This window comes from Myiozetetes cayanensis, unplaced genomic scaffold (genome assembly GCF_022539395.1).
Source record: "Myiozetetes cayanensis isolate MyiCay16 unplaced genomic scaffold, myiCay2020 scf1, whole genome shotgun sequence".
Classification (NCBI taxonomy): Eukaryota; Metazoa; Chordata; class Aves; order Passeriformes; family Tyrannidae; genus Myiozetetes; species Myiozetetes cayanensis.
The window spans coordinates 42,581,839-42,653,927 of NW_026086604.1; the positions used below are offsets into that span (position 1 = coordinate 42,581,839).

General features: G+C 38.2%; 1 protein-coding gene across 4 annotated transcripts; it reads left to right on the forward strand.

Moving 5' to 3' along the window:
* Positions 1–5,988: 5,988 nt before the first annotated feature.
* TRAPPC8 (trafficking protein particle complex subunit 8) lies at positions 5,989–57,279 on the forward strand. Of its 4 annotated transcripts, XM_050319677.1 has the most exons (31): positions 5,989–6,219; positions 11,795–11,989; positions 14,541–14,624; positions 17,413–17,502; positions 18,840–19,014; positions 19,397–19,550; positions 20,656–20,737; positions 22,182–22,429; positions 23,970–24,085; positions 24,704–24,854; positions 26,036–26,136; positions 27,169–27,274; positions 28,766–28,897; positions 30,844–31,068; positions 32,080–32,188; positions 32,900–33,094; positions 33,296–33,426; positions 34,499–34,573; positions 35,248–35,374; positions 36,406–36,563; positions 37,358–37,800; positions 40,507–40,654; positions 41,913–42,009; positions 42,833–42,901; positions 43,017–43,057; positions 44,000–44,185; positions 44,716–44,817; positions 51,550–51,597; positions 52,929–53,074; positions 54,728–54,817; positions 56,237–57,279. In XM_050319677.1, the coding sequence occupies exons 1-31, from the start codon at positions 6,063–6,065 to the stop codon at positions 56,469–56,471; spliced, it is 4,416 nt and encodes a 1,471-aa protein (XP_050175634.1). In that variant the 5' UTR covers positions 5,989–6,062; the 3' UTR covers positions 56,472–57,279. The 4 variants fall into 4 exon arrangements, with proteins under 4 accessions (XP_050175634.1, XP_050175640.1, XP_050175647.1 ...); XM_050319683.1 differs by lacking the exon at positions 51,550–51,597; XM_050319690.1 differs by lacking the exon at positions 14,541–14,624.
* The last annotated feature ends 14,810 nt before the right edge of the window (positions 57,280–72,089 follow it).

Consider the following 72,089-nt stretch of genomic DNA (forward strand, 5'->3'; position numbering starts at 1 on the left):
GCTTTGTGATAGACAGAAAATAGTCTATTTTCAGGACATAGCAAGGAAAAGTGTTTTCTTTTTTTTTTTTTTTCTTTTAATTTAGAGACTTTCTGTGTGCATTCACCTCAGCTGAACAGATGTAGTATGTTCATGGTTACCTCATGAAAAGTTCTGAAATCACATATCCATTTGACAATGCATTTTCACATCCCCAGCTGTCTCTACATTTCTCTAATTGTTGCTCTGGTGATATTTTTTTTCTTTATATTGTTTAAATTTAACAACACTGACAGCTAAGCTCAGTGAAATCAGGGTGAAATCTAAGAAACTGGATTTAATTAATCAGTTTTAATTCATACTTTCAGTTATTTGTCTACATTTCTGCATACGTATACTGTAACCAGTGCTTGCCTCCCATCAACCTGAAATGTAGCAACTTGTTTTTGATCACCTACAAATCAAAGCTGTGTACTATATACACATACTAAGTCATAAATACTACAGTATACACCTTGATATAAGGCCACATTATGTGCATGGCTTTTGCACGTGACTAAGTCTGCAAAAATGAAACTCGTTTGGGGAAATTAGTTCAAATTTTGCCTACACATGAAGAACCAGTTTGTTAGACAGTTCCTTGCTAATTTAGTGATGCAGTTTCAGCAAGTGGAGGGGGGAACATCCTCAGGAATTTCCCTGGTCCCACAGAATCAGGAAGATTATCCAACTACAGTTTAAAAGAAATGGGCAGCAAGAATGACTGATTTAAGGTCAAAGTCTCTCAAATACCTAGGAAAAGGGAAGTATAAGAGAGAGTGTGTGTGAGAGAGTGAGTGCAAGAACTTCACTTTTTCTTACAAGGCTACTGGGAGGATTTATATGTGTCCCAAAGTTTTGTGGTGAATGGAGCCAAGGTCTGTGCTTCTGAGCTTGGAATCCTCTTGCTTTCCTTCATTTCTTCTTTTTTTCTACTTCTCTCTCTCTTTTGTTATGCACAGGACCCATATTTATATGAAAAACTTACTCTGATTCTTATGGAGTTTTCTTAGATTTACATCTGTTAATAAAAAGAGGCTGTTGGTTTAAAAGCCTTGGGGCAATACCGACAAAGAATAGAAGATTGCTGTTAATCCTGGATTGAGTCAGGGGAGTGGCAGATGGCTGGTTCTAAGGGGAACAAAAGAGAGATTATAGAGGACCTCAGAAATCCCAGCCAGAGCAGGAGTTAAGAGCTACCAGTTCATCCTAGCTTTCTCGAGGTACCAGGAGTTGTTCACTGGAAGATCTGCATTATCATCCCTGGAAGGAGAACTGTATGACCACCCATTCCCATTCCACATCCATCAAGGGCATTGGGATCCCAAATTGTCAGGGAGAGTGTACCTAATTGATTCATAAGAGCTGGAGATTGACCCTCTGCTACCACCACTCCTCTTTATGACCCACCCTGAGGCATGGCTGGGCAAACCTTTCCGTTTAACCCTTGCAGCTTCAAATCTGACCTTCTGCTTCAACCAGCATGTCTGTGAGTCATAGGTACTGAACCGTGTTCCAGGCACCCTGACCTTGGTACATATGGGCTTGGTACACACTTGAGGCCCCTCAAACAGTTCTTACTGCCTTGCTGTCTAAAATTTTCCTTCAGAATGGTTATTTTTCCTTGTCTTCTGGGAAAACGTGTTGATTCAGCACAGGATGAGTTGCTCTTTCTTCTGTCCTTGTGTGTTGTTTTTTCTTAGTTTTGCAAGCTGCAGACTGGCATTTAAAGTGTTTTTCCTGATCTGTGGAATGCAGTGAAACTCATGCAGGGCAGACAGCAGGGACCAAAGCCTCAGACACCACAGCCTCACTCTGGTAGCAATTCATCTTCTGTACCAGTGACGGTGGTGCAAAACTGCTGACACAGACAACCACATTGTCCAGAAGGCTTGTGAAGGCCATAAGCAAATCGAAAAGTTGAGAAATCAGGGTCCCAGATTAACCTTGAGGAGTTGCCACACAACAGCTAACTGGCTGTAAATCTACACTGATACTTAAATTGGAACTATTTGTCTATTACTGCATTTTATTAAAAAAAACCCCTCAAACAACCAACTACATCACTCAATATGTAGCTTCTTGTGTGATTGTGGCTTAATCTTAAAATCTCATTTCAAGTTATGCTGCAGTGAATTGCTGTGAAAAACATCACTTCTGTAACTCTACAAAAATTTGAACCGAGCACAAACCCAAACGTACACTTGAAGTTTGCAAGGAGCTGGGAGTTCATGATGTAAACTTTCAAGGATGTAGTTTAACCTGTAACTACCACAGGGAAACAAACACATTCCATATCCAAATAACTGCAAAGGAAAACATTAGATTCAACTTCAGCTTGCAGCACTTGCAATTCTATATTATTTTTCCTCTGTTTTAAACCTACACAGTAATACAAATATCATTTTATTAACAGATGAAAAAAAGTAGTTGCAACTAAACTTCCTCAGCAATAGCTGCATTCAGCAGAAAGATCTACATAAAGGATTCAATCACAAAAACTTTAAAGTTCAGGAAGCTTGCAGCCCAAGGGAGTAAAAAAGCACAACTGGCAGCAGCAAGGAATCAGCAAAAGGTAGAGGCTAAGAAGTTACAACTCAAAATTTTACAGTAATGTTCTAGTTTTTTTTACAATTGAAACAGTGGACTTATTTTTCTGTCTCAGTGATGTTTATGTTCTGATTTATTCATGACACTTTCTTACTATTTGTTTCTTTTTCTGTTCTCTTAGACTAGGCCTCCCCTGCCCCATCTCATTTTACATACACTCACTTCTGTTCACCTGCTGTTTCCTTTGATCTGTAGCTTTCTCTGTAATAACCAACATTTTCAGTTAAATAACTTTGATGGTTAAAGCATGGATTCATGATATTGTATTATCCCTCTGTACTTCTGTCCACTATCTCTCCTATCAATTTGTACACTGTCAGAATGTGGAAGCAAAATTTTGTGCCCAAACTGCCAGACTCAGGATGCTACAAGGCATTAGCAATGATATATTGTGTTCCTTCTAATGTGCCACCTGCCTTGTTAATAAGGATAATATTATTTGAATCCTAGTTGACTGCACCATTGTTTACAAACAGATCTCCTGTGTGCATTGAACATGGGGTTGTTTATCCCTCCTTAGTACACCAGGCAAGTCCGAGGCTGCATCAAAAGTTCTCAGCCACAATCCCGGAGTGTGTTCAAGAAATGACTGGACATGGCACTTAGTGCTGTGGTGTAGCTGACATGGTGGTGGTTCTGTCAAGGGTTGAACTTGATGAACTCAGAGGTCTTTTCCAACCCAAATGATTCCATGATTCTATGCTCTTGTCTTAGGAGAGCAGCCCATGAGACGGCAGAGCTGCATGAAATGAGTGGGACAGAGGCAGTCCTTTGGACAGTGTCATACTTGGAGAGATCACCATGAGATAAAGAATTCTGAGCACAAAAATTCCAATACTGGGTAAAAAGAAAATGTGTACATGTTTTCGTATACAGAGAGTAAATTTTAAACAGAAATGTAGGTTTAGAATACAGAGCTGCTCCAACAAAAAAATGCCAACGCAATTACAAAAAAAAAAAAGAATGATTTGTCATTCTGTAATGGCTATTGAAGATTGATAATAGCCACATGAAATTTGAGACTCTGCCAGAAATTTGAATCAAAAATTGAATCTCTGCCAGAAGGACATGATGATGGTCAGAATTTAAAGGACTGGACTTCTGATCCACTTCAGTCTACCAGATGTAACTCTGAAGTAATGAATTAAGAGAAATGGGGAAGAAGCACAATTTTTCCAAAACGCCCGTGTGGAAAAACTACTACTTTTAAGTACCTGTGAAAACATTATTTTGGAATAGCTCTGGGTAATTTCCAAATGTTGATAAGCCATAAATATTTGTGGAATGATGGCCTTCACCTTGTTCTAATAATCTATCAAAGCCAAAATATTTTTTCCTGCAATATTTAGTAGCTTTTAGATAACATTCCCAGGACCCAATCCTGAAAAAGCATCACCTTGCATGGCTTACTATTTTTTTTCTTACTGTCTACATTAACAACTAATTTTTCATTCAGAAAGGAAGTTGCCGACCCAATTGATGTAGATGAATAAGTTAACACTCATTTCCAAATTACCGACTTTGTAAGGGAAGACAATTAGATATTATTTTCCCACAAGTTTTATTTGGCTTTCAATCAGGATCTATTAATTCTGTGATATCAACTAGGAAAAAACCCCCTCATCTTTCTTTTGCTTTTTTTTAAAAAAAGGTACTTATACATGAAGATTTACCATAGAAATTGGTTGTACATAAAGAGTGCCTCTGGCATTTTGAGAAATAAAGAGCCATAGCTTCTTATGCCTTTGTAAATTGTGCATCTGAAAAAATAATGTGTGATGGTAGTGGAGTCACCGTCCCTGCAGGTGTTTAACAAAAGACTGGATGTGGCACTTAGTGACACAGTCTAGCTGACATGGTGTGTTTGGTCGTAGGTTGGACTTGATGATCTCAGAGTGTCTTTTCCAACCTAATTGATTCTGTGATTCTGTGATCTCCCACTGAATTTAAACTATAATAATATCCCTGCCTCTGACATTTGCACTTCGGGAGGAGCGATCTCATGTTGTAAGTTCTCCCTCAGCATTAGCTCTCTCCTGTCACCTGGCTCACTTCAGCAATTCATAAAAACTTCGCGCTTCTCGACAGACCTATCGAAACACTCAGAAACTGGCTAATGATTTCCAAACCTCACTGTTGAAATCATGCTCTATTAAAGTCTTGTTTTCCAAAGATACAAGGACTTTTTTTTGGTGATATTTACAAGCCCTGTCCCAAGGATGTCCCTGGTAGGGTGTTAAAACCAGCCCTACTACAATACTCCGTATTTGTAAACACCACGTTCAAAATTACTTATTTTGTACTGATCATCACTGTTGTCTTCCTTCCATGTCAATTCCTTACTCAGGTGATGAATGCAAAAGGACTTTTTATGATATTATGCCATAATAGGCTTATCTCAAAAAATGAAGCTGTTTTGCCCCATTTGAATGTCATGCATACGACTGAGCAGTGACAGATCTGCCAGGGAGCACCCAAACAACTCTGCTTTATTAACAGAATCAGCGAGTCACAGAATGTTAGAGATGGCAGGCACCTCTGGAGATCATCCAGTTCAACCCCCCTGCCCAGGCAGTGTCACCTCGAGCAGGTGACACAGGAATGTATCCAGGTGGGTTTTGAACAGCGAGGGAGATTTCACGACCTCCCTGGACAGCCTGTTCCAGTGCTCTGCCACCCTCAATGGAAAGAAGCGCTTCCTCGTGTTAAGGTGAAACTCCTTGCGTTTTAGCTTATGGCTAACCATCCCAGGGTTGTATGTGTGTGGTTTTATTTACGTGGGGTTGTTGTCGTTTTTCGTTCGTTTTGGGGTTATTTTAGTGTCTGTTTTTTTAAAAATTTTGATTTTTTTTTGTTTTAAATTTCTTATGTGTTTTGTTTGCTTTGTTTTTGTTTTGGAGTGATTTCTTCGGCGCTTTTGTTAGTTGGTTTTGGAGGTTTTTTGTTTTGGGGTTTTGCGGTTTTTTTTTGTTTTGTTTTGTTTTGTTTTTGGTTTTTTTGTTGTTGTTGTTTTTGCTTTTGTTTTGTTTTTTTAATAAAATCGACAGAACTTTTTTTAACGAGGGGAGGTTCGGGCGGCCCCCCCAACCTCCCCACCTCGGACCGCACCAAGTCCTTGTGTGTGGGGGGGAGACGGAGATCACTTCCCTCTCTCAGCTCCCCCCCAGCTCGGCCACCGTCGCCTCCCCCGGCTCGGCCCGGCCCCGCCCCCCCGGCCAATCACATGCGCGGGCGCGGGGGCCGCCGGGAGCGGGCGCTCCCCGAGGGGCTCGGCCGAGGCGCAAGATGGCGGCGCTCGGCGGGCGCTGAGCGGGGCCGGGGCGGGACAGCGGCACGGGCAGCGCCGCGGGAGGCAGGGGGGGCAGCCGGGGAATCGCGCACGAAGGTGGCGGGGCCGTCTCGGGCGGCCCCGGGCGGCGGCGGCTGCGGCGGCGATGGCCCAGTGCGTGCAGTCGGTGCAGGAGTTCATCCAGGACTCGTTCGTGCCCTTGGTGGCCGCGCTGTGCAGCGAGGAGGCGGAGCGGCTCACCCGCAGGAACAACCTCAGCTTCGCCGAGCTGGTGAGGCCCTTCTGCCGCCTCACCTCGGAAGGTCGGTGCCGGGAGCGGAGCGGGTTGTTTACACGGGGCGGGGGAGGCGGCGCCGCTCCCTCCTTCCCTCCCTCCCTTCCGGCCGCGGCCGCCGGGGGGTCCCGCTGGGGCTGTGCCCGCCGGGGCCACACACCCCTTCCCTTCCCCGGGGAGCGAGACCCCTGCCCCGGCGGGAGGCACCCCGTCCCGGAGCCCCTGGCGGTGGCCGGGCGGGCGGGCGGGTGTCACCCGGAGCTGGGACAGGCTTTGCGTTTGCCGGGGTCGTGGCAGGTGACAGCTCTTTAAGACCGCTTAGTTTCATTCGGTCTGCGGAACCCGTGAAGTTGGGCTTCCCCTGGAGACATCACACAGCGGAAGAGGAAGGTGTCTGTAAATCCAGCTCTTCCCAGATGAATTTTGGTCTTCTCGCTTTGCTGTTATTTCCTAGTACTTTTACCTGACTTTTACTATGGATCTTACTGCGTTTCACACTTGTGCTACCTAGCTGTTGAAAAGTGTGGTCAGTCTTTCAGAAACGTTGTCATTTCAGTCTTTCTCTCACCTGTAGATTTATCCTATATACCTTTTTTTGGTGACGTTTTCTGAGTAAGACCTGTGCAAAGAGAAGGTGGGAGTTGAGCTGGTCATGTGGCAGCCTTGAAATGACCACGTGAAGAATAGCAGAACTGGAAACTGACCACTTGAGGGAAACTGTAGTGTGCTCTAATGCTTTAACTTGCCATCTGGAATTGTTTGTTGGTTTTATTTTTTTTTTAATTTAACTAACCGACTATTTTTCAAGCTGCTACTCGTCAAAATAGTGTGCAGGACAGCAATTTGAATAGAACTCTTTGTTGGGATAGTAATGCAGTGACATTTTTGGTATCTCAGACTTCAGCGTCTGCGTGTCATGTGCTGAAGAAACAATGCAAGAAAATGGAGCTTGCTCCTTTAAAAAAGCTGCTCTGTGTTAAAAATCTTTCTTAATTCTGTAGTAAGTCTTAGTAACCTATTAAGACTTGTTTATAAATGTTTTTCATTTTTTTTAGCAACACTCATGAGCTACGTGAGAATGCAGCAGAGATAAAAATAATAAATGCAGATGCTCACATCCTTGGAGAACTCTCAAGTTAATTATCTCTTTAGATTCTTTGGTGAAAGGCTCTCAAAATGCATCTAGCAAACCAAACCAGGCAGATTTAAAATGGAAAAATCACTTTGAAAAATACCTAATTCTTGTGTTGCTGAGTTGCAGCTGTTTTTGCTCCAGTTGTTTTGACAGTTCAGGAGGTTGAAAACCTCAGTTGCCCTCAGGTTACCCGGGTAAAGCTTGGGACAGAGGGTTTTGTTGGTGTTCTACTCTGTGTATTTTGATTGAACAGGCCACAGGCCTGACTCCTTCTTCTTTGTGACTTCCTCTTCTGGCTTCATGGATAAAATGTTAATGCATGCTGGCTGTAACTTCTTGTGGTGGAAGCCAGCATGCATGAGGGTAAGGAAAGCAATAGTAGGTGTTTTCTTCAGGCAGAAGCGTACTTTGGTGGAATAAAATTTCTAATGAGTTTGTGCAGTGGTAAGCGATTTCTCAAGCTCCAGAATGGGTGGAAGTCTATGACAGGGGAATATGCTTGTTGGAATCTGCACAAACACTGTTGCATAGTGACACTGTTAACTGCACCAAGTGCCCAACACTGAAAACATAGGATAAGTTTTTAAATTTCTCCACCTTAATAGGTTTGACCAGACTTAGCAGTAAAATTTTTCTGTGGTGCTTTTCATGTCAAATTCAGGGGAAGAGAGGCATGACTAATGATCTGCTCATGGTACAGCAGAATGTGTGTACATGCCAGGCCTCCACAACTGTGTGTTTCACTGTGTATGATTGTTATTATCACCATCATATATGATTATGATATTATTATGATAACTATTCTGTGAGGAGTGATAGCCCTAAACTAAAACACAAGAAGCTCCACCTCAGCATGAGGAAGAACTTCTTTCCATTGAGGATGACACTGGAAGCGGCTGCCCAGGAAAGTCGTGGAGTCTCCCTCTGTGGAGACATTCAAAACCTATCTGGACGTGTTTGTGTATCACCTGCTCCAGGTGACCCTGCCTTGGCAGAGGGGTGGGACTGAACGATCTCCAGAGTTCCCTTACAACCCTAACAATTCCGTGATTCAGTTTTGGCACCTTAATTTGTAAGCATTTTTATTTTTTTCCTAAGGGAGTGTGAAATACTGTCCTTTTTAAATTAATACTCTCATCTTAGTAACTTTTTCATTGAATTTGTAACATAAAAGTGGGTTTATTAGCATTTCTTCTCTTTGGGCAATAAGCTGTTCCTTGTATTTGTGTAAAACTTTAAAGTACTTGCATTGCTTCCTGAACTCTTCTATAATTTGATAAGCTCAGCAATGGGTTTGCTACTGCATTTTAGAGTCCTGTTGTAATAGATATTTTTGTCTGAAATTTAGGATTTACATGGTTTATGGAGGATTTACATGCAGCCTGTTGAAGGCTGCATGCTCATCAGTGTTCTTGCTTGGAGAAGCAGTGCAGTTATGAAATCTCCTGATTTATGTGCAGAACAGTTTTGATACACAGGAACTAAGCTGAGCTGTCTACTGTGCCTATATCAGTCATCCTACATGTGTTAACAGAGATGGGAAGGCCAAAAATGCTGTTTTATTCTTCAGGCAGTGTAAAACCACACACTGCTTGAGATTGCTCAATCCAAAGAGACCAGGTTATATCTAATTTCAAGTAGATCCCCACAAAGATACGTTGTGTATCTAGGGGGCTGCCTTCTGCGTGGATCATTATTTAATCTACTCATCAACTTTGGCCTATCAGTGACTTGCTAATGTTGGTGTAGCTGAAAATACCCTTGCAATATAGCAAATTGTGATGGTGGAAAATGCTGAGCACAGATTCAGAGTGGTCTGTCCTGTAATTTAAAGCTTCTTGACTTCTACAGGTAAGTTGCTTTTTGTTATTGAAGGAGAAATGGTTAAAAAAGTGAGAGGAACGGCTTTACAGTCCTGGTGAGTCTTGACTTTAGAGGAAAGTGAAACCAAAACCCTCCCCAAACTTTCAAATACCTTTGATATAGGAAATAAAAGTATATTGAGGATTTTATACCTACATATTTATTCTCAGTGGCAGTCTTTCTTAACTTATTGTATTTGTCATAACAATTGATGCCTAATTTAATAAACATATATATTCTATAGGTAGATTTTCTTTAGAATAGCATCCTGTTTCTAGGAGTCTTTAAAAATACTATATGAACTAATGCTGTCTTGGTGGGAGGGAGACTTACAGTGTACACTTCAACTAGCAAATGATGAAGGAGATATAATGGGAATGCTGTGTTTATTTGAACTTAGTTTGATGTTAGGAATTCCTTGTTAATGAGTATTTTAGTCAGCATCTGGTGATTTTCAACTTCTGACGAGAAAGATACTGTTCTAATATTATATGTGACTTTTTGCACTTTTGGTAAACTACTTTCTGGAATGTTCTCCTAAACACCTGGAAGAAATGTATAACACTGGAAATTTTTTTTATTGGGCGTTAAGACAAGTGCTTTATGGGGTTCCAGCTGTGTCCTTTATTTCAGTCCATAGCATTGCACGTATGCCAGAAATGTCATCTGTGTTCTGTGTAGAAATGTGTTTGCTCTTCATTATTCTGGCTGTTATAGTTTAGGACAGGCACCAAGGATGAGTTGCAGAGTTATAGCTGCACTGGTGAAGGCAAACTAGTTTCATAGTTATTTGTCCCTCCCACTTCCTTTACTTTTGATATTTTCAGTAATCATGCGGCAGTAGGGTTGATAATTTACCTATGTGATAAGACGAAAAAAAAACAAACCCAAAACAACTCTTTCAGCTTTCTGTTAGAAATGCTGAACTGGACAAATTAAATTTATTTAGCCAGCACAATTGCCCTCTTCTGTGTTGATATGTAGCCTGATGATGTACCAGTTCAATCTGAAACTTAGATCTGAAAAAACCCACAAATGTTTAGGTTGTTTTAGGTAGGACCAATTTTCTAAACTGCTTTACTGTGTTTTCCCATGAGCTTCAGTGCTGGGTAAAGGTTGAGAGTGAATGTGTGATTGAGGAGGGTAGAACTATGCCAGTTAAGATTTCAACTGTGTTAGAAATCTGCTTCAGCACTTAAGATGGATTGTAAACACATGTAGTGTGATTTGGCTTGGGCTGCTTAGTTTTTATTTCTGAAAAAGCTTGTGGAAATGATGTGGTGTGCTCTCCAGGCTGGAGGAGATTGAAGTCTCAGTTTCAGACTTCCATAGTTTGAATTGTGTGGTCAGCTGAAAGATGAGAAGAACCAGAATTTTCCCTTTATGTGCACTGCCTTTTATATACTCTGCAGGGATTTGTGAAAATAAAATGCAGAAGAGTTAGTTGAGGGCTGTACTGGATGGGGGGGCACGTGGTATCACCAGTTGGCTTAGGCAGTCATAGTCAGTGTGTCCTGCCTGCACTTACAAACCTGGCTTGATTGGTGGTGGTTGTGGTTTGAAATAGGGGAAATTACATGAAAAATCAGAGCAGGCCCAGAATTGTAATGAGTGTTGAAAATGTCATGAATGCCTTTTTAAAAACAGATGGCTTGAGGGAGCAAGTTTCACAAAGATTCTAAAAAGGAAGTTATAGTATTAAAAATCATAGAGTGGTTTAAAGCAACCTTAAAGAACATCTAGTTCCAAACCCCCTGCAGTGGGCCAACCCCTCTGCCACAGGCAGGGACACTAGACCAGGTTGCTCAAAGCCCTACCCAGCCTGGCCTTGAACACTTCAGGGATGTGGCTTTTACAGCGTCTCTGGGCAACCTGTTCCAGTGCCTCACCACCCTGAGAGTAAAGAATTTCTTCCCAATATCTGATCTAAACCAACCCTCTTGTGATTTTAAGCCATTCCCCCTTGTCTTGTCACTATATGCCCACTTACATCTCCAGCTCTCTTGCCGGTCACCTTTAGGTATTGTAAGGCTGCTATGAGGTCTCCCTGGAACCTCCTCTTCTCCAGGATGAAAAACCCCAACTCTCTCAACCTGTCTTCATAGGATATGTTCATTTTGGATGAAAGAATATATGCTATCCCTGTCAGGCTTCTTAAATGCTATTTTTTTTGTACTGGGGTTTTCTTGAAAACTGATGATTCCTCAAAGCATGAGGTGTTTGTGTGAAATCCATATGTGGTTCCTATAACCTTTCTGTGAAAGTTGAGTATGTTCTACACAGAAGGACATGCAACAGTGTAGGGTATGCACTTTGAGTACTTTGTTAATTGTAGTGGATATTCTTACAAGCTAAAATCCTATGCTATGTCTTAATCACTTTACCTAGATAAGCCTAATGTTGAATGTGAAGTAATTTGCTTTTACTGCCTTCTCCCACTTCATTTTTGATAGTCAAGTATTATGGACTGTGATCTAAAATTGGTGAAGTTTAGTGAAGTAATCTTTAAAGGAAAACTTGGTTGTAAAAAGACTAGTTCATGACAACTACTTGAACTGTCTGTTGTGTTGTGCTTCTCAACAAAGCCTTTTCTTTTTCTTTTTAGTTCACATGAGAGATCCTAATAATCAGCTTCACATAATTAAAAATTTGAAGATAGCTGTCAACAACATCGTTACTCACCCACCTCAACCCGGTGCCATTCGGAAACTTCTGAATGATGTTGTGTCTGTCAGTCAGCCTGCTGAAGGACTAGTAGCTAATGTGATCACAGCTGGAGATTATGATCTCAACATTAGTGGTATGTAATGATATTGTATTTTTCGTAACTTGGACTGGAATTTGGTGTCAGGTTTCTAACCTTGATTTCAGCTTCATGGCGTGCATTAAAATTACTCAGAGATGCTCAGGTTTGAGTCATTATTTTTGCTGTAACTTTAGATTTATCAAATAGTTTTGGGTTTATATGATGCTAAAAGAGTGGTTGAACTTAGTTAATAGCTTTATGTTTCCTAATAGTATAATTCTTCTGAACTTGTGTTAAATCATTATTTTCATGTAGAAATTAGTCATGCTTTGGTTGTGTTATTTTCTTGTTACAAAACTGATATATTGACTTGTTGCACTTGGCTGAATAAATATCAACACTTATTTATAATGTTGGTACTAATGTACATCTTTATGTTTAAGTTAGTCCTCCTGGCTTCTTCTCTTTTTTTTTTTACTTATTGCATGGAGTTCATAAAGTTGTCATAAAAAGATTTTGAGGAAAGGTGTATAATTTCTTGTCTTGATTTTATTTTTTTCCCCACGAAACTCAATGCTTCATATTTCACTGTCAAAATGATTAGAATATGCTAAAAATGTTTTTTTTCCAGATCTCCAAGTGACGAGATATTGTGAATAATATTAAATGAGACCTGATCTTGGGAGCTGAGAAGATTAAACTCCTCCCAATTAAGACCCTAATCCGTTAAAGCCTTTGAGTACAGACTTAGTTCAAAGCATGTATGCGTTGCCCTATTTAAACATCCATAACTTATTGTATTGAAAGTTCAGTCTGCAGTGAAGAATTTGGCTCTGCTATAGCAAGAGACTGATAAAACCTCATGAGGATTTGTAACTGACGTTGTTGTAGTGGATTGTTTTGTGGAGTTTTTTTCCTTCTGTTGAGGATGGAAAAAAATGACACACTTTTTTCAGTTTCTGTGCCCTTGTTTATCTGTCAAATGATGAATTGACTTTTTTTGTGAAGTTTCTTTGATGAAAAGTTTGCTTCAGTTCTAGAGATTTGAAGACCCTAAGAAAGCAGAGTGGTTTCAGTGAATAGACTTTTCCATAAGATTTCTAACGATTTCAGTTTAGAAGTGAGGTACTGGAAGAAGGGGCAAAAAATAGCGGCTATATCAAGCTATACTTTGTAGTTTATTTTTATGTTTGTTGCTGGAGTGTCAGATGGTCATATTTGACCATCTTATGTCTCAGTGATAAGGTTCTCATTTCCATTCAGACTGACTATATGCTTCTTTGACAGGAGGAGAGATGTATAAGCTGTTTAAGATCATAGAGAAGGACAAAATCATGTAACAGCCTTGTAGTATCCCATTTTAGGAGTTTAGCACAAAACACTGGTAGTGTTCTTCGTGAAGAAACTTGTGTCCCATTACATTGCAGGAGGATATGAGGAAGTACCTTGCTTGTCAAGTAGGGTTCCATTTCTGCTTAGAAAACTAAAAGTATTTACTAAGAAACTTCCTTTTTTTCAACTTCCTTAGAGCATTTTGTTGAAACCAATGGAAGCAGTCATTCCTGAAAACAAAACATAGTTATTTGTCATGAAATGTGAAATAGTCTAATCAGTTCTTTAGTTTTTTTTTTTTTTTTTTTTTTTTTTTTTTTTTTTTTTTTGGCAGTGGTGCGGTGGTGTGTGTGCATTAGTTTTCTATGATAGGAATATTAATATTGGATAAATTAATATTAAATATTTCCCTAATATTTAAAATTATGATCGAGTGCAGTCTGATTTGAAGAAAGACACAAATGTTTAGTAAGCTGAGGTATGAGTGTTTCTGGCACTGGGATCATGATTCTGCTCTTTTTTTTCAGAAAAGTTCTGGAACTGCTGTGGTATTGATTTAACTGTTTGTAATCCATCTTTGTTAGAATTGTTGTTTAATAGTCTCATAGTTCCATAATCTTGCACTGAGAGACTTGTTTGAATGCTGAAAGGTTACTTGTGTTCAGCCACCCCTGCTTCTCCCATGTACTTGAGCATGCAGAAAGTGAGGAAAAAGGATTCCACGAAAGACTTAAAATATGTAAGAGAAGAAAAAATTTTTTTCAGCTGGATCACTTCTCTGGCTGTGTTTTTTTAGGGCTGCATGATGTTTATGCTGGCATGAAGCAATGCAGGAATATGATGGAGAGGAGGGAAAACGTTCGGGCAACCACTTTCAGCAGCTAACGTATTCAGTTACTTCTAACTAGTACTACAGGCTGAGAAATCTCAGAAGTGAATGCCTTAGATTTAGAGTATCTTCCAACTAGAAAAACAGAAATAATATCAAGATAGAACTTAAATCTTTGCTACATTACAGAATTTCCGTTTTTGTTCAAGCCTCGAATTGGGGCTGAACTAGAAATTAATATTGATTTCCATGAAAGTACACTGTCAAATGTTGAGGAGCCTGAAATATTCAAGATTAAGGTTAGCTGGAATCAAATGTCTTCAGTGCCCCTGATGGGCCTGCATGGTATCGATTTTTCTACTTCATGCTACCAGAGTGTAAAAGCCAATAGTGTGTTTGCACCTGACCCTTTTTAGTATAATAATATCATGTTTTTTCTATCAGATCGCTCAGTTAAAGCTAGTGTTCCTTGGTACAGTAATTGGAAAGAGACACTGATGGAACTGAACACATCCACGTTTTATTCAGGTATTTTTTGTGGTTGGTGCCGATTTGCCAGATTGCCCTTTACGCCTTTTCCATGTGCCCCATCCACCTCTCCTTACCATCTGCTATAACTGTTTAGCACTTTTCTTGGCGTAGATGTGTGTTCCTCCATTTTTCCCCCTAAATGAAAAATTGCTGGTGATGGTTGTTTTAATTTTCTTTTAGTCACATTTCTACTCTTGTTAATCAAAATCATTTGGTCTTTCCTTGCAGTCAGTTAAGAGTGGTGGTGGGAAATTATAACTGATGCTGTAAAAGTACTAGGTTGTTTGATCTTATGGAACTGTATACTGTTACTGTACTGTATTTCGTATATACTTTCTGCTTCTCTACAGAGCATCCTTCTCAGAGGAAAGTAACACTTTTTGAATTGGAACTCAAGTGCTGACTGTACTTAGAGCACATATGCCTCTGCTACATTGACGTGCTCTCTGGAGTATGACTCTTAAAACAAAAAAAGCTTTCTGATACATTTTCACCTAGTTTATAAGACTTACTGCTACCAAACCATTGGGTTAGTGGCCTCTCAGCTCACAATGAGGCTGTTGTGGTCTGTAAGAGCCAGATTTTTATGTTTTCCAGTATTAGATTTTAACAAAGTTTATGCCTTTGGTTAGTAATAGCTATCCTTTCAGCAGTGTTTGTTCAGATGCTGCGAAGTGCCTAAAGAGTACAAAACTTCATGAAGTGGACTTCTCATTGTTAAGCTCTTATGCACAAACATTACTTACCACTTTTTTTTCTTAACAACTTCTGAACACATTAGCAAGTTTGCAGAAAGTTCAATTCTGCTTGCGTAGCATACTGGAAACATATTACTGGAAAAATGCAAAACACAGGTCTGCGTACCTAATGACACAGCCCTGGTATGCACTGCTGTAGTGTGTTATGAATTTTTTTTTTCAAATACTGCCTTTGTTTTGAATATGGTGCATGTTTATTATTTTATATATCTACTCTAAATTATTATAGTCCTGTAAATGTTTGAGTGAATCCTGTTAATGTATGTTGTGGTTGTGTAGAGGGAGTTCAGTTGCTTTTGAAGCCACTTCCAAAGTTTTTAATAGGCCTAACGAGAAAGGAGGTGGGGAATTACCCCACAAAACAAAGTAGTACTTCCCTGTTTGTAACTGTGTCAGAATTTTTGAAAAGCTGTGATTCAGCAGCAAAACAAAAGTGAAAATTTGAAAACAGCACTTGAAACTACAGTGCAGTTGAAGATTCCTTCTGCCTTAAGTTGTTTAACATTGTTTGCTGTGAACCTGAGTTAGTGCAAGCCTTGTTGTACTTGTGAAAAATATGTATGTGAATCCCTTTCTCATGGTTTGTTTTTAATAACAAGCTGTGTTTTCCTTAATTTAAATAGTTGGCATATTTACATGTAGGACTAAGTAAAGCCAAGAGCTTTTTATGCTCTAGGTGAGTGCTCAGAGAGCAGCTTCTAGAAAGGCTATAATCAGAAGCTAGAAGTTTGTCTCCTATTAGTCTTTTTTATGTGAGATGTGCTGACTGCTAGACTGTGTTCAGTTATGAAGCCTGACTGTCTGACTTCTGTGTGGATGAAGCTGATCTAAGATGGCTTGACAATGTAAGATTAAACAAAATACATTAACTTAGTGCACTAGAAGATAATTCCAACATGAAAATGAACCTGCTTCCTAAAGTCAGTTTAAGAAATCAAGGTGGTAGTTTGTTTATTTTGTTTTTTCCCGTGGGAGGTGCGTGAGAGGTTTACAAAACATTAGAAATTCTTGTGAGAGTCAAATAAAGCAATGTGTTTTTTTGGGGGCCATATACAGAAAATAAATACCTTCAGGATTTCTTATTAATGCTTTTTTTTTCCCCTGTACTTGTTTTCTAGTTTGCTAGTTGCTGTCACTCGAGGTTAGCTGACACTGGATTCCAGTTACTTCAGTGTGAAATGGGGTTATTGGAAGTGAATTAATTTTACTCTGGGGTCCACCTAAGGGAAGGAGGTGGAGAACTGAGATCGCCTAAAACAGACTTTAAAGAAGAAATAATAATTCATTGCTCAACTGATAGTTGGAGTGGGAAGAAATGGACATGGTTTTGGATGTCCCAGACATCCTTGGTTTCCCTTGATTTGCTACTCTTAGGAAAATGAAATCCTTATTGTAAAAGGGCATTTGAACATAGGAGGTTAAAATTATGAGGCATTAATGGCACAACTCAAGTCCGAGGTTTTATCTTCTTGGATCTTTGCTTTGCCATCTGACAGCTGAGCTGTTTATTTTAGCAAAGCATAGCGAGGGGCCTGCTGTCAACCCAAGTTGCAACACTTAAAAAAAGACTTCAGACAAACAGGCAGGATGGAATTTTGGTAATCTTTAGCTCCTCTTTATACTCAAAAATTTGGTCAATTCTTGCATCCCTAGCCCAGCAAATTCAGTGACTGATAGAGCAATTTTCTGTTTTCTTTCTTTCCTAAGTGTGTGTGTGTTTAAAGCAGTGGTAAAGAGTAGGTAGTGTAACTGAATACAGGTGAACTTACAGTGTTGAGGAATTCAGTGCTTATGATGCTATTCAGTTTCACAGGATTTGATTTAAAGTGTTACTGTTTCTCATACTTGTGTGTATTTTAGATGCTTTCTCCTTGGACTGTTCTCCCTTTTTTCCCCTGCCATGCAAACCTTATCAGAGTTTGCAAGCTTCACTTTTAGGTGTAGTCTTTCATATTTCCTTTTCATAAGTGAGTAAACAGAAGTTTCACTGAATAGTCTAATTTGTCCTATTTTGTTGTGTATTGCAGCTACTACTCCTTGGTTTGAGTCTTACAGAGAGTGCTTTCTCCAGTCCATGCCTGCATCAGATCACGAATTCTTAAACCACTATGTTGCATGTATCCTTTGAGTGTTACAGACTGCTCCAGTGGAGGCTGTTATGAAGAGTAATGTAGGAGATGCTGAAGTTTTGCAGTAACTCTTTTGCAATTATGTTTTGAACCCAATATCTGTTTTCAATATGTCTGACTACACAGGCTAGTTTCATAAGGGTGTCAGGGTTTTCTTTGCAGTTATTATTTGGCTGGAGGATTTTTTTGTGCTGTTTGCATTGTTTGGGGTCTTTTTCTCCCCCTTTCTCCACACTCTTTTTTGTGTCAAAGTGAACTCAAAGCCAGTAACCTGTAAACTAAACTTTATCACTCTAAAACATTTTATGCTGTCACCGTTTAGGAATCTGTTGACTTATCTGCAACAGAGGTTTGTGTATTTGGGATGCACCTGCTGCTTTTTATAGCTTTTTTTTTTTTTAAAGCAGATGGAGAGGATGTTTTGGAAAATTGGTGAACTTTTGAGCTATTTTGGAAAAGAAGTATAGAAAGATGCCTGAATTCTTTAATTTTTTTTTAACCAAAACTTAGGCCTGATTTGCTGTTCTACAGGGAAAATTAAAATACTGACTGTTTCATGAAGTAACCCTTGATCAGCTTTACAATAATTGTAATGCTGCAGGCTTCGTAATACCTACTCTGTTCCTAACTGTTTACTGAACATTATCATTTTAGTATAGTGGAAAGACATGGCCATTAGAACTATTTGAATAGAATTAACTTCAAAAATATTGATTCTGGCCTTTGACTTTTGAATTCCAGTGGCATTTAAAATACAACTTTGCTTTCTGGCTTCTCTGAATTAATGTCTTTTGATTTGGTGAATAGATGTAGCAGAGCACAATGTTCCTTATTAATGATTGTATGGATGCATGAGGTAAAAATCTGAACACTTCTACTTTTTACTCAGAATATGTTGCTGTGTTTATGAATAGTGGTTGTCGCTGTTGCTCAGGTGGTAACTTAAAGACTCATCTCTCTATGGAAGTTGAAAGCTAAAGTATACTGGGGATGAATTTCAGTTGCATGTTTCCTATGCGAACATTTAGTCTGTATCTAAAATCTTACAGACAAGCTGTTATGTATTGGCCTTAACTTGGATTCAGTGTCAGAATTGGAGCACATTCCTGTTGCATCTTCTGTTACAGCTGTTAGTTAACTGATTGTTTAAATGGTGTTTTTTACTGAGACTGAGGCCTAATTCTAGTTGCACATGCTTCTGAGATAGTGTGTTTTACAGGTTTAAACATTGTACTCATGTATTTTATTTTACATCATTCCTGTTTTATTATATGATCAGTGGTTGTCCCTGTGTTCCCTTGGTATGTCCTTAATGATGAATTTAGGTATGCTCGTAGTTTCCTCTAGTGAACCAGAGCCTGTGGAGCAGTTTCTGAAGCTGTCTCAAGAGCAACATCGGATTCAGCATAGTAGTGAATACTCGTATCCCAAGTGGTTTATACCAAACACGCTAAAATACTACGTGTTACTGCATGATGTAAGCACAGGAGAAGAACAAAGGTGGGTCTTCTGCCTTCAGTGAACTTACAGATGAGTGCTTTGACTGAAATTTTTGTGTTGATAAATTCTGTTGAGATCAGACATATAGCAGGATCTCTTTACCAGTATGCTGTTATCAAGGCAGATTTCCTTAAGTATTATTTTTAGGTCTACTTCTTTCGTTTTCATTACATGAAAGGAATCAGCTTTTGAGGTAGATGCTTGTTTTGCTAGCCTGCTGAACTAATTCTCAAAATATTGTCAGTTTTACTTTTGCATAAAGGAGTGCTTTAAAAATGGGAGAATTTTCCTTTTAATTGTTATGGATAATAGTCTAGAATAGCTTGTTGTGTAAATCAAGTTATTTCGATATCAACACAGAGTAAACGTTTTACTTTTTCAGAGCTGACTCCATTTATGAAGAGATGAAGCAGAGGTATGGAACTCAGGGTTGCTACTTGCTGAAAATAAATTCTCGGGTGTCCAATAGAGGAACAGATGAACAGATACCAGATCCTTGGAGTCAGTACCTTCAGAAAAACACTATCCAGAACCAGGTATTATAGTATTCTAAAAACAGTTTATTAAGTGCATATGAATGCCCATTTTAGTTGTGGTAAAGTTTTACCTTGGTCTTATGTATGTGTTTCTGCAGAATGGACTTCTGACATAGTTATGACTTTTTGTGAGGGCATAAGATGAGTCCTCTCTAAGAACTGTACTCTATGCTGCTGTCAGTAAGACAGTTGACAGTAAGGAGCACTGAAATGCTAGACTGTTGGGAATAGACTGACAAGAGCCCTGAAATAAGACTTGTGCTTTATGCACTGACAAGAGGAAGTAACCTCAGAAGTGTCCTATTCATAGTAACTCTACTTTCTACTTACTTACATCTTCTTCACTCTTTGGTTTTTATTTTCTGGGTCTTCTGTACTTCACTAAATAGTGTGGGTGTGTTGCTTTATGGGACTATGTGTGGTTTTTTCTCATAACTTCTTTCGGTCCAGTCTGGTCTATCATTTGCTAAGATTTACTGAGATTGCAAGTTTGCCACACATGCCTCTATTTTTGGCTTTAGGACCAAAAATATTCCTTCTCAAGTTTGCTTTTGATTAACCTGCAGTTATAACTGCATCTGATTAAAAGGTTGGCTTGTGGAAGCATAGTTCTTCCTCAAATCTAGGTGGCACTGAAAAGTCAAAGCATTTCATATTCTATAAGCTAAGAGGACCAGTAAGTTATGTTCCACCATAAACTGATTAGATAATTTTTCTGTCCCCTGTTAACTGTGCAACATAGATTTTTAACATGGATTTTTTTATTTTATATTAACATATGAGAACGTGTTCAGGAACTGCTTTAGGGAATATATTTTTGCTGCTGTAGGCATTGCTGTGTAAGAGCTGGAGTTGCTTGCTTTGGTTGACAGGGAAGCTAATGAAGCAAGTGAGGAGGTATTTGCTTAATTTGGTGAATGTAACTTTCATCTTTGGGATAGTTTCTTAAAGCCTCAGAAACTACTTAGAGAAGTTAATATATATGAACACACATGTTTTTTAATAATTCAGTTAACTGTTACTGAAGCTGACAAGTACTGTTTACTGACTTTTGTATGTGGTCTAGTAGTCTTAAAATTCTGACTTTTTTCCCCTTTTTTGGCAGGATTGCTATGAAGATTATACTGCTGTTTCAAGCAAGAATACTGATCACTTGATAGCAGATGGCTTAGACAGTGAGATTAAAGGTATTTTTGTAACTTTATCAAAACACTGATGTTACAGAATTTACACAGCTGTCTCATGTCTTAGATGGTAATCACTCAGGTGATTTGTTAGGGAATTCAAAGGAATAGTTTTCTGAATGCTTTAAGTGTCCACCAAATAAAATGCGGTGATACTGAACTACTGGGTAGATGTATCCTTAATGAGGTGGCTGATGATATATTGTGTTCATATTTTGTAAGATTAAGTATATTGTCTGCAAACTCTGGCAGCTAGTAAAAAGTAAGATATGATTAAATGGTCGGTTTTCATAACAATAAGTTTTGGTCTGTGCGCTCTGATATAACTTGGAAGCTGAGCTTCTGGAGGGTTTTTTGTCTTTGTTTTTCGTATTAAGTCTGTAAATGTCAGAGTAGTGGCTCCTGTCACTATGTCAGAGTAGTGACTAGTTTTTAAGTTGTTTGGAACCACTTGCCTTGCAACTCAGCTTGTGGATGGGAGAGGATAGTAGATGAAATTGAGTGGAAATTTAATGAATGACCTTTTTAAAAGAAATTTTTGAGGTAGCTGTGTAGGATTCAGATGAGAAGCATCATGAGATAGGAAAGAAGTGAGGTACCCTGCATTGTCTGGCCTGCCTCCCAGATCCTTCATACCTGACTTGAGAGGCATGCTGAGACCTGTGTATGTAGGAGAACCTGCAGTTGCCTATAAAATTATCTTTCTGGGGCCTTGCAGCCCAGATGTTGTCTGTGAGCTGCTGACTAAACTTTACATACCCAGCTTTACGTTTCATGAGTAAAATCCATTAAGGATTTGCATTCACAGCTCAGCTTTGCACAGTGCCAGATAGGGCAAGCTGATTTGCTTATAGAGAAGAGAAATAATGAATGTAACAACAGTTTAAGTCTTAGAGTGAAGTGGTGTCTCAGTTTGGTTGGGATAGCTGAACTGAGAGGACTTTGGAGGAGATTGTTTTATGTCATGCTTGGAAAGGCTTGGAAAATGAGATTTTTTTTTTTTTTTTAACTATGAAAGGTGGGCAGAAGAAAGTGAGTGGAACCACTGGCACTGTTGTAGTAATTGCTGCATTCCCAATTTTTCTTGTATCTTTGATTTTAATGTTTTTTGTAGTTTTCCTTTAATGCTGTTGATATTAGTCAGTGTACTTGAGGATTTTTTGCACTGCAGCTGAGAGCCAAAACCACACCTATTTAGTCCTGTTTTAGTTTTTGAGGTTCCCTGAACTTTCTAAAGAATTTGAGGAGTGATGCAACACTCGGGTAACACTCTGCTGCCATCTGCTCAACATTGATCTATAGTGCAGAATAATTGGTGAATAGCTTTCCTTAACAGAGTTCTGAGCAAGGAAAGCTTTGAAGGAGGTTAATAAATATGACCTTTAAAACTCAAAATGTTTTAAGTAACTTCGTACTTATGGGGGCTTTGGTTTCAATCTCTCAATAGATGGCCTGTCAAATAACTTTAAGACTCACCCCCTTCAACTGGATCATCCCAGTGGCAGTTTGGATAGCGTGGATTCCATGAAGGCTGCTGCATCGTTGCAGGACTCAAAGAAGTCAAATTCTGGAACACCTCATGGTGCTTGTTTAACACTCACAGATCATGACCGAATTAGGCAGTTCATACAGGAATTCACATTCCGGGGACTTTTGCCACACATAGAGAAGACAATTCGGCAGCTAAATGATCAGGTCAGTTTAGCCTTAAATCACTTGGTGCTGTAATAAGAAAAAATGGTTGGGGATAACTCCAGGTATCCAAAAATCTGTTTTGACAGCATTACTTCCTTTGGCATCTAATGATTCAGTGGTCTGTCTGAAAACTAATAAAATTTAAGAGAAGTAGCTGAAGTTATTTTTTGCTCAATTTGTCCTTTTTAAAAAAACACAAAACTAGTTTGTATCTACAGCTTCAGTGCAAGGTGGCTTCTTGGTGAAAGTCTGTCTGAACTGTTACCAGGGCAATCTGTCCTTGCCCCTAAAATCTTTATATTCTATACTTTTGAAGGATTCTCGCACAGGGAACAAAACAGACTTTTTGTGTTTTAGCATCAGAATATGCAACTAAATTTAAGAAATGTATTTTATGAATAATCATCTGCAAAGAAAGCTGCATACTTCATTTGCTATTGACAGAGGAGAAATGCATGGACACCCTGAATCATGCAGCTGTGTTGATTCAGCATTTTTTGCAGCTGAATATACTTCCCTCAAACTAGGACTTTTTGGAAGTGCGATAGTTAATGTCTTGCCCCTGTTTAATCAAGCACATGCATTATTTTGATCACAGTGAAGTCCTTTGTTTTCCAAGTGTTTCACCTTCATATACTCTTAAAAAGCTGCAGAGATGGATTGACTTACTTTAGTATAATCAAATTACTGTATTTAGCCTTAAGACTTGGACCGAAATACCAGTCTGTTATCTGAGCTCTGTATTTTGATTGAATTGTCTATTCAAGTTATAGTTTTAAGTATGATGGATTTTGATACTAAGTATCATGTCCAGTAAGGAACATTCACTCCTTGAATTGACTTTTGGGAGTTTCTGTATGCTGACCATGTTTACACTTAAAAAGTTTTATGAAGAAGCATTTAAAAAAAGTGCAAACATAAAGTGTAACAAACAGCCTTATCCTTAGGAATGCAGTGATAGGTTCCTAGTCATGGTAAGAAGAGTGCGTTGTTACAATTTTTAATATTATATTTCAAAAGATATATAGTTTACCTTAGATCTTGGGAATGGTGATTCCCTGTGGAAGTTTCCTTGTTAGTGGAAATTACCTAAAAGAAAAAAAGTTGTGTAACCTTGCTTGCAGGTATGACTTGTGCCCTTGACACTTGAAATTGATGTACACAATGTGGTAATGCTTCATGTGGATGGTGATGGGGAGAAGATTCTGTCTTGTAATATGCACTTAGTCTAGATTTTAGGTTGGATTAACTCTCAAAACTAGATATTCTGTTAGATTTCAAATAGATACCTTGAATGTTTCAGTTCTTAAGATGATGCCTGTGGTTTACAGCAAGTATAGTGAACCTCAACTGTCTGAAAAAAATAAATATATGAATTTCGACTTCTATCTTGGTGTCAGTGATTAATTGTAAAGGAGTGTGCTCTTTGTGATTTTATTGTTTTATTGGAAACAATTTAGGAAGCTTGTTTTTGTATATTAGCTTAACTCACTTAATTGCTTCTTGCAACATAGTTCTCTGATTCAGTGCCTTTTTGCAGTTAATATCCAGGAAAGGCTTGAGTCGATCGCTGTTTTCTGCTACTAAGAAATGGTTTAGCGGCAGCAAGGTTCCAGAGAAAAGTATAAACGAACTGAAGAACACTTCTGGTTTGCTGTGAGTAATCTGAGTCCTTATTTTTAGATCTAAACTGGAAATGTACCTTTTTTTCGGGGAGGGGAGAAGGGAAAACCTGTGTTTATTTGATGTACTGCAAAGTGAACCAAATCAGCAATATGAGGAAAGACTTTATTTGGAGAAATCAAAACTACCATACCTTGTGCATTTATTTGCCATAAAGCATAGTTCTTTAGTGGATTTGTTTCTTTTGAGAGAAATGGGGAGAAATAACAGCTTGCAACCAGGTGAGCAAGTTTTTTCCTTCTTATACAGCTCTGCTTAGTTCAATTAGTTAATCTTTGGGAGCATTTTCAGTGATAGTTGCATACTTTATTCAGTATTTCTTATTTCTTGGATGAGAGGAGTGTTTGCTTCGCATGTTACTGAAACAGTGGATCTTGTTAATTGGAAAGTAGGGTGTGAAGCCAAAGTGCATGTGGCAGAAAGGAAGCAGCTTCACTTTTCTTAGCTGTTTTTGGGGAAAAGACTGAAGCAATGCAGTTTTTATTCCTACTTTGTGAATATATACTAAGATGAGAAAGGATGGCTTTATAGAACGTGTCTTGCTCTCTTGATTGAAATGATGACTTTGAATTTAAATATTTGTATTTATAGGTATCCACCAGAAGCACCAGAGCTTCAGATCCGGAAAATGGCAGACTTGTGCTTTTTAGTGCAACACTATGAACTTGCATATAGCTGTTACCATACAGCAAAGAAAGACTTCTTAAATGATCAGGCAATGCTTTATGCAGCTGGAGCACTGGTTGGTATTTCACATAACATAAACATTCAGTGAACCTTTTCTGATAGTTTCTAATATTTGTCTGAAGGTAACAAAGTGCAATGTCTCCCCTCTCCTTCCAAAATTATAAGAGTCTCCTCAAATTTGCTGCGTATCTTTAGCAAATTCTAAACTGTTTTAAAATCTTATTTTCAGCTGTTACGTGAAGGGAATAAAGTTGTGAATAAAAATTGAAGTTAATTCTTAAAATGTGAATGCAACCTCCAGAAAAACGAATCTTTAAACTGATAACTCAAAGCCAGGTGTAAAATAGTCTTATAGTATCTCTTTTAACTTCGACCAAGTAGTTACTTGCCATAAAGTCAAAGACTGTGTCACTATGAATATGGTATGTTACCTGTTTTTAGGGGGACTTAAAACTTGAGGGGTGTTGTTCGAGTATGTCACTACTGAATTTCACTGTAGACATATATTCATTCATTATTTCCTCCTGAGATTGAAAATAATTTTATCTATTCAATTTATTCAATAAGAATAACTTGGTTAACTTGATAAGATTTGAAACTCTACTTCATAGAGTTATGTCCCATCTTGATGTAATATTTTTACATGAGTGTATGTTTTTACAGTACAGACAGTTGCTCTGCATTTGGATAATCTGAAAAGTTTTTTTAACTTCCTAATGAATTTTTTGCAACCTCCTAGTCTTAGTCTTTGCTTTCTGCAGAAGACCTTTGCTGTCGTATCTTCACCCCATGAGGAAAGAAGTAAAATTTCAGAGTGCATGTTTACTAGAGCTCCATTGGAAGCTGATAATGTAATTTCATTTAAGCAAAAGTTGGAAAACACTACTCATCCTAAAATATATGGCAGTGCTACTGTATCAGAAAGATTGTTCCTGCAATAGGAAATTATCTTTTGCATTTGTAAAGCAGTACTGACTCAATGCTTCTGCATAATTTTGGGGGTACTGTCAACTGCAGGCGTTTCTGTGTAACTCTTGCTGCTCTCTGGCTAATTACAAGCAGAGCCATAAAGAGACTATTGTATTAAACTTTTTATCAGGTACAGTGTGTTGAATACACTTCTGTGTGCCAGTGGCTGATTAGATGATCTTGAGCTAGTAGCTGTTGGAACGTGTTCTTTTGAGGTTTACAATTTGTTGAAAAAACTGCAGCGACAGTACTGAATTTCTCTTGCAGGAAATGGCAGCAGTATCAGCTTTTCTTCAGCCTGGGGCTCCTAGACCATATCCTGCCCACTATATGGAAACAGCAATTCAGACCTATCGAGATATCTGCAAGTATGTTGGTTACTTTTGTAGTCCGTGATCCCATGAAAGTTGAAAGACCTGGGGGCTTAACTTTCTTCCCCTATACAGTCATAGTGCCAGATGACATCGCAGAATGATGGTAACTTTTTAAAGTGTATGGTACGTTAGGTAATGTAGGATGGCATGAAATCAGATCTGTGCTGTTCTCGACAGAGGGGTTTATTAAACCTGTGTATTGAATTCAAATGGTAGATTTTGTTAGTGGTGTGGCTGCAGGGAAGGTTTCTGTGGAAAAAACAACTGAAGCTGCCCCTGTGTCAGAGTCACTTTTCCCTCAGCTCCAAAAGAGACCTGCTGCTGCCCAAAGCTGAGCCTGTTGGCAATGCTGGTGTTGCCTCTGAGATAATATAGTTAGGAAAGGGTAAAAATAGCTGTGCAGCAGCTGTGAGAAAGGAGAGAGAAAATGAGAGAAACAGCCATGCAGACATCAAGGGGTCTTGAGAGGAAGGTGGTGCTTCCCTGCAGTCTGGGGTGAAGACCATGATGAAGTGGATTTTCCACCTGCAGCCTATGAAAGTCCCAGTGCCAGAGCAGGTGTATGTACCCTGAAGGTGGCTGTGGTCTGTGTAGAGCCTATGCCACTCCTGGCAGGAACTGCTGGGAAACCACAGTGGAACAGTCAGTTCCTGAAGGACTGTACATTGTGGAAAGGATTCATGCTGGAACAATTCTTGAACTGTGTCTGTGGGAGGGACCCTGCACTGTAGCAGGGGAAGAAGATGTGCAGGAAGAAGCAGCAGGGGAGAAATGTTATGAAGTGACCATAACTTCTTTCCACCATCGCTCTGCCCTGCCTTGGGGAGGAGGAGGTGGAAGAGCTGGGAGTGAAATTGAGCCTGGGAAAGAAGGAGTTGTCAGGAGAAGAGTGTTTTAGTTCTCTTTTTATTTATCATATCCTATTCTGTTACTGACAATAAATTAATTTAATCTTCCCCCAAACTAAGTCTGGTTTGCCTATGACAGAGGCAGAGAGATATTAATACATGTATGTTTTTACTTTAGGAACATGGGTCTGGCTGAACGCTGTGTACTGCTTAGTGCTGAAATCTTAAAAAGTCAAAGCAAATACTCAGAGGCAGCTGCTCTTCTGATTCGTTTAACCAGCGAGGTAAAACCTGGTAGCTTTCTCCACTCTTGCCCTCTCCCTATTTGTTTTCTTACCTAAGCACTTCTAGGTTACGTTCTGATTCTTGTCCTACAATATTTTCTAGACAAAGGTAGCAAATGAGCAGGTATAGAGCATGAAGTGAAGAAAACTGTTTACACTGTAAGTGAAGGAACTAGTACAGTTATTCTTTTTCTTTCTAGTCAAATAACTTGTTTGACTTTTTTAACCATGCTAAATGTGTTATCTTTGGCTTTATAACTAATTTTCTTTGGCATCTGCTTAGCTCTTGGATAGTGTACTTCCAGTTTAAGAACTCTTGTGTTAAAACTATTAGCATGACTTGCCAGAGCCATGCTGGATACTCTTTTGTATATAATCAAAAATTCTTTTTAGTTTAGGTAAGGCATAGCTCAGCTGTTTTGAACCGTTGGAATCTTATTGCATAAGTGGAAACTGTGATATTAATTGGTGGAAATTAAGCATGGAATCAGCTTCTAACCTAGAAAATGTCTTACTTGAAAAAGAGCAAAACAAAGTGTAATACCAGTATTAGTACAGCATTTCCTTTGTAGAGAGGAAAGTATAACTGGCAGTTAGTTTTGACTTTGTGGCTAGCTGTGCCAAATGTGATGCCTCTGAGACTTTTCTGGGATAGATTAAGCATGGAATAAATGTTCTGTAGCTTCATTCTTGTCCTTTGAACTTAAGTTTGCTACCAACATTTATAAGAGCAGAATATTTAAGCAAAGAATTTTAATACTATTGGCTCTGCACAGTCATTTTACAACTTAAAAGTACACGTAGTATGCCTGTGGTGGCTTTTGGTAGTTGCAAGGAATATCTTCACAGGATACTATATAGGTGTCCCAGAGTATCTTTGTAGTCCAGACACATACTTGGGCATCACTGATAACATGGAGTTCAGCTGTGGTAAAATCGAGTAATCTGTTCTGAGGAGTTAAAATAATATAGCTGTGTCTTGACAGGAGAAGAGAATGGGGTAATAATAAGAAATTGTACTCTATTAAGAAGTTGTCTGGGTTCTTGTGATACAATTTCACCAAATTCCATTGCTCCCTTTCTTTTTCCTTCATCCTGTTAGAGGTCATACTTCTTATTTCTAGCCTTAATATCTGCAGGGAGAGGAAAAAATAGCAGAGTGCTTCAGAGGTAATGGTAGGTGTTAGAAACTGTAACTGAAAAAGCAGAAAATAGTTCTTTTGTCACTCATACTGAAACAGGCTTGTATATAAATCTCTCCACTAGAAAAAAATAGGAACATGATGGTGTTGAACATTAGACATATATCAGTGAAAAATGCTTCTAGTCTTATTTTTTTTTATGCTCATGTATGCATGTTTTTATACGAAAGAATCTTCAACCTCACAGTACTATTGCATTTACTGTCCCCCTTGGCATTAAAACAAGACCGCTGTTATTTTTGCTTGTATTCAACTCTGAGGTCTAATTCTTCGTTTTCCTTTTAAATAGGATTCAGATCTTCGCAGTGCACTCCTGTTGGAGCAGGCAGCCCATTGTTTTATAAACATGAAAAGTCCAATGGTTAGAAAGTTTGCATTTCATATGATACTGGCTGGCCACAGGTTTAGTAAAGCAGGCCAGGTAAGTATTATCTTTCCACATGGACAATATACCCAGTATTTGATACTTGAAAAACATGTTGAATATGTCATTAGTCTGGAAAAAGATGCTTGACTTCTTTTGTGACAGCAGTATTTAGCTCTTTGATTGTCTGAAAATGATTTCTGCATTGATCAGCCTAGCCTTTTACTTCTGTATTTGAAGTAATGCTGAAGATCATGGACTTGAAACTTAAGTGATGTGCCATTTCTGGGTCTCATTTTGTACACAGTAAAATACAAGACTTTTTATTTGAGCAAAAAAGTATTTTTACTCTTGAGAGAAGAGTGAATTGCAGGAGCTAAGTATTTGTTAAACTCTATTTATTAGAATAATAGCAAAATTTAGATACCTGTTTTTCCTGGTGCCTTAAACATACGTGCGTTTTATTGGAGAGGCAGATATGTGAGCATATACAAGACAAACTAAATTGTCTCTCTATGACTGCCTAGGCTTTAGCAGTAATTAAACCAGTACATATCAGATTGTTTTTCCTTCCATTCGCTTTCCTTTGCAGGCAGCTCTAACTGCGGTAAATAAACTCAGTTTGTTGGACAGAACATGTGTACTTTGTTTCTGCCTCAGTTGTGGGATACACTCTCTAAAGATAGCTTGTGCTTGATTCCTGCTGAGGTTGTTATTGCAGAAAAATACAGGAGAACACAGGCATCAAAGTTCTGTTTGAAACAAAGCCCTGTGGCCTTGGGTCTTTTTCCTCCCACCCTACCCAATCTTGGTTTCATTGTCCTGGTAAGGACCAAAGAAAGTATTGTTGTATACTTGGCTTCTGTGATGTGAAGAATAGTAGCAATTCTTCCCTTTCTTGATTTTCTTCATGTAGTATTTTCCCTGTCTTGTTATGACAGTACAATACTGACAGCTGTTGATCAGAGTTTTTTGCCTGGAAAAGTGTGTGCATTTTGTAAGTTTTGACTTCATGTAACAACTCTCTTGTTGTTTGTGTGTAAATGCTTGTAAGAACTCTGGTTTCCAAGAAATGCTTTCTCAGTGTTACAGAAAATGTAGGTTTTTTTTTTCTTCTTTTTCATATCCTTAGAGGCTCCAAAATACAAAATACTGCTGAAGAGAAGTCAGCCAGGGTGTTTAACTGCGTACTAAGTGTCATTAGTATGTGCTGATGTTAAGGATGTACTGTTTGAACTCTGCTGTCATTGCCATACCAATATGAACATACATGAGATTTTTTTTCCCATTACTGCTGTAAATAAGGGAATACTGTTCCCATTTTTCAGAAGCTGAGACTTAGCTATACAGTGAATGTCTGTGCAGCTGTTCAATACCTAGATGTGGGATTGAGTGCTCAGGTCCTGATGTATGTACAGGAAACAAACTGTGTATGGAGCTGATTGGGAGTGGAACATCTATCTCCCAATGGCTCATGTGATGAGTAACTTTTCTTGTATGTTCTTGTATGGGCTGTGTTTTGTTGGTTTACTTGGCATGGATTTTGTCCCAGATATGTCTGCTGAGCCACAGTTAACTTAAAGTGTCACACTAAAAATTCAGTTACAGAGTGGAATGAAAAGTGTTAAATCTAGCTTATGTCCTGAGGCTTGATAGTAGAGCTCTGTCAGCTTTAGCAGTGAGTACTAGAGCAACACAGCACTGTTTTTAAAAGGAATCTTCTCTTACTTGCTTTTTTAACTTGTTGCCTGTTAGCCTAGTCTTTTAAGAAATGAACTTAATCTGGAGGCTAGGCTCTGTACTGTAGGAAGGAACACTTCTGTGCTTAGATTAGCATTGATCAGGTGCTACAAGGCCTAGTTCTGCAAACATTACACTTAGCAGGGCAGGGGGTAAAAACTACAGTAACTTTTCTGACTTACTGTTCAATCTTCATAATGTTATAATTACAATCAGTGGATAATGGGATTATTTGAGAAATTAATTTTTTTTTTTTCTTACAGAAAAAACACGCCTTACGTTGCTACTGTCAAGCCATGCAGGTTTACAAGGGTAAAGGCTGGTCTCTTGCAGAAGACCATATCAACTTCACTATTGGCCGTCAGTCCTTTACGCTTCGCCAGCTGGACAATGCTGTCTCTGCCTTCAGGCATATTTTGATCAATGACAGTAAACAACCTCCGGCTCAGCAAGGAGCTTTTTTAAGAGAATATCTTTATGTTTATAAGGTAAATGACTTCATTGTCTTTGTTCCTTGAATAATCAGTACTTTTATGAACACTGTTTTTCTACTAAGTTATTAAATGATTTTCTGTCTCACCTGCTTTGCCCTAGGGTTGGTTTTTATTTAGTTGATGTGTTCATTTTTTACTTCAGACCTCAAAAAACTCATGTACGCTGCATCTCGTGTAGCAAGCGTACTTTCACTGGTTGGTGTTGGCGTCTGTTATTATTACCACAGTCTATGTTGTAATGTATGTATTTTTATTACAATAAAATGAAGTCTTCTGTTTAGGTGAATTTAGCTGAATTCCAGTTTATGATAGTTCAGTAGCTTTTTAGAGGAAACGAATCTGTTTTGATCAATCTATAACTTTTGAGGCTTTTGATAGTAAATATGTAATAAAGACTAGGTAACTCTGTCACCCTCCATGTTGCAGTGAATTTTATTCTTTAATACGTGTATTTATAGATGGAGTGACTCATCGAGTTGGCTGTAAGTTCATGAGTGATTCTGGATTGCAATATACCCTATAGATTATGGGGTGTTCACTGCTGTTATCACCATGCAACTTGCAGCCCTGTAGATACTTACTGTATTTTAAAGCTTATAAACAGCGCTTCCATGGTGTTTGCTGCGTTATGGTAGACCTTACACAAGAGTGGTGTTTGAGTCTCTAGCTCAGCTGTGGTGAGAATCTTGTTTAGTAGTGTGGGATAGTGAGTGCAGTTTATCAAATTCCCCCAACAGCAATTAAATGTGTGATGGATTAAAATAATTATTCTCCTTTTTCCATAAAGATTTCACAAACTGGAAATTCTCATTGAAGAAAAAAAATTCTCCTTCAGATCTGTCAAAATAGTTAATTGAAATGATACCATTTTTAAAGTGCTCCCTGTTCAAACATTGAGTGCTTTTAACTTGTCTTCCTTATCATTCAACCATTGCTAATGTACCAGCATGGACATCCAAGTATTTGCATAATGTCATGACGCTGTTTTTTTCTTCTTTGCTCCAGAATGCAACCCAGCTATCGCCCGATGGTCCCTTGCCACAGCTTCCTTTACCATATATTAACAGCTCAGCAACCCGTGTTTTCTTTGGGCACGATCGAAGACCAGCAGAAGGTTAGAAAATCTTATCTGAACAGATTGAAGTCCCTTATTTAGGGAATCAAAACATATGCAACACTTGGTGTCATTTAAAAAAAATCTGTCATTATGTAAAACTAACGTGATAGGGTAACTTCTTAAAAAATATTTCAAAAGAAAAACTTATACTTACTAGATGTTTCCAGACTTTCCATGTAAGTACTAAATCTGTGCATGCGGCTGTGCTGACTGCCACTGTTTTTTATACCTAGAAAGCTTCAGTGCAAGTCTGTAATGAACTTCATGAAAGGGATTATTAATGCTTTAGCAAATGTTAGGTGCTAGTGGCAGTGCTGGAAATTAGCTTTACAGTTAACTTCCTCTTGGATTAAATGTTTGAAACACTGTGGTTCCTGAATGTAAAGAAATTATTACATATACCATGGCTGTGCTGTGGGGCTGTAGTTCATCCTAAAGTAAAATAATCTGTAACCTGAGTATACCATGTAGCATGCTATAATCTGGGAAGTCCACAGTTTCCAAATACAGCTATACTTGAATTATTCTCAGTGTTGTCTTCCATGTGTGTATTTCAAGTTGTCTTGCAATTCAGTAGCTTAAATCAATCATAACATGAAAATGGTAGTGACCTAGAACTTAGAATATTTTAAAAATACTTACCAAACTGCCAGAGGAGCCCTGTGATGCAGCTTTTCTTGTCTTCCAAAACTGCCTTATTCCTACCAGGTGAAAAGCAGGCAGCTACGCACGTAAGTCTGGATCAGGAGTATGACTCAGAATCATCACAGCAGTGGAAGGAACTTGAGGAGCAGGTTGTGTCTGTGATAAATAAAGGAACAATACCTTCAAACTTTCAGCCAACACAGTTCTGCTTAAATCGCTACTCAGATAACTCCAAATTTCCGCTTGCTGTGATAGAAGGTAAAGTCAAGATTTTTTATACTTCAATAACAAAGACATAAAGTGAGTTAGGTAAATTTGTATAGTATTTCCTGTCTTACTGTAGATTTGAACCAATGTTCTTGTGCAGGTTGTTTGCACATGAGTGCTTTGAGATAAGTGAACCTTCAGATTGTGATGGGGAAAGCCTCTTGTCATTATTTTCTTGCACTTTTTTAACAGAACCGATAACTGTAGAAGTGTCCTTCCGAAACCCTCTCAAAGTTCCACTTCTTTTGACTGACCTCTCATTGCTGTGGAAGTTTCAACCTAAAGACTTCAATGCAAAGCATGATGGAGAAACAAAAGAGCAAGTAAGGAAAGCTTCATTCTCTTTCAACCCAAACCAAATATCTACAGTTATGGAGTACATACTAAGTATTCAAAATTCTGTAGTATGAAAACACTTAAGCATAAGCATTAAACATTAAGGTTTAAGTGTAAATTAAAAAAGGGCAAAAAAAAAAGTAGCTACTGAAATTTTTTTTAAGTAAAACACAAGCAACCAAGTTAACCAATGTACTGTAATGTGTATTGTAAAGCTGAATGCAAAACAAAATACTTACAAGATTTCATTGCATGTGTACTACATCTGTTTTGAGTCACAATTGCTTTGACCAGCAAAAATGACTTACAGTGTCAGTAGGTAGATAATCAAATACCTTTTTCTTATTTGAACTACTGTACACAGTGAAATGTGTGTTCTGAAAAACTGTGCTCATATGACATTGGAACATCTTGGTATCTCAATTAGAAGAACAACGAAATTGTATTAAAAATAAATGTTTTGAACACTTCAGATTGATAATTTTACTACTGTTTAACTTCATGTTTCAACTAATGCTGCCAAAACCCCTGAAGGACTGTTTTCACATCCATGTCTTAATGGTTTTAATATGGTTTAATACTGAATATTACAGTAAATTCCTAAGTATTGTTTTCCTGGCCAAAGGCATTTGGAACATAGTGGTCTCTAAAGGTGCTGTAAGTACTTGCCAGAGTTATAAACATGGTTTCACATAACTTAAGTCTCAAGGCTTACCATACCCTTTCCTTTCTGTTCTGATCTGAACTGGTACTTTAATGATATGATAAATGCTTCTGTGAATATCAGTGAAATTGACTGGGAATGGTTCCAATTTGTAGTGCTAAATCCTAATTTTCTCCTAAATAAACACTTAGTGAGCTCTCAAGCAGCTTTTTAAATTCAGAAATCCTGAGAAGTTGGGCATGCAGCACCTGCTTGTCCTAACTGTCTGCAGTTTGAAATTTCTGTGCCTTTTTTTTTTCCCCTTGAACACTTTAGGAAGGGTGTTAGAGGTGTTATTTGTGGCACTTTTTCTGCTTAGGAGTAATACTGTCTAAAAAGCTGTTTCTTCTTTTCAGGGAATGTGTGATGAAGATATGGTAGGAACTGAAGCAATAGCAGAATTTTTAATTAACAGTGAGGAGACAAAAGTGGTAAGTACTGTACTCTGTTTTAAAAATGGTCTTTTCAGTGTTGAACTCTAGAGTGGAATTCAGACTTGTTATGGTATGAGCTTAAAGCTAAATTTTCAGGAGTCATGACTGATTCAGAAGTTCCATTACTTCATCAGTGTGTATAAATATCTGAAGGAGGATGTGACAGGACCAGAGGCAGTGGGCACAAGAGGCACCACCTGAACGTCAGAAAACACTTATTTTTTAATTGCGATGGTGCATGGGCGCTTGGCACAGGCTGCCCAGAGAGACTGTAGAGTCACCATCTTTGGAGATGTTAAAAGCCATTTGGATGAGGTCCTGGACAGCTGATTCTAGTTGCCCTGCTTGAGTAAGCAAGTTGGACAAAATGACCTCTGGAGCTCTATTCCACTTCAATCATTTTATGACTGCCTCTGTTAACCACAATAAAAAGTTAACTTTTAGGATTTTTTCTTAATGTAATGAGCATTTCTCAGCTGTGACCTGGTTTGATAAATGCTGTGTATGTGAAATTTTGAATCCAGTAAGTGATCTGTAGTTACTGTTGCAGTTAGATCTGAAACGCCTATAGGGTAAATGTAACTGTGAGTGTGTTTAGCAATTGGACATTTAAATGTAATAAAACTTCTTTCTAGTAGCAACAACAACAAAAATTTAACATATCTCCACAGGCAAGACTAAAGCTCTTTCCCCATCAAACAGGGGAGCTACATATTCTGGGAGTCGTTTATAATCTTGGCACTGTTCAAGGTGCTGTGACATTAGATGGAATAGATCCTTCTATTGGATTACAGTCAGGTAAGTGTATGACTACCTTAAGTTGTGTGTCTCTGGAAGGGGGAGATGTGGCTTCTACAGTAGAACTAAATTCTGGTGTTTGACTACCATGATGCAAAGCCTTCCATCAGGTAGGGATGTAGAAACAAGGGAAACAAATGAAATGGGAAAAGGGGTGAATTGGTACCCTTGGGAATCCTATGAGGAGAGATGGTAGAACCATACTCTTTCTCTTTTTAAATATGTAGAAATTCTGAAACCAGTAAAAAATCTAAATTTAGATATTCTATCTATGCCATGTTGAATCTGTAACAACTTTCATTGACACTCTTGCCCATTCAGTTTTCTTCTGTATCTTTTTGCTTTGTTAATTTTCAACATTTTCTAAATTTTGCACTGAAGTTCTTTTCATACATTCCCAAATTTAAGTTTGGCTGATACAATTTTATTTTTAGCATCTTGACTTCTCTTTCCTTTATATTAACATAAATTACTCATTAATTGCATGTTACTTGATCTGTTTTATTGAGTCATTCATCTGAAACTGTCTCTTGTAGGGAAAACTTAGTTGTTAGATGAAATGGGGATTAAGAATTGTTTGAAAGTGTCTGAAAGAAATAATGAAGCTTGTTTATCTGCAGACTGTAAACCTTTTGAGTAAAAAAACATTTGGAGAGGTGGCTGTCTGAAGGAAATAATCCTTTAGGTAACTTTTCCAGCTTGGTAGAAATTGGGAAAGGAATTAAGTGCGTCACTTTCATGCCCTATGTCTGCTGCTCCCTGCCCTAGTTGTAGTCTATTGAAGGGCAGAATTAGTCCACAACAGTGGACGACTGGCTGTTTGAATTTGCAGTAGCCACGTCTGCTGCATGTCAGTAAACTTCAAGTAGTTGTCAGTGATGCTGCTTAAACAATGAACACTGCATGTGGCAAATAACAGAAAAATCAAAATTACTTTTGAGCTTGGGTGAGGAGTTTTGGGTCACTTCTCAGGAAAAAAGTTAAGAATTATAAAAAAAATAAAAAATTGAATGTTTTAAATTTTTTTTCAGGAAAGTTTGTTTCCAACGGGTTATCTGTACGAGGACGGCAAGATTTAGAAATCCAAGGGCCTCGACTTAATAACACAAAAGAGGAAAAAACGTCAATTAAATATGGACCTGATAGACGTTTAGATCCCATTATCACAGAGGAAATGCCTTTGTTGGAGGTATGTAGCTACTTTCTATTGGCAGTTTTGAGAAAACAGCGGAATGCAGAGTTTATAAATGTAATTCTAACTGTGTAGTCTTGTACTTTGTTAATGCCTAAGTCTTTCCAGGTAATTTCTGATCTGTCAGTGACAAACTTGTGTGGGCTTTTCCCAAGTGAAACTTGAAGCCTCAAAATGAATATCCTTCTGAAATTGCTATATTCTGTTTAGAATTTTAATTGGCAACAGCTTTTGTAGGCAGATTGCAAGGTGAGGGGGGGTGAATGGGCAAAGAAGCTTTTTTCTGTTCACTTGCCACTCATCTAGAATATTTTTGCAGTTGGTTAATTAAAACACAGTGCTTTTCCTTACTGGGGTTATTTTATTAAAATGTTCTGACTAACTGGTTAATGACAATGCTTTATGGAGTGGGATAGTTCAGCTAGCTACAGTGATCATCTAGTCCAGCTGCCTGACCAAGTTACACTATGTTAAGGGCATTGCCCAAACTGACAGGCCTGGGGCTTCAAACACCTCTCTCAGAAACCTGTTCCAGTGTTTGACCACCCTCTTAGTAAAGAAATGCATCTAAACTCCTGTTTGAACATCCCCTGGTGCAACTTGGAGCCATTCCCATGTGTCCTGTCGCTGGATTTCAAGGAGAAGAGATCTGTGCCTCACTCTCCTCCTCCCCTCCTCAGGAAGCTCTAGGCAGTAGTATAATTTGAATGTGTTTGGTAGTTGTTTCCAGGACCATTCCTAACTTGGCTCATTGTTCAGGCTTTTATTTTCTCCTTTTCTCTCCCATACAGGTGTTCTTTATAAATTTTCCTACCGGGCTTCTCTGTGGAGAAATCAGAAAAGCATATGTAGAATTTGTGAACGTAAGCAAGTGTCCTCTTACTGCACTGAAGGTTGTGTCCAAGCATCCAGAATTTTTCACTTTTGGTGGAAATACTGCTGCTCTAACACCACTAAGTCCTTCAGCTTCTGAGAACTGTAGTGCTTACAAGACTGTTGTGACAGATCCTACCTCCGTGCGAACAGCACTGCTGTCTTCAGCTTCTTCTGCGGACTTTGGGGTTGGCACAGGAGGTTCACCTGAAGTAATACAGGTTCCACTTCCTGATGCTGTTCTTCTTCCCGGGGCTTCAGTGCAGCTGCCAATGTGGTTACGGGGACCAGATGAAGAAGGTGTTCACGAAATTAATTTCTTGTTTTACTATGAAAGTATTAAAAGACACTCAAAAATGTGGTAAGTTTTGTGGTTTTTTTTTTTTTTTTTTGAATCTACCTTTTCTGTCATACTTATTAGACACATTATAAACATTGTAACTAGAGAAGTAAATCTTCCTGAATTCTCACCATTGTTGTGGTGGTGTAAAAATGACCTGTTATCTGCTTTTCTGCAATGTTTTTTCTACTATATGATCTAATTTCCATGCGAAATTATATAGCCTGCACTGCTTCCATTGAAGTAGTAATTATTAAAATATAATAGAAGGAGGATTAATGGAATTCTGTTAATACAAACCTTGTTTGTATTGAGTTTCTCTGAAAGCACAATCTTTCTGAGGCATAGGGTGAAAAATTAATTTGTTTCTGCATGTTTTAAAAGAAAATCTAGTCTGCTTTGAATAAAGGATTTTGTTTTTAGTTAAAATGTGATTAGTAATGGTATTGTGATGAAAGTTATCCTCTTTGGAAGGGTTAAATACCAAGTTTGACATGTATAATCTTCATCTTGAGAGAGTGGACAGTGAAGTTTGACACCACAAGCTAACAAATAGTGCTTTTTTTGAACTGCACTTGAAAAGGGAGCAAGTTGAGTTTTTATGTCCCACCTGTGTCTTAGGCTAAGAAGGTAACTCTTTTGAGAAACATGTTCCTCAAAGGCCTTGAAAAAGTAGTGCAGGCTGTGAGGAGTGAACCTGGTGGTGTGGTTTAACTCCAGGCACAACTAAGTCTCACACTGTTGCTCTTTCACTTCACCCCTCAGTGGGATGGGGGAGAGATTTGGAGTTGTAAAAATGAGAACACTTGTAGTTGCAATAAAGACAGTTCAATAAGTAAAGGAAAAGCTGTGCATGCAGGCAAAATGAAACAATTAATTCACTACTTCCCATGGGCAGGCAGGTTTCCAGGAAAGCAGAGCTTCATCATGTGTAATGATTACTTGGGAAGACATATGCCATTAGGCCAAATGTGTCCCTGCTTCCTCCTTTCCCCTAGTTTTATTGTTGATGCCATATGGTATGAAATATCCCTTTGGTTAGTTGGGGTCAACTGTCCCAGCTTTGGCCCCTCTGACCTTTTCGTGCATTCCTGGCCTCCTCGCTGGTGGGGTGAGGAGCAGCAAAGGCCCTGACACTGTGTAAGCCTGCTCAGCAATAACAACAACATCCTTGTGTTATCAATGCTGTTTCCAGCACAATCCAAAATATGGCCTGCTACTGTGAAGAAAATTAACTCTGCCCAGCCCAAACCAGCACACCTGGTACCTGTACTGCCCATGTTCGGGACGATGGTGGGGAACAGGGCTGTTTCGGATGAGCTCTAGTAACATGGACTGGATGTCTTCTTGTGGCTGAAGCTTGTTTTTCAAGCTAGTTCTGAGAGAAACAATGTTCATGGGCTGTGAGACTGGTCTGTAGTGTAAATCAAAGCAGAGTAAATTGAAGATGGTTAGGACAGTCGATCAGTAGAATATTCTTGAAACTGAAGTAATACAAATGCACCCTTTGTTGGGATTTTTCTGTAGCTTCTGAAATACCAAAGTTAAGTGTTCATTTGGCTTTTAGGAATTCCTGTAGGAATAGAGAATTCCCCATACAATGTAGAACTAATTTCTCCTCCTAGTATTCAGAAATGGAAGCGTTTGAGAGATTGGAAGATGATTGTTTGGGGAATGTACATGTTCCCTACTACACTGAAGTTTTGAGGGAATCTTAAACAAAGTGCTCTGGTTTAAGAGTGTTCTTTATAGACTGAGCAGAGCTTTTAGAAGTTCAAAAATTACTTAATTTGCGCCACCTGAAAACTATATAGGCATCTGTATATCTGAATATTAACTGCAAAACTGTTAAGTTTATTTTGTAGATTGTGACATGTGAAGTAGAGTTTAGGAAGTTGCTGATTTTTTATTTTTTGGTTTGTTTGTTTTCCCTCTCCCCAAACAAGTGTCACATGATGATTCAACATATTTAGTAGGTAGTGCATATCAGCTTTTTCTATCCCTCTAAAATGCTTCCACATGGAAGTTACAGTAACCTAGAAGCTTCTACATGGGAAAAGCTCATGTGTTTTGATGATGTCCAAGGATGGAACTTTACTCTTCTCTAGAAAAATGGGAAGATAACTTTTACAAAGAGCATGCTGTCCTGAAGCTTGAGCATGCCTGGTAAAAGGCTGGAGTAGTGATGGTTTGGTTCTAGAAGATTCTCTCTGTTCAGGAGAACTTGATGCAGTGGTATTCTAAGTGCTTTTTAGGAAATGCTTATGCAAGAGATGTGACTACCTAGTGAGCCTTCTATGGCTTATTTACTTAAAAACTATGTTCCAAATCACATGGTGGCATTAAATAGTTTAATGATATCCCTGTGCCGGTATATGTCTGTTTGTTTTCACTGTGCCAGTTGTCTTACATCTGGAATATTTCTGGTATATTTTCATGGTAACAGGTAAGCCTTTTTTTCCAGTGTTTCAAACTGGAGAATGTTTGAACAGCACCTACCCATGCAGCATGTTTTTAAAAAATAATATAGTTTTGATATGGAGCTAAAAAGAAAAGTGTCTTTGGTGGTTGAAATTAATAAATTGTCTAATGGCATTAATATTAACAAACATAAATGCTAAATTTCTTGATGTGTTGTTTTGGGCAGCAGTCCTGGTTATTTAGAATGTTGTCTTTTGTTTTTTTATTTTCTCTTTCCTTCCCTCCCCCTTCCCCCTCTTTTCCTAGTCATAGAGTATTAAGACACACTGCAGTTATTTGTACCAGCCGGTCTCTGCACATTCGAGCTACTGTCTGCAGAAGTAATGCACTTGGAGATGAAGAAGGCAGAGGGGACAACATGCTGGTGTTTGTCGATGTAGAAAATATCAACACTGTAAGTTATTTTTAATAATAATAATAATAACAATAACAACAGCTGTTGTAAAGCTCAGCAGATGTGTCACACTGGAACCAAGACTCAAGTAAAAAGTTTGGGTTTTTTTACAGTAACTTTGAAAACACTAAATAAACTTGCATATTTCATAATTTCAATTACTGTTGAAAAGAGTATTAATATTATTACATCTCAGCTCTCTGGAAATCTGCTATCCTAATCAAATTTCAGGACTATAGTTTGAAGTCTTTTTTTAGAAGGATTTATTCCAAAGTGATGAATATTCTTGATGATTGCATCCTCCAAACTAGTTCTGAATGAGACAATGCCCCCTTCCACCTTTCACTGAAAATGCTGGTAAATTTAGTGGTAATGTCAAAGTAAAAATTTAAGCTCCAACTTGAAGGAAGTTTGTGTTTACATTTGTAACCAAATTTTAAAGACTTTTTGCTAATATAATCCAAATACAGATCTGTCTGTTGTGATCTGTTGACTTAGTAAAGCAGATGAAAATATTTCATATTTCCTACCACACTAATTTAAATTTACTCATATTTTTGGTAAAGCTGCTCCTCTTTTTCTAATCACAAAACAAGGTAATTGAATCCCCTGTTCACAGAGTTCCTAGACACCTAATTGATAGCGGATTCACTGAGCTGATTTGTCATTTTCTTTTAAAGGTGTGAACACTCTGGGTTTTTTTCAGTTACTAAAGTGAATATTGTCCACTCCTCATTTAAGGAGGAAGGAATGTTTTTAGGAAGTACTTACCACATTAACAGTGTGAGGCTTACTTTTTCACTACCACCCCACTCTTTACAAGAAAGGAAACCAACTCTGAAAGCTACTTTTCATTGTATACATATGTAAAAACAAAATTACTCTTGAATTTGTAGGATTTATGATGTAAAGATTACCTAAAATAATCTTAGGAACTAAGTGCCTTGCGGATAGTGTTCTGCATTGGAGTTGAACAGGCCTAGTTTTTGTTAAATTTGTCTTAAACTAAAGCACTAGCTTGTGGTTATTTTTCTGGGGGATCTTTATTCCCTCTTTGTGTGTCTTTATTTACTGGAATCAGAAGTTGCTTTGAGCTGGGACTGTTGTTATACATTACAGTGGGTCTTTCAAATCTCTCTTCATTTCTTAGTACTGTGTTATGGATGGTGTAAATAATGAGTTAAGATTCTAAGAATGCCACCTTGCACCTCACAGTTGTGATTGATCTTATCTGACATAGCTTTTATTTCTTCTGTAGAGTGAGACTGGCGTTAAAGAATTTCATATAGTGCAAGTTTCAAGTAATAGCAAGCACTGGAAGCTTCAAAAATCTGTTAACATCTCTGGAGACAAAGGTGTGTATCACCAAAATGATGGCAAATCTAACTTCTGCCTGATAAGAAGAGTTTAAACAATCTTAAGAGGAGCTGAATTTGACTTTCAGAATTAGTTTCCAAAAACTAAAGCCTTTCCTTTGCTAGTGTTTCAAGAAAAGTATATTGACAGTTAACTTTTTCAAAATTCATTAATTTTAAAAATGAGCTTAATTACAGGCAAATTATTCCTGTGATATTGTGCTCTTTGTGGAGGAGGTGGGGTTATCATCCTGGGATGGATGATAACTTGGCTTACAAGAAATATGTTTCAGTGTAATTATGTCAGTGTTGAATTTAACCGATTGACTTATTTGGCAAATGCTCTATTCAATTATTAGTAATATACTAAAATTGCTAGTGCTGTGTCCTGCCTCAGCTAATGCAAGCTGCTAGTTGTTGACAAGGCTGACTGTCCCAGAAAAAAACCACAAAGGTTCTGTTACTGTATCCAAAAAATGTTACCTTTACTTGTATGCTGACATTTTATGTACCGAAAAATTAGTATAGACATATTCTTCTTGTATGAATGTGGAGGGTGAACCAGGCAGATGATAATCTGAATCTTTTGTCTTCTGTTCCTTTGTTCTTCCTCTGCATCTCCTTTATGTATTATGGCTCACCTTCTCCTCTAGAAGTAGATGGGAGGGGTCAGCAGAAGAGGCGTCTTTACTACCATGCCACTGCTGTGCCTGTTGGGTATCATCAGTGTGTTTCCTATTTGTGAATGTTCAAGGCTGACTTTTGTCTGAGGAACTCTGATTATGCTGAGGGTGAAAAAATCTTGCAACCTTTTTCCTTTCAGATACTAAACTTGCTAGCAGAGAGAGAGCGAAGTTGTGTTTTAAAGCAGTCAGATGCAAAAACTCAGAAGGTATGTTCTTTCCTGAATGTAGTAACCTTTTGAAGAAAATACTCTTTGGATGCTGTACTCTGAAGTTATGACTTCTCATGATGCTAAAACAATGCCTTCTCTTTTTATCCCTTAGAAAATTACACATTTGCAGACATTGTCTTTGGAAATGAACAGGTAGGTGATCTTGGTACAGCAAATGCTTTTTCCAAAACCTGAGGAACATAAGACCACTTGCATCAGATCAGAAATCTGCATAGTGGATTTATGTAGCTGGATGCCAAATTGCTTATATTATGCAGAGCAGATATTTTTCCTATATGTATTCAGCTTGTAAAACCCAAAGAAAACCAGTTTGCTGCCATTTAATTTCATAGGCATATAAATTGAAGTTGAAACTGAAAATCTGAGGTAGATGATCCCTCCTTACATTTAAGAAGTTGGAATCTGAGCTGCATGAACTTTTAGCTTTCCTAGAGAATATTTTATTATAACAGGGGGATGGGACCCTCTCTCCTGGGCAGTTACTCCAAAAGCAGATTTTCTCCCTGGGTATTGGTATTCTGCTAATGCAGTAGTTAGCAGCTCTGCAACAGCATATTCTGGAAGAGGTGACGGCACAGTGCTTCTGTTTGTACCACTCATACATGGGGGTAGGTTATGCAATCTGTTATCTGTGCTATTGCTAGCAAAACACATGTTTCTAACTTAGATAAATAATTCTGTCTAACCTGAGGAAAATATTAGTAAGCAAAAATGACTTGCACATGAGTTAGTTGGATGCTTCAACTCTCTGCTACACTTCATATAGATCACAGTGGGCTGCTTTGTGGTAATAATCAAACCCCTTATTTCTGTGTTTGGTATTTGTAGTTTTAAAGCCAGTAAGTTACTGCAGTTTGCCTATGTTGTCTTACACAGCCCTTTAGATAGGGCTGATCTCTAACAGAACAAACATGGAAACCAAGATGTCTGGCATCCAGTAGGTTTGCAAAGGGAAGCAAAGCGAGATGAGATAATGGAACTGAAATACTACAGTGATGAGCTCTGTTAGAGCAACTTGTGTAAGCTTGCTTCCTGTTCTGAACACTTTCTTGTTTTTCTTTTTTTCTCTTGTAGATAATAAGTTCTGCCAGTCCTTGTGCAGACTTTTTTTTCCAAAGTTTATCCTCTGAATTTAAAAGAACACATGTGCAATCTCATCCTCATGCGTCTCAAAGGGCAGCGAAACAATCATTTGATGAGACAGTCAGATTGATACAAAGATGCAGTGAAGTTGATTTGAACATTGTAGTACTGTGGAAGGTATGTATGGTTGTGGCCTTTGTGGTAATTTGGACACGAAACATTCCTGTTAGAAAAAAATCTAATATGACATCCTGAACTTTCAAGCATATGCATATGGAATTTATGGGTGAGGTTTTTTCTGAAAATAGGCAAATGAACTAAAATGGTGCAAGAAGCAAAGACAGTCTTAATATCTGTTACTGTGATAAGTATCCTTAAATGGTTTTACATTGCTCTGGAGGAACCCAGTTATTGTAAATTCTCTTGTAAAAGAGAAAATTATGAAATCTTCAGCCAAGAGGTTTGTTAATGCTTGCTTTTACTCTAAGAGTGGCCCAGTCTGCTTTGAAGGAAAGGATCTCATTTACCAGAATGCAAATGTTAAGTAGTGGAAATTGGCATAAATATGTCATGCTAACCTCTAGGTTTTGAACAGTACAGTTTGTTCTACATAAGTTGGGGGAAGTCAGTAATTCTGTACTGATAATTGATATGATAGTTTCTGATCTGCAAAATTTATTTTTTTTTATTTGTATTATGTTCTGTAGGCATATGTTGTGGAAGACAACAAGCAGCTTATTTTGGAGGGCCAGCATCATGTTGCCCTTAACACAGTTGGGAAGGAGGCTTTTTCATTTCCTCAGAAGCAGGTGAAGTTTTTCTTTACAGTTGCTTCTTTCTCAAAATTGACTTAATGAATTCTCTTATATATAATTGAAGCCTTTGTAGAATCTAACATCAGATATATGTTATTACTGAATAATTCAGACTGACTGACTTCAGGTTTGATTAGTCATCTATATTGAAATAGCTAGGCTTAGTTTAAAGATGAGAAAAGCAATACACAAGTAAGCATAGTGCTGTGCACTTGTTGGAGTAAATTGTTCTGTGATATTTCTAGGTAGAACTAGAAGCTTGTTAATATTAAAGGTAATGATTATTTCATAACAATAGTAAAATGGTGAAGTTTCATAGCCATTTTGATTGATGAAAGAAAACAGTGTCTTTAAGAAACTAGTGGATGTCTTCCTGTACACGAATTGGTAACAGCTATGGAAGCTATAGGTAAGTTTCTGTAAAAACATCTGCTCTAAGTTCAGTTCACGTGGGTGAAGACTAATGTGTAAAATAAAAAAGAAATAAGTCTTAAACAATAATACTTGTTCAGTCTTCTGCAGAGCAGTATCTTGCTGTTCCTTCTTGTTTTGGTGCCATTCCCCATATGTTTTTAGCAATATTGCAAACATAATATATAGTTTTTAGTGAACTCTTACTTAAAAGTTGCAGCAAATAGTACTATATGTTAATTTTGTCAAGAAAACAATACAGGACAAATGTGTCTATAAATATCATGCTGTAGTGCAAGTAGTGAGTTATTCTGAAGCTGCGCACTTGGCTTTGGTTCATAAGCCTTTAAGCATCTGTACGTTAAGATGATTTTTTTCATTTGGTTCTTTGTTCTGTGAAATAAATGGGAATTTGTGCACATGGGCTCAAATTATGCTGGCCAATATGAGTCTAATGGCAACTGCGCCCTCTGGTATTACTTTTCCTGTTTTAAGGTGCATGTGGAAAAGTAGATCACACTGTAGACATCTAAAGTTAGGAGAGAAAATACTGTCCACTTCTGTTTCTGATCTCATTGAGGTCTGGTTCTCACAAATGGGTGGGAAGAGGAAATAGAAACAAATCACATCTGCATCCTAAAATAAACAGATGACTAAACATGCTATGGGTAAAAATTTGCATTACTGGTTGACTGCACTGAAACCTATTTTTCTGCATCAGATTCAGTTTCAAAGTAAAAGAAAGTAATCCTGCCACCACCACCAAGGAGGATACATATGTACCCTCAATTTTTTTTTTTGAGGAATACATGTTACTATATTAGCATTCTCTTTCTATAATCTGTTTCTCTTCAGTTTTTATTACAACTACATTCAAATAGATTCTACATTGATTATTGAGTTCACTTTCTTTAGCATAAGGAGCATACTGCTGTGGAAGCATTCTGTACCCTGGTTGGAAGCAAAAAAGCACTGGCATTGTGATGGAGTTGAAAACTGGTGTAAGAGTAGTGGTAGTTGTTTTTAATGAACATGCAAATTCTGTGTCCTCACAGTAACCAAAGCCCAGATTTAGCTTGAATTTTAAGAGCCTGTAATCTGAGGACTACTTTTTTTTTCTAAGTGACACTTTATATTGTGAGGGGGGTTGATAAACTGCTCTGAAGTAGGAGGTGAGATACAACAAAGGAACTGATTTGAGACTTTGCAGGAGTTTGCTTCATTCAGTCCACATTTCAGAAGTAAAAAAATGCTCAAAATAGGATTAAATGAGGGTAGGTAGAGAAAATAATATACTTAATCTCTTAAGAATTGCATATTGTCTTTGAATTATCTTGCTCTTGCATTGAAGTAGCACAGGCATTGAAAAGCTGGAGATGTGGAGTGGTAGAAAATCCTAAACTCAAACTTTGCTTCTGATTTAACATTTTCAGTATATATAGTTTTGTCTTGTAAATCTGTATTTATATTCCTAAGTCATGAATAGGGTTGGAAACTCTACTCTAGACTGTTCCTGAATGCCTTTGCTGAGACGATAGAGGTTAGTTGTTTTCTGAGGACTCGACAGCAGAGGGAGATGGAGATGCATGCTTTTTGCCAGCACATGTTTGTTACCAGTTCATAAATGATAGAGGGCTACTCAGATCTGAAAACAAGAAATTTATTTGCAGATTCTGAACAGGGTTGCAAGACTCCACTTTCTGCATTTCTTGCTGAGTTCTGTTTGTTGCTCCTCTACAGTAGCTTTCTTCTTGACTTCTAACATCTTCTGTTTCATGCTGCTGTATCCAGCCAAAGGAATTTTTGTCTGTCTGTCAGACACAGTTATCCCCAACCAAGAACAGTCTCACAATGGGCATGGAAGAACATGAACAAGATTTCTCTGCACTCCCTTTATTTCTTTTAGTGCTCTGAGAAATTTCTTTTAGTACTCAGAGAAATCTTAGATGAATTAATCAAATAACTATGTTGAACAAAGTGAGATATCTTGCTTTATATTTTGATTAAATTCTCTGTACTGGTTGGCTTCTGCTGTGATGGTGTTCATAATGTATCTCAGATTAATTTTTTGCCAGCTTCTAAAGGTGTAATTTAGATTTGTAAAAGCTTCTACTGCTGTTCACGGAAACAAAGTTGCAATAAAGCACTGTAGTGAAGACTGGGAAGACTGATATTCTTTGGCACGGTTATGTTTAAGTTGTTCCAGCTGTTGCTGGTATATTGGTAGTGGGGTGCAGTGGTATAAAGTCATCTGTGTTATGTGTTGAGGCTGAGATGTTAGGCTGCTGATGGAGACACAAAGAGGGGTGGTTACCTCTGCTTGGTTTGTTGTGGGATGTGAAATGTGTACAAGAGGGATGTGGAACAGACAACACAATGCAATTATTCCTGTATTGCAGTAGCATAACTTGCTGTAGTACTTGATGGTATCAAAATAAAACCTCTGGTTATACTGGTGCTTGGGTGATGCTCTCTGGGTAAAATTTCTGCAAGTACCCACATAAAAAGAAAGTAACAGTAAAATTCTGTACAAGTTTTTGGATACTCAAATGCGTGGGCTTCCTTTTCTTCCCATGTCTATTCAAAATAGAATTATGAATTCTAAACTTTTTTCATTCTAACCAAGACAATAACTATGACTTCAAAGCTTATTTGTTTTAGCTAAATAGCACTGCTTTTGAGCATAGTAGCACAGTAGACTTACTGTGACTTACATGGATGTCATGGACTGCTTACATCTTCGTCTGCAAAGTTTGTAATGAGGTAGTATGCTGAAGGACCACTTAGCTGCTTAACAGAACTAATATTCTTTGTTTCATATAGAAAGCTCTCTGAATAGTATGGAAAACATTTATTTTGCCATCCTTTTTCTCAGTTGCATTTTGAAAAAAATGTCCTTTTTCTAAAGGTAGGGGGAAAAAGTGCTGGCTATCATCTGTTACTTTGAATCAGGAAGGCCACAAAGCCATACATGTAATAGTCACAGGCAACAATATGTGAAGAATAAATCACATAAGGTGGATGTTATGTGAATAGTTCTGAATAGATCCATTTCAGTCCAAGTATAGAAGTTTCTCTAATAAAAATGACCTGGGTATTTGTAACTCATGGCTGGGTTTTGTGGTTTCTTTTTTTTTGTTTGGTTGGGGTTTTGTGTTTTTGTTTGTGGGGTTTTGTGTGGGTTTTTTTGTTTTGTTTTTTTTTTTTGACATTGATACTGGTATAGGTTCTGTTTCTCTTCTGAAATTTTTGTTTTTAGAAATCAGGTATTTTTACCTGAAGGTCAGCTTATCACTGCATCTGAAATACAGCTCTTCTGGCTCTCTTGTTCTTGACCTCTACCTTAACTTAGTGAAAGGACAAAACCTTCAAATGCTTTAAACATCCAGTCACAGTCAGGGCTGTTGGTCAGTATTATTTCTTACTGCTGTTTTCCCTGTCTTTCTAATCTGGTGAATTCAATCCAAAATACTGCAAAGGAAAAGTGCAGTGTGATATGGCGGGATAAAAGTAATAGTGTGGTACTGGAGCATTTGCCACACTTCTGATTTGTAACGACTTCACGCTGGTGGAAGGTGAGAAGCAGTCTAGAGGCTTGTCATTTGAGTGTCAGCGTGTTGGCAATAGCATCCATCCTTCTGAAGGATTTCCATGTGAGTGTAAACTTAGTTTTAACTGAGGTCTAGATGAGATGAAGTGTCTATGAGTGTGTTTTAGATCATATGTTTTTTTGAAGGTACTGTTCTCTCTTCAGTCCCCTGTTTTTATTGTGGAGCCATCTTGTAATGCAGAAAGTGGATGCCTTCCAGGCAGATTTAATTGAGGTGCATCTGGGCTTCTCATTCAGTCCTGTGGATTAGACCAGTGCAAGCTAGCCCAAAGTAGTATCCATAAAATGCATACAGATGCAGGCCTTTCTGGCAGTGTTTCACTTCAGAGAGGATAATTTTTGGTAACACTGCTTCTTAAAATAGATGCAGCTTAGTGAGTGAGCAACGGTTTGGTTGGAAGTAGTAATTTTTGAAATGTAGGGTTTAAATAACTATTTTTCCTAACAGTGAATTACTAGAAGTGACACCTTGTGCTAGTTCAGGGGTTTTTTTTTTTACCGAAAATGTGGGAAGGGATGCTTGAATCAAACACAGATTTTTGGAATGCATTTAAGACTTTTTTTAAACCAGCTCTGGTGGAGAGAAAGTGAAGTTCTTAAGAGTTAATAAACATCAAGAGCTGAAATATACGTTTTTGCTCTGTTATATCAATTAATGTATCAGATACTGTACCACTTGGCAAGGACTGGCTTGTATTATTTTCATGAGTGAAATGTTCCAAATAGCTGAAACATTTGATCTGCTGCTTTACCCATTGATAGACTGCAGAGCTGATAGTATTTGTTTTCAAAAGTATTATTAGCGGTTTTCAGTAAAATACTGTTCTTTCAGTTGTCATTTCTATACTTAGCTAGAAGGAATAGATAAGTCACATATTGAAGGAAACAACTTAAAACTGAGGTTTTTAAGTGGAAGGTCTCAGCTCTAAAATGGGAAAGGGAGACACATCACCTAGGATCTCGCTTTGTCTCACTCTTATTCTGTTGTTTTCTTATATTCCACTTTTACCTGTGCTTAGCATTGTTCGGGAGTTGCCTGTTTAGGTTTTCTCCTCTGCTGTGCATGTTGGCCCCTCATACTTGACCGAGCACATTAATAATCCTTTTGGCTACATGGGACTTGTGATTTATGGGGCAAATAACGCTGATTTTTCCGTACAACTTGGAAATCAAATTGTGGTGTTTGACTTGTTCTGGTGTGTTTAAGAGCACATCAGCCCAGTCTTTGAGAATATTGCTTTTGAAACTGAAAACTTTTAAGTTGGCTGTTATTACTTAGAAAAGTTTTTTAAAATGGCTGCTTGTAACATCACTTTCATCCATCTGAGGGAAAGAAAGAACTTTCCAACTTCAAAGTGCGTTCTGAGAAATATAAAGAATGTATTATGGGTAGATCTGTCTATTAAATGTATCAGAAGATGCTTTGAATGCTTTAAATGTTGCCTTTTCAACTTACAGCTTAATATAGCTGCAGGAGAGATATGAAACTAGTATTAATGACTAAAATGCAATTTCAGAAGTATACATAGGGATGATACATAACTATTTCTAAAGTAGCAAAACATCAGACTCTAAAAGTGTCCTGGCTTTTTTGTAACTACCAAAAACAAATGAGGATGTTGAGATTATTCTACTTGAAACAGCAAGCTTGGGTCTTGGTTTAAGTGCATTTGTTTGAAGCTGGTCTTTGTAAATGGCCTTGGGCAACAAGAGGCTTTTTAAAAATAAGAACAATTTTCCTAGCGCTGCTTACGCAGTTTGTAACTCTTGCAAGGTAACTGAGGAGCAGTGTGGTCCTGGTGCTAATGCCTGTTGCGTGTTCCTAATCAAAACACAAAAAGTTTAAAAATGCAGGTGTGAGATTTAAAGCAATAACAGAAACACGTACTCTTTTCCCAGTCTCTTATGTGCAGTATATGGTGCTTGCTGTTCTAATGGAGCTTGGAACCCTTCTGGAGGCTTTTTGAGCAACCACAGTGAGTCAGCAAGGAGACTTCAGTTGTCGGAACTTCTCTTTTTTTTTTTTTCCATTTTTTTTTTTTCCTTTTTAAAGGCAATGGCAGTATTCCATTTAGGCTGATATTCTAGGAGTTCAGCAACCTGTTTAATTCTTTGGGGTTTTTTTGCTTTGTTTCTAAGTTTAAAAAATCAAAAGTCTTGAGTCTGCTACTGCTTGGTGTGTATGGTTGATGAGAGGGTACAGGTGCCCAAGTAGGTTTTTTTGTAGCCTTGATCCAATTTCACAAGGGTAGGGCAGGAGTTTAATTTGTTCTTAAAGTTAACATTTATTAACTGTGTCCAGGTAGCTCCCTGATCTGTATGCACATCTTCTTGGTTGCCATTTGGAAGTGCTTAATTCTTTCCTGAACCATTAGGTGAGAGAATCATGTACTAAATGTCATATCTGAGCCTTTGTTCTAGGCACACAATCAGAATAAAACTAGACTTTGAGCAGCTGCACTTGGAGAGACAGACATCTTTTGTGACTCCTGACACCCAGAAGCTAACTGGAATTAAGTTGATTTACCTCTGATGGTAAATGGTTGATCTTGCTGCTTTCTGCTCCTTTGCCAGAGGTGTGAGATTAGAACTAAAGGTTTGAAATATTAACAGCACTCTGCACTTTCTCCACTAAATGTTCCTGCTGCATTTCACAATGTTCTTGTCTATTTGTAGAGATAAATCTTCATATTTGTCTTTTGTAGGGTTTTAAAAAAATACTCGTGAATTCTGATTGGGAGGACTTGGAACAGGTAATTGATTCTAGGGCAAACTGTACTATGTAGGATATTGATATGTGGTTGAAGACAGCCTTGAGTAATTGGTTGGACTGTAATTTGAGGGGAAAGATTGATTTAAATTAAACCCTATAATCTCTTCTGTGTTTCATGCTGTCAGGTTTTGTTGTTAGGTACCCATAGGGTAGGGTGGAAACATCAAATTCATTCAATGCTTAAAGTATATTTTATTGTTACTGTGAAATACCTTTTTTTGATTCTGAAATTTCTTTTTAAGAAAATTACTCTTCCTTTTTGAAGGAAGGAATTGCAAGCCTGAGAAAACATTGGGTGTTTTCCTGCTATTACCAGCACAGACAAACAGTGACTCAGGTGTTCATACACACTGCAGAATGCCCAGTGTGTTTGATTTTTAAGTCAGGTTTTATTGCCTGTAGTGTTTGTTTTCTACTTAGAAGGTACAATCTGTCACCCTTTAATGAAAAATATTCCTTTATCACACTGTACTGAATTTACTGGTGGCTTTTTAGTAGGCAGTCACACTGCTGCAAATTCTTTTTTTCTTTTAAAGTTGGACTTTTTGTAGAATAGATTCATAAGGGAATACTAAAAGGGAGCTCCTTCCTGAATAAATCCTGCTCACAAAACAGATTAGATGATGTTGGACAGAAGTGCAGCTTGGTTGCCTCACTTGGTGTTGGAGCTTTCTGTAGCACTTATTTCTTCTGCTTCAGGGACTGATTCTGCCCTCAGGGTTAGGGTGAATCCTAAGTAGTGTGTCAGTGCTTGTCTTGGGCTTTTATCTGGGGACAAGGGTAACTTTTATATCTGCAAGTGCTTGTTGAGCAATTTTTAAGATACTCTGTATTACTAAGTTCTCTTGTTTTCTTTACTTTGGATCTGTTCTGGGAAACTTGTGCATTGCCTTTCCTGTTGTGAACTTCTGGGGGCAGGTGATGAATTTTTTTTGTTGTTGTTAGATCCAGCTGCTGAATAGGGAACTGTGAAAACTTTTGTTCCTGTTTCTTAGAAACAAGCCAAACCCAAACACTAACAAACCACTGCAACCACAGTAGTGTGCTTTTGTGAGCCTTGCACAGGTAGTGTTTTCCCAAGCAGCTGTGAAATCCATCTCAAAAGAAAGTAATAGATAAATCATAGCAGTTCCTCATCCAACATGCTTAAATACAAAATACCTTGGGGAAAGAAAAAAAGTAAGTTTTGTGATGCTGCAGACTTTTTGACCTGATGAGTTATAATTTGTTATGGAACATTGTAGCATCTGTGAATGGATTTCTTGTACCTTATGTCACTATCTTGAATGTTCTTCTGAATTTGTGTTTCAGGAACTACCAGAAACAGTTCTCTTAAAGTTTTTTCGACCAGAAAACACACCAGTACCTGCAAGACCAACACCAGAGCAGCTTTCTAATCTTATTAAGACAAGTCTTCATTATCCAGAGTCTTTCAATCATTCTTTTCATCAAAAAAGGTTAGTGGAACATTTCCTTTAGAGACTTTAGAAATATTGTTAATTGTGCATAAATCCTTTTGAGATGCTGTGTGGGTTATGATACAAAAGATAAAGTCTGGTATGCAAGGGTTAAATCTTGCTCAGTTTTTAAACTCACAGCTTCAGAGTTTTATAGGTAAAATGAAAGTTTTGTGTTTAAAAAAAAAAAAAACAAACACCAACCACACACACAAAAAACCCACAAAAAAACAAAATCCTCCAGCAAAACAACAACAAACAACCAACCAAAAAAACACACACCCCGCAACAACAAAACAAAAAAAAAATCAACAAAACAAGAGGAACCAACCAAAAAGGCTGTAACACCACAGGTTGCAGTTCCAGTGTTAACAGGCAATGTTATCAAACTTACTGAAAGAGAAATGGTCTGCTCCCTTTGTGTTGATTTTTGTTGTCAGAATATACAGTGTGATTTCTTTGAGAAGCCAGACAGAAAGTAAAGAGGTACTTACAGGTCAAAAGAACTGTTATGTCTGTAGCATCTGACTTGCCAAGGTTGGCTGCACACAGTTCTAATTTTTGTCACAAGGAAAGGTGGTAACAGTTCAGATCACCAGAGCTTGTGTCCTAGAAGAATATCAGAATTAACCTCTGTCAAAAGCATACTGCTGGAGTGAATTAGTTGGAGCCTGTGAAAGCTATGGGTCTTTCAAAATTAGAATGATATGAACAAAGCCCTCTGGTTTAATTTCCAAACATTAAATGAATTATATTTGAAACATGAAGATACCCATTTAGGTTTGAGTTGTTTTATCTCAAAGTTGCCAAAAAAAAAAGGATTTCTTTCTTTCTAAAATCTAACATTTAGATGTTTTATTAGGTATCATATTTTAATGACAGTTACATGCATCATTCTAGTAAGACATTAACCTCTTATTTGCTATAGTTGCTAATTGTTCTTTTCTTTTAAGTCAAGTTTAGAATATTTAAACTGTTAAGCAGTGAGAAGGAATTCCAGTGACACAAATCACTGAATAGAACTGTTTCAGTTTCAGTAGTCTGTGTTCCTGCCTGTCAGTATCTTGGGGTCTTGCTTCCTGCAGCATTATTTATACTAATTTTGAAGAAGCAGAATATCAATTAACTGTATGTTCTGTTGAGGATAAAGGCATACATTAAGTCCAAATATGCATGTGTTGTCTGTTCTGTTTGGGGACTGTTCAGGCTACAACTTTGGGCAAGATGCCAGCAGTTCCTCTACAGGAGGCAGTGCAGAAGAAAAGGATCCAGTCAAAATGTGCCACCCACTGGCTCAGAGACTTAGCATGCTGGACCGTGTTATCCCATTCTGAAATGTCTCTTGTCATAAAAGTAGATTTCCTGTAAACTTAGGTGGTGCTTATCCTTTTGCTATCCTTTCTCAGCTGAATGAAGGGAGATGGTAACTTCATTTGGCTCAAATGCTGTTTGCCTTATTTGACAGCTTTTATTTTGTGTAGCTCTAGTCAATGTAAGTGGTTATATTGCTACATACACTGTCTGACTGTTGCATAATTGACAACTGCATGTTAGTTCTGTGTTACTGGAAATTAATTTTAACTATTTGAATACAATTAAGACTGTCCAAAGTAAGACTTTTTTCCTTTACTGTGGAACTGTTTCTCTTTGCAGCCTCTGTCTGGTACCTGTCACTCTCCTACTTTCCAATTGTTCTCAGGCTGTTGTAGATGTGCTGATTGATTTGCGGCATAAACCAACAAGGTAATGTGTAAATGTTAATAAACAATATTTTTAAGAACACTTCCATGTAGTGTTTTAACTATATTGAATATCTAGAATAGGGATTTTTCAACAGTGGCTTCTTTGAAAGAATGGAAGTTGATAAAGGGTCTTCAATCAGTTCTCTGTTTTACTTTGCTAAGACAGGACCTTGAATTGTGACTCTTGAATAGTTAAAACTCTTTTCTAGTAAAGTGGAAATACTTTTCAACTAGTGAAATAGGAACTTCAGCAGTTTTACTTTATTAAACATATGTTGCTGGATTTTAATTTTTAAAATACCAAGTAATTTGTAGAAAACAACTTTGGAAGTTTAAGCAAGTACTTCCTTCATAGTATCAAATTATACTTCTTAGTATAAAATTTCATAGAGCCTTGGATATTTTTAAGATGTCCTCCAGGTTTAGCAGCAGATCCTTATGACTGCCTTTTTGTCTAGAAGTGTAGTATTATGTGTGAAAGTATTAGCATTGAGGAAACGTTCATGAATTGCTTCTAAAAATTTTGTTAAAGATTTTTGTGGGAGAGAGAATTCAGTACCATGACATACCATTGTAATATACAATACACCACTGTAATTCTGACACTTCTGTTAAAACAAGGCAACTTTGTGTAATGCAGGTAACAGCCTCCCTTCTTCCCATTTGTTCCCTTAGACAAAATACTACCTGGTCTGCTTTCCACCAAGGGGGTGAGAAACATTGTGAAGGCATTGAGGTGGGCTTAGTCATGGGGGAACATTGGCTTCTTGCCAACAATCCATGCAGGCAAGGAAGAAATGAAAAGCCCAGAGCCTGATACACAGATTCAGAAATGCAGAACAGAAGACTTTATGTGTGGTTTGCTTTTCATTGAGGATTAGGAACCTGTTCACTGATCTGTTGTTTTTTTGCAAGATGGTCATGTTTTGTAACATTGGGAGACATGTCATCAGAAGGATTGTGTACTCATGAACCTTGAAACCTCTTAAAAATAAAAAGCATCCAACACCCCACCTCCCAATTTATTAATGCAGTGTCTCTAAAGCAGTGTATGTCTGTGTGACATGCAGTCTGATTTAACTCTTAAGTTATGGGACAGACCTAAGAATGCCTTTAGCAGTAATTCTTCAAACTGTGACAGTTTGGACCTTGTTACTACTATCTATCGTCAGTGTTACGTGCTGCTTCTGTAGAAAGCTGGGAATACACAGGAATCCATCATTATACATATATGTATAATTGATGTTGTATATAGTGTACAGTGTATTAGGAAAGTATAAATAAGCATTTCTTTGTAAGGGGCTGGTAATGGACACAATGCATTCTGAAATCTTGGGAAAACTTGAGGTTGGAGAGAGTCATGTAAATTGGTAATATATACCTCGGATTCAGAGAGTAACATTTTTGCTTTCTTTTTCAGCTCTGAAGCACTAGAAATACATGGATCTTTTACATGGCTTGGGCAAACACAGTACAAGCTTCAGCTTAAAGGCCAGGAGGTCTATAGCTTGCAGCTGAAGGCTTGCTTTGTTCATACAGGTGTCTATAATCTTGGAACCCCCAGAGTATTTGCCAAGCTAGCGGACCAAGTTACTTTGTTTGAAACAAGTCAGCAGAACTCCATGCCTGCACTGATTATTATCAATAATATCTGACCACTTCCTGAGAAAAAACGCACTAAAAGACGAAATAAATGGGATTCTTTTCTTATATTGCTGGTTGACATTTTGCTGCAGTTTTTTTGAAATAGCACCTCAAACATCTAACTTGTTACTAAAGATCGTGTAGAAAAGAAAATAGCAAAATATTCAGATGACTTGTCAATTTGTTTCTCGATGCAATGCACGTTGGACTGAAAAATACGTTTATCCTTTTATAATGTATTTCTTCTCTGGTAATTAAGATATTCATAACACGAAATACTCTAACTCCAGATCTGAACATACTTGTATGTCCAATGCCCTGTCAAAAATGCAGCTTGACTGCTGTTACAACTTCCAGCATGGTGTGTTTAATATTTGTGGCTGTATTAGGATATGGTTCAGGAAGAAAGCCTCGTTGGCTTTTTCCTGTCTGAAGCCATTAGTCATGATAAATCCCAACCTTACTGTGAAGTTCAATAAGGTCTCTCAAATCCATTTCTGATTCTCGGTTCTTTAGTTTAAAATTTTCTTTTCATATTTATGGAAACTGGTGACCTTTTCAGATTTACATAGAAGTCCCACCTAAGGTGTTTAAAAAAATAATTTCTTGAACCAGTTTGAGTATTTTCTCATTCATCTCAACACAGAATGCACTATTTCACAACCATGAGATTGTCATTTAAATTGTCACTTAACTTTATTATGTAACTATAACAGCTGATCTGTTTTAAAAAAAATCTACTCAAGATTTTCAAGAAATGTATTATATTTATAACAAATGTACTGTAAATAGAATAAAGCATACACCATATTCACTGTATGGACTAGTGGCCTTTTTGCTTTCCCTTGTATATGTCTGTAGCAATCCCCAGGTGCTGATATCATGTGTGTATGTATATATTGTGTGCTGTCTTTGTTGTGGCACCCTCTGCTCAGGTGAAATTCCTGTCCTGTTGCCACGTGTAGCCTTGGTGTACCTTGAAGTGCCTCTGAAGTGTACACTGAAGCCATTGTAGCGACTGTTCTTTGTCATTTGAATTCTTATCCAGTGTTCCCAGGTACAACACAGAATTCAGCTCGCTGGGAAATCTCAGCAACTTGCTCTGGGGAGGTGGATTTTTAGTCTGGGTAACAGCTGCTGAGGGTAGGGAAGGCTGTGTGAGACAATCAAGTGCAGCAAACCCAGCTATGAGTTAGGAGTTAATGTTTGTGATGCCTTACCTGAGTATAGGGAAAATGGATCACCTAGGGACTTCTGATAGTCTGCTCTTTCTGTTGGCTGAAGGAAATTTCACAGGGCAACACTGGTGTATGAAGCAGTACATCTACCTTCCGATGCATTTTATTCTTTTTAGGCAAGGCTTCCAATTTTACTCATTTTTGGTACTTCTGTGTAACTGTCCTGTAAGGACTTAAGACTTCCTGAAAGTCTTGGAACCCATTCACTGCACATGACCTTTCATAGTTGTACTTAATAGGACTGTGGACCATGTTGATAAACCAGTAGAATACTGATAGAATAGATAGGATAGAATTCTCTAACAATGAATATGTTGCTTCAGGGGTTGAGTTCTTCTTTTCTGCTGTTGGATAGATGGAAGTCTAATCTAAAAGATTCTTGGCACTGTAGCCTTAAGCTGTGTTGTCAGTCCTCCTTCTGTCTCAACGCCCATTTAGGGAAGAGATGTCATTACTGAAGGAAGCCATTCAGCTGAGGGCCACAGTGCTCTGAGTCACGGTTGATGTATGTTTAAGACAGTCTGTCCAGGATGAAAAGAGGAGGTACCTTGTAGAGGGAACTAGTTTTGTCAGGTGGGGGCTGGAGATGGTCCAAATGACAATGCTCAGAGAGATCTGCCCATTGAACAGTGGCTGGCAGGTAAAGCAGGTGAGGGTTTCAGATCTCTCTAAATGAAAGAGATGAGATGATGCAGAGCAAAACAGCTGCTGTAGATTCTCAGTGCTCCTGCATGAGCTCTGTTGCTCACGTGGCTGTCTCTGAGCATTTAGTAATTCATCAGTCAAGCTGAGAGCCAGTGAGTGATGTGGGTGTTTGGGGGAGCAAGGCCCTTGTCAACCTGCTTTTGTGGATCTGAAGTTTAACAGTGGAGCTTTCCTGGGGAATTGCAGTAACAATTGCTTGCTGGAGACATGCTCTTTGTCTCTCCTAGTGTCTCTTGAAAAATTGTAAGTGTGGATTTGGGTCATTCCTTTGAGCTCTGAAAAGCATTACAGAGTGGTAAAGAGGCATATTCTGACTTGTGGTGAGTGGTGGCAGAAAGTAGGGTTATCCTGTGGATTCTTTGGACTACACATTCATTTCAGAGTAGAACAGAATTTCAGTGTGCGATTGCTTAGGAGAGGAGCTAGCATGGAGATAGAACTAAGCCTGGCTCCTGAATGGATTATCACGTGGGAAACTCTTTGTTCACTCTGTGGACTCCCAGTGATGATGAGAAATAGTTCTATTGAAATGAAAATTAATCTTGTGTTGCTCTTGAGCAAATCTGCCAAGGCTGAAACTTCACTACTTGAAAAACAATACTCCAGAAGAATCTCATGAACTTGCTGTAAGGTGCAAGACTGTACTAGTGCATCTCTCACAGCAATGTTATGGCTCAGAGGAGATCCAAATACCACATATTACTTTGAGATAGCTAGAAAAAGCACTCAAAAGTGATGAGATCCAGGGGATCTTTGTTGTATTAGAAACTTGATGAATTTTCATTTGTTACTGCCTTTGTAAAAGAAAACCATGAAACTTGTCAAGCTGGAGGTTTTGGTGAAAAATAAAATGCCCTATTTCAATCTGGGCATAGTGGGAACAATTTGATCCTGTATTACGTAAAATACAGAAATAATTCCGCTTAACAATAGGCATAAAGTTAGGCTTTTAATCCAAGCCGTGTCCCCAGCAAACTTGCTCCAGAAATGAGGTGAATTCTGCCATTCCTTTCATATTTCTTGGCATGTGTTACTCCCTTCTGTGCTAGGCGAATTCTTGTGGTTCTGGGCTGCTTAGCCATAAATTGCTGAAATGCTGCATTGACAGATCACTATTTTGTGCAATGCAAACCTGGAATGATAAGGTTTTACAGAGTCAGTCACAGGCTGTGGATGTTATAGGAGATGACTGATAATATAGAAGATCTTGTGCTTTTTCTCATCTCAAGCATCTTATCTCCTCAAGAACAGTAGAAATCATACTAAATGGAGTATTCTTGAGTTATGTACTTGTCCTGGCCAAAACTAGGACAGTAGTTTATTCTAAAAAATTTTAGAAGGACTGGTTATTCTGATATAGCAGTTTTCTGAACTTGTTGCCTTGTCTTAAGTTGTATACTGTACTTTCCTATACTCCAAAATAGGAAAAATAATCGTAACTTTAAAACTTAAATTAACTTATGACAGAAACTGATTTAATGTCTTTATCTGAAAATACATTATTTAAATCCTGTCTAAACATCAGATAATGGAATAATGAGTTAACTAGCAATAAATACCTAAAAGTTTGTAGCAAAAGCAGTGTTCATTGTTGTCTAACTTGTTCATAAAATGGCTGTTTCCTTACTCTCGTGGTTGGTGTAATTTTAACTGATTATTACTGTCTTATTAGAAAAGTGTCTAGCAAATTACGTAAAAAGTTCATCCATACAGTTGTTTAAGACAGGTATTATTCTCCTGGTACTCAGCATGCATGAAAAGTTCTGCTCCCTGCAGGAGTTGGTTACAACTTCAGGCTTGGAAGTTTGGAGGTAATTGCTCTTTTTCACACAGCTTGGCTTGGTACTAATTAGTAAAAAAATCCTCTGAAGTCCCCTTTAATTTAAAAATGGTTTCCTAAAATTTAAAAGCTGATGAGTTTCTGAAATGATTCACTTGTACTGGAAAGGCTGTTTCTACAGTGAAACAAGTGGGACTAGCAATGTAGGGTCAGGAAAAATTAGAATGAAAGATGGGGGGGAAGTAAAATTATTTTTTAAACTTCAAAATAATGAAACATTACCTTTCTGCTTAAAAAAGGAAATTTAACTAGTTTCTCCATTGCATTTTCATGACAAGAATTTTTTCCTAAGTAGAAGGGAATTTCTCTAGTTTTCCCCAAAAATTTCTAAGACTTTCAAAATTCTAGACTTTCAAAAATTTCACTCAAAATAATTTAACTTTTTTATCTCAGGTTTTTTACAGTCATAAGTGAGATAGGGAGTATCTTGTAAAAAAATCAAAAGTAAAATCAGAAAGACTGTCATTGATGCCCCAAAACATTGGTAGTTTCTGGGAAAAGCACCACAGCCATATACTGAGAAGGTTATGGATAAGTGGCAATAGCTGTAAAATGTATCCTCTACAATGGCTTTAATATAGACCATTATAGGGAGGAAAAATGAATTTATTTTTATCTCCATCAAGAACCTGCTACTTGACTGGAGGTAGATTTAGCAACTCATACCACCATTTCAATATCATTCAAAGAGTCAGGTAAAAACTAGCAGCAGGAAAAATAATGTAGGGAGAACTCACTTCTGTATTTGGAAACTTTTGTTGGAGATATATTCCTCTACCACTGAGTCCATACACAGAAAGCCAAATAATATTCTTTATTATCCTTCATGTCATCGGTCGTTGATAATTATTACTGACTCTTAGGACTCAATACTTGAAGCTAACAAAGGAAATGAGCACCAATTCACTTTCAGCCCTGACTGTTAACTAGTTTCTGTTCAGATGCAAATGCTCTAATGACCTGTGCCTCTAAACATCGGCTTTTCCCTAATGATGATTATTTGTTCCTTGGTTAATACCCTTTTAGAAACTGTATTAGTCCTGTATTTCTTTACTAAATAACTTTGGATTCCTCCTGGAGTTACGTATCTTCCTTCCCGACAGGGAAGGCCCCTAAACTATGTCTGTAAGTACAATTTCTTGATGTTTGGGAAAAGTTCTTATTGTTAGGAAGTGATACTGTTTCTTGAAACGTAAACTCAACCACCCTTTGATTTCATTTTTGGGATAGGGTTTTGCCAGGCTTAGTAGCAGAATAGAGAGGTTCAAAGTGACTGTCCTTTGGCAGTCACTCACATCGTGTGCTGCCCCAGAAGAAATGCACAAGGTGCCAGTATAAAAATAGAAGAATTTAATGTTTGGATTCGCTGACATAGTCACTGTTCAGCAGAAATAATACTTGATACCCAGGGCCTCTGTGGGTCCCATTGCATGGGTTGAATTTTGAGCTGTTAACAAATCTCTTTCCTGGTGTAACACTGAGATATGTATGTATAATATGTTTACTAAAATAAAAAGATAGTATAATTAAGTAGTGACAAAAAGTCTGTCAAAGTGCTAGAGTGAGTGGAAAACGCCTACGTGTTGGGGAGGAGGATAGTATATAAAAAGTTTATTGAATAAAGATTAAAAAAAAAAAAATCTATGGTCTTCGTTTTTTAAACCTGAGGATACAATAACTACATAATGTAAAGAAGCTCAGTAATATACCAAAGCTTCCTTAATGATCTAAAGTTAAGTTTTCCCTGCACTGACTAAACCACAAAAATCAACATTTTTATTACTCCTCAGCTGTAAAGTGTAAGTAGAGCGGCCTTACTGAAAAGCAATCACCTGCAGAGAGACTGCCTGAAGGAGAATGGAGTCACGTGGTACAATGACAGCCACAGTCAGATTAACAGGGACAGAGTTTTTAATTTTAAAGATCATCTTCTAATGCAGTATCTACTGTGAAATAGAGCTGTCTGCACCAAAGTGTTGCCTAACCCAGGTGTATCAAAAGTCCGGTCTCTGAATTCCAGTGGATGCACGAGACACTCCTGGATGTTTTTTATTTGTTACACTCTTATTCCAGTGAGAGAAGGGATTATTTCTGAGTGTACTAAAATATAAAGATGTCAGCAGTCATAGAAATACACTGAGGGAACTTCAGCCTTTCTTTGTATGTACATTGCCATTTTTTCAGTCCCTTGAAATCTTAATGTTTGCTGTCTTTTCAAAATTACCCTTGATTAATTTCATGTAAAAAAGTTATTTCTATAGAGCAAAAGCTAGACTGGAGCAGAAGATAATAATTTTCTCAACACTTCTGTTTTTAAAGCCACGAATACTCATTAAACACATTCAAGGACTGAGTGATTTCCTGATCCTATTTAACTCAAGATTTATTTACTGTGCATTTCTATCAGTTTACAGGAGTAAATCATTAATTTGTAAAATGTCACTGGGCTAATGAGTTCTGCTAATGCCTTTAGTGGTAGCTAAAGAAGTGAATAATTAACATACTTTAAAAACTGTTGCTTGTAGACTGTAGTAGTGAATAAATCGATTCAGCTGATGTTTGCAAGTGTTATTCCTTTGGGTTTTCCTTTTCGTAAGTTAGAATAGATGTGGTGTTCTCCTCCTGAAAATTGTGGGTAGTTCCTTACCCTGTTTCCTCCAGGGTGATGAAAATTCTGCTTAAAAAAGAACCAAAACAAACTATGGATTTTTACTTACTGATGGAAATAACTTAGTGATCATCTTTAAACAGCCGCCTTATGATCCCCAGGTGTTTTCAAGCCCAAGGACCAAAGAGTTATTTCTGTATGTTGAGAAGTTTGCAGAGAAAGTAACAATCACTTCTGACCAAGAAAATAAATATTTCTTGAAATTCACAGGCAAAACATTTCTTCCTATCCACGTGAAGACACCATCAACAGCATACCCAGCTTTCCCCCACCTCTCACTGCAGGTGCTGCTGTTGGGGGCATTCCAGAGGGAGAGACAAAAATGTGCTTGGGACACAGGCTCCACTTGTTGCTGATGCCAGGGTTGTGTTGGTGGCATATTGTATTAGTTGCAGCTGAAGCCTGAGCTCTTGGGTGCAGGAGATGCTTTGAAAATATCAGCTTTTTGTAGTAGGGCACTGCTGCCTCTCACTATGTCAGGGCAACACTTGGAAATGTAATTTGGTTGTACCAAAAGTTCTGCAGCCATAAAACAAGTTTAAAAACAAACAAACAAACAAACCCCATAAAAATCCCTCCCTATAGTAGTGCCATGGGCAACTGAAGGGAGCTGCTGGAGAGAGAGGAAAGTGGCAGCTCGGAGCACTTCTGGCTCTGCTTGGAAGGAGCAGTGGGAGGCTGTGAGGGAAGACTAACCCTGAAAGTTTTCCTGCTGTGACAGAACTGATTGAACACATCAGTCAAGTTAAGGGGACAAGGCTCAGGAATCACAGCTAATACTACTTTTCATTTTAACATCTGTCCTCAAGGATCACAGTTTTCATTCTCCAGACCACAGAGGGGAGATGTCACTGCCTTAGATGTTCATGTTCTGTTTCTGCCTGCTTCTCAAATCCATTCTCTTCATCTGCAGGCCACATGAGCCCTAAGCATTCTGGATTAATTGCATCCTCAGCTGCATTAAAAACACTGTTAAATGTAATTATTCTGTTATAGATTCAAATTAGAGCAGAATCTTTAACTTATTGAAAAGCTACTTAGAAAATTATGTATTTTTTAGAGTAATATCTAGAACTTTTTCAGTAATAGAGCTGTAAAAGTTTACAAGGGGATAGGGAATAATTTATTGTTGCTTGTCACCACATTTTTTCCTACTAGCTAAGACTTTTTTTCTCTGCAAGCCAGAGTTCAGAAAATATGAGTGGGTGTTGAACATACTCCTCAGAAAAGTTTTCTTCTGTCCAAAGCAATACTGTAACTTTGTTCAGTATTATGAAACTGGCTACAGGCTAGAATTTTTCTGAAGACTTGCTAGGTACTTTTAGCATTTCACAATATAATTTCTGAGTGCCTGAAACTTGACATTGATGAAGGTTGCCATGAAAATACTTTTCTTAGCATTGAGAAATTGCAATTAAAAATGGGATGTTTAAACCTCTTTCACTGAAGGTCTTTGCATGGTGGTATGCCCTTGTTACACAAGACAAACAAGAATGTATGCATTGGGGTGACAGAGGAAAGGCAGATATGTAGTGGAAACCTTCACTCTGCTGCCATTTTCTTCCTCACTGTGGCTGCTAGGTATTGGTGGAAATGAGGAACAGCTCAGTTGTGAAAGAGCAGTTTTGTTGCAATTTTCTTTTCCTTTTTTGTTTTTCTTCACCCGCCCCAATGGAATTTTTACAAGGAAAACCTGTAATTTTAAGTTTATGGGTCTAAAACTAACAGCCTTTGTGTGAGTTTATGCTCTGCCTGAGCTGTCAGTGCCCTGTACCTCAGTGTGAGTGAGGGGAGGTCCCAGCCTTGTGGGAGCCCTGCAGTACCAGGCAGCTCCAGAAGCAGAGTGTGGAAGAACAAGAGGTCAACGAGCTGCTCTTCTGTTGACCACATGAAACAATCCCAGTGTGAGCTGTGGGATCAATACACCTGCAGATGAGACAGCAGTCCAGAAACTCCTGCTTGCTAAAAGAGCATTCCTACACTGTTTGGTGGTAAACGAAAAGGGGACTGTGCTCTCCACATCCTTATTTAGTGCAGTTTACCAAATACCAAATGAAATTGTCTGCTTCAAATATAGGTGGTCCTGCTCATATGAATGCCCTGCATCAAGTGTCTTAGTAAAAATCCTGTATACTGCTGTAGACTGCTAAAGTTTGTTAAATAGGTGATTATTCTTGTCAGCGGTGTTTAGTCAGGTGTGGCTGCTTACACATTATACAGTCAGGTATGGTGTTACTTATATTATAGCTGTATGATGGATGCATTGATCAATGTAGCATTTCCAAAGACACAGAAATGAGAAATTACAGCACTGACAGGCACTGGCTCCTGACTGAGGAGAAAAAAAGCTGATGTCTTTATTTAAGAATGCTGCTTTCACACATTAATAGTACAAAATCAACTGTTTGACACACTACTGTGGTTTGACATTGGACTCCACTGACTAACAGGATGTCTGTGTCTTTGAAGTTAGTTGAAGTTTGCCATATTTCTTTAGGAGCAAGGATGAAAATCCCCAAGTCCATATTCTCATTCTAAATCCAAAACAAAGCACTGGACCAGCTAATAAGACAAAATGAACTTTATCCCAGCTGAAAGCAGGACAGTCACTAAGCAGCTAAAAAGGGTCTGAGGGGGAAAACAATCCAAATAAATACTTAATCCCAACTAAATTTATTCAGCCCTAATATTGGATCTAAGACAAAATGATAGGGTAAATGAGCACACTGAGCAGTTGTTGCACCTGTGGTCTTAGGAAGAGAAAAGGGTGGAAAATGGTATTTGAAAAGTTGTATAGGTTTACTAACTGAAATTTCCCATTCTCAGCTCACTATAAGAATGTAAGAAAGAAAGATATAACCATTATTCCTCAACCTGGATGGGAAAAGGAGATAAGCATAAGAGCCTTGACCTCCCTGTCCTTCAGATTCCTGTAGAAATATCTGGAAAGATCAGTAGGGGCAGATAGGCTCTGGTGGCCAGTTTTGGCAAAACCCAAGGAAAATGCTGATAGAGCTTTTCAGAAGCTAATCCACTTGTATATGTTTGACTTGTGTCCTATAACAGAGAGCTTTTTTCAGGTTTTTTTGTGAGATTAAATCTGTATTATCCTTTATGGTGCTTTAAAGAATATTAGGCTGGAGGTCAGAAGGCTGTGATGTATAGTCACAAAACTCTCTAAAATTACTCCTCATGTCAACTGTCTTCTACAAAACCAAAATGAAACTGGCAAAACAAACCTGAAAAGTACTGAAGGAGAAGTATTTGTATTGTGGCCCAGACAGAAATCTGAGGCAGGAAGATTTGGGTCAGAACTTCAAAAGGTAAAGGGGCCAATTAACGACCAGGGAAGGCAGTGACTTTCAGAGTTCCTGGTATTCCCTCTTTGTATTCCATCAAAGTATTGCTTTACTTCAATCAGCAGAGCAAATTGATTCAAATCTCATGACTACTAATTGTTCCGGTCAAAAGTGAAAATAAGGTTGTTTGGTTTCATAAGAAACTCAGTTTCTTTGAAAGTGTTACTTTCTGGGAGGGAAGAGGATGTTTCAGGTGCATATTGTTACTTTGCCTGGACTTGTTATTTTTGTTGAATCCTTCTGTGGAGATTTCAGCCAGTTGCCAAGGTCCTGGAAAGACATAAGAGGAGAATATGCTGGATCGTAATTAGAATAAATTATTCTGTTAATAATAAGCTGATTTCTTCGCAGTATTCTTTTGCTTTGGACCCAGAACATGCAGTAAATAAAGCACAATGCAGCACTTGTGCTGACAGGATTCTTACCTATTAGGAAGAGGATGGTAACAGGCAACGGTGTACATTTGAAGAACAGATGTATATGAAGAATGCAGCCTGAATCTCTAGGAAATTGCACAAGGATGCAAGCAAAAACTAGTCTAGTGTCAACAGAGTTGTCCATGGGAGATAAAGATAAGAAGAGGAAAGTCAAGGTTTATTAGAAGAGAGAGAAATTAGGGATAGTTTTGATTTCTTAGATGAGGAACTAGAGCTGGTGAAAGCAGCTGTCATAGAGAAAATGGTCAAGCTGAGTGTATGGATCAAATTCTAGAGTGGGATCTGAATTTAACTCCAATTTCACCTTTGGGCAGGTTCTGTCCCAAAACCTCTAAGTTTGTAAAGCACATAAACCACAGCAAAGTGTGAGTGCTGCCAATTGTGTCTCCTTTGGCTTTTCCTTCAAGATGTCATACGGTGAAAGGACAGTGTCACTTTTCAGAGTGACGTGTACTAACCTTTTCCTACAAAGAGAAGCAAGATTTGTTGTGTGAGACAAGGAAATGTGGCAACTGTGCACAACCACTTGCACATTTGGGCAGGCTTTCCCAGATCTCTAAGATCATAGACAGGGAGTTAGTCCAAAGTGTGTAACCACCACCAGAGGGTTTCAGTGCCTTTGACTGCCACATGTAGGGTGCACATGGCCTCAGCCAGGTTTAGGATGCCTCAAGGATGTATTTTTCCTTCAGTTTAGGGAATTGCAAATTATTCATGCTGGGAGAGAAACCAGCCTGCAAGGCAGAATATGGAAGGAAACCACTGTATAAAGGAGAATTAGCTGAAGCTGCTAAAGACAAAGGAGACAAAACTCAAAGCTAAACTATTCTCCTTTTGCTTCACCATCCTCTTCTTCCCCCAAAACTGCAGAAGTAATTCTTCAAGGAATAGACCTCACAGAATTGCAGAATATTCTGAGTTGGAAGGGACCCACAAGGATCCAACTCCTGGCCCTGCACAGGACAGCTACAAGAATCACACCATGTCCCTGAGAGCACTGTATGAAAATACCTGGAAAGAGACAAAATCCACATGGCATTAATTTTGCTGAAAATGGTTTAGTGTAGATCTGTGTCAGGTTCCTTTAGTGCCCTGTGTGTTTCTCCGTGGCACCATGCCTAGAATCACTCAAAAGTCTCAAAAGCCTGTTAGAGCTCCAGAAACTCTTGCTTATGCTGAAAACCTTAAAGCAGCTTTCCAAGCATCCTGCAAGAACTCAGGGCTTACAAAAATATCATATGAGGCATAAGAAATGTCCCCTTAAGTCACAGAGAATTAGATTCCTTACAGTGAGGAGTCTTCAGGCAGCAAACGACTAAGCCTGATGTTGTGAAGATCTGGGAGCTCTGTTACCACTGCCCTGGAGGAAGGTCATGGAAGGAGTTCTTTATAGTTTTCTCCTGTGACTTGATGTAAGTTCTATAAGGTCAAGATACAACAGCCAATAAAAGTGTTTACAAATGAATATGAGAAAAAATGCTGAAGAGATACATAATCTTCACACTTGGCATTAGAGTACAAAAAGGTGCCAATGGGAAAAAAAATGCAAAATATTTCAGATGGACAAGACAGTAGAGTAAGGACATCTAAGAGAAACAGTAGAGGACAATGACAAATGCTGAAATGATGCAGTTAGATGAAAGGATTGTACCTATCCTTTTAAGAAGCTGGACAAAGTAAATGAGACAACAGAAAACCTTGAAAATTAAAGTAACAAGCTTGAGGGAAGAAATTGAATTGGATGTTGGCATGCCCTTTTTATTTCACTTGGGTAAAGAACAGGTGTGTGAAGTTGGTTTTCCCTCTCCAGTACTATTGTCACAAGAGTAACTCTTGAGACATAATGGATACAGAAGGAAAAAACCAGACCAACAAGGTCTGTGAGTTAATTTCTCATTTAGACAGAGCATTTAAATCAAACCAAACCAAAGTCAACCCCAAAAACCAACCCCTTGCTATTCAGAGAAGAAAGTTTAGTTTGATCAGTCTGTAGGCACCTGTTCAGCCTGTTCTCTGAGCTCTGCAGTGCTTATTCATCACTGTTGGGATGGGATGGCAATTTGATCAGTGCATGAGGTGCTAACACACAGCTGACTAACACCGGTGACTTCAGAGAGATTCTGTTTTTTATAAACAGAATAAAAAATCAAGTAGAACTTTTTCCAAATTTGTGCTTGGTTCAGGAGCAGCACCAGTGTTGCACCACTGCAACAAGATTTTATAGTACATAAAGAGACTGATGTTGTGTGAACACTAAAATACAAAGGGAAGTTGACTGAAAGTGACTAACTTCAAAACGAAAACGTGGCACCTCTAGAGTCAGCAGCTCCTTCTCCCTGGCATCTTCAAAAGCTTTGGGTATTCCTGGTTATTTTTTTAAAATGTGTGAGAGCAAGAAGGCACAGCATGTCCTGAACTTTGCTTTTGTTAGTGATTCAGATCAGGAGATAATTGCTAAAGACTCGCCCTTTTCCCCACATGCAGGATTGTTTTTCAAAAATGTCCTAAAAGATTTTCTATTATGGACCAAAGTTCTTTTTACTTCCTGTGTGATTCTGTGTGCCTGGATGGTGTAAGATCTATGAAAATTCATTTTGTGTCCCATGATACGTTTTTGTAATATTCTTTTTCCCAGGAAGAACACAAAGAAGTCTGTGGATAAGAAGTACCTCTTTGTTTTGGAGGAAATCCTGGAAAACAGACAGATCTCGAAGTGGGAAAATTCACAGCTATGGCAAGCACATTTGTGAGCAAGCTTATATGTAATGAAAATTTCTCTTGAAAGAAGATCTCACTAGGAGAGTGGTTCAGAAATAATGACCTGAAATCTAGCACACCTCTTCACCATGTAGTATCAAGATGGCTCGAGGTGAATTTTATCCCATTATTTGTAGAGCAGTTTGTGCACAGCTCTCTCTTGAAATCTCAGAACATTCTTTTGGGGATAGAGGTGCAATAAATTTAACAATAAATGGGACTCTTCAAGCTGCCACACTGAAATTACAGGTGGGTTAGAGAAATACTGAAGATTGATAGAAGCTATATGCTGTACCTTGTGGTGAGACCATAGATGAATGATAACAGAAGTTTGTGCCCCACAAAGCTCCTTGTAGAGGTCAGGACCCTCTGTGCTGCCCTAGCCACTTGAGGGGGCCAGCTGGAGGAGCAGAGAGGGAGAAGCACAGATCTGTGCCTGTGGGTTGTAGAGGTCATGGCCACAAATTTGAGGATATAAACTGGAGGACGAAGTCCAGAGGGCAGAAAAACAAAGAGCTGGGGGCCTAAAGAAAATGCTACCTAAAATGAAGGCACAAAAAATACTGAAAAATGAGTTGTTTAGCTCAGAGGTAGATGCAGGAGGGGGATATAATAGCATTTTATCTATTATTGAAGGCTATTGCAAAGAGGGAGAAGATAATTTATTTTGAGTAGCCATCCTGGACAGGTCAGGAAGACATTAGGAAAAACTTTTTAATAGGAATGTATTTCTTAGCCCAGAAGAACAACAGCACTGCCATAAGGAGACTGTGTAGCCTCCCCCATGTGGCACTGCTAAAAATGGCCCACAAAAGTGTCTAGCAGGAAGAGCAAACTAGAGCTGGTCATGTTTCATCCCTTTGTGGGTGAGATCCATATTGATGTCTTCTTGCTCTGTGGTCCTTCACCCACCTCTTCCTGCCCCTAGTTGCATGTGCGGATGCCTTGTGTGACATAACAAGCACGGCAGAGCCTCAGAGAAGGAGGAGTCATTTGCAGGCTGATGAAGTGCTGCATGTAAACTGGGAGCTAGCTTCTTCTGACCAGCTTAGGCTCTTTTTGGCAGCTTTTTGAATGAAACATGTGATGTGTTGGATCACCTTTCCTCAGGGACGCTAATAAAATAGAGGCAGCCTTCCTGCCCTGGCAATTGGGTTGAGGGGCAGATGACCTGCCTCTAATGAGACACAGATAAACAGCAAGTGAGACCTGAGAATCTGCAACATTCAACCCTTTTTGAAAGGACTGAACCATGGAAAGCAAGCTTTGGTTCTTTTCCACTTTATGTCAACTACCAAGCTATTGTTCTGGGGATATGTTCAGAGACAGATGGTCCCAGCTGCAGCACAGCACTGGGGCACATTTTACCCTCTAGAGAAGCCAAGGTGCTATAAATGTGTGAAACCCTAAGAAGAGGTGTAAGAGGCTGGGGGAGCAGGGGATGGAGTGAGTGAATTTCATGCTAAGAGCTTTCACCTCTTTGCTTGAAGTGCTTCTCCAGCTAAGAGGTTCGTCTTGCTTGCATAAGAAGAATTGCTGTCAGAGCTGACAGAAGTGATAGGTTCCTTTTCAATTAAACAAGAAACACTTATCTCTAATAGAAATATCATTATACAGTTCATTAGCCCGGACAAAAAAAAAAAAATCCAGTGAAACCTGTTTCTGTTGGCCAGCACAGCATGCTAGAGCGTTGAGTGGTTCTGAAACATCAGTATGCAGTTCTTGCCTATTCCAGTTCCTCTTTGAAGACAAAAGTAAATTTTTAGGTAAAAATTTACTGCACAAGAATAGAAAAAAAATATTTACAATGCTCAGAAAAATGTGGATTTCCCAAGATGCAAATAAGAACAATTGGAAGTGACATTCACTTGATTCTCAAAATGTTGTTTAATGGAGGCTTTTTTTTCTTTTTTATTAGTAAAGATGGGGACATTTTTGCTTGATCTTTACACTTCCTGTATCTGTTTTTATTTTCTTGTTTTGATGACACAGAGAGAAGGCTAAAGCAGTTATTCTTGCACACAAACTCTGGAGCTGGAAATATGTCAGAGAGGAGATGAGTAAAGTGGCCTCTAGGGACTAGAGTTGTTAGAAAGAATGAAATAAGGTACGACAACCTTGAAGTGATTTTCATTTACAGTGGCAGGGGAAAACTGTGGTATTACTGGAACAGGGATAAAGTAGATGAAACAAGCAAAAGCTACATTGTCATTGGTTGAAAACCCCATCATCTTGGTATGTCTGAGTGAGAGCTTTTTTAGCTTTCTCAAAAAAGAGAGGGCCACACTTCACAGACAAATTAAGAGTAGAGTTGGATGATTTTTGGATGAGGGACACTGCTTATACTGGGAATATCAGCCCATTTTTTTTATGTTTGAATGACCTTTGAAGCATGGAATTTGTGGCTTAAATGCTCCACTGTGAGTCCAGCCAGCACTGGGCACTTGGAACTAAATTCTTTTCTTAGCATGGGATTTCATTCTCCAAAATCCATTCCAAAGACAACAAGGATAAAACCTAAGAAAGTCTGCCTCTGAGAAGTAAGCAGACAGCTTTGGAAAACCAGAAATTCAAGTGGCTTTTCAGTACTCATGATGAGCTGCAGAACTGCGTGTTCTAAGGTAG

Coding starts and splice junctions, on each gene's coding strand:
- TRAPPC8 (XM_050319677.1), top strand. CDS start 6,063: ATGGCCCAGTGCGTGCAGTCGGTGCAGGAGTTCATCCAGGACTCGTTC. Junction 31,069..32,079: donor AATATCTTTATGTTTATAAG/GTAAATGACTTC, acceptor TCTTTGCTCCAG/AATGCAACCCAGCTATCGCC. Junction 44,818..51,549: donor TTTCATTTCCTCAGAAGCAG/GTGAAGTTTTTC, acceptor TGTCTTTTGTAG/GGTTTTAAAAAAATACTCGT.